The sequence below is a fragment of the Hetaerina americana genome, unplaced genomic scaffold, assembly GCF_022747635.1.
Source record: "Hetaerina americana unplaced genomic scaffold, ioHetAmer1.1.p SCAF_5, whole genome shotgun sequence".
NCBI lineage: Eukaryota > Metazoa > Arthropoda > Insecta > Odonata > Calopterygidae > Hetaerina > Hetaerina americana.
Window position 1 is genome coordinate 16,304,756 of NW_027287095.1, and position 61,716 is coordinate 16,366,471.

The 61,716-nt window shown below is 42.7% G+C and overlaps 2 protein-coding genes across 2 annotated transcripts; one reads left to right on the forward strand and one right to left on the reverse strand.

Moving 5' to 3' along the window:
• Nucleotides 1-6,349: 6,349 nt before the first annotated feature.
• LOC139693714 (uncharacterized) lies at nucleotides 6,350-19,574 on the forward strand. The gene is made up of 3 exons (XM_071591973.1): nucleotides 6,350-6,604; nucleotides 16,961-17,164; nucleotides 18,734-19,574. The coding sequence occupies exons 1-3, from the start codon at nucleotides 6,577-6,579 to the stop codon at nucleotides 18,874-18,876; spliced, it is 375 nt and encodes a 124-aa protein (XP_071448074.1). The 5' UTR covers nucleotides 6,350-6,576; the 3' UTR covers nucleotides 18,877-19,574.
• Nucleotides 19,575-19,764: 190 nt separating this feature from the next.
• Nucleotides 19,765-47,445, reverse strand: LOC139694215 (uncharacterized). Its single transcript, XM_071592660.1, has 4 exons — nucleotides 47,299-47,445; nucleotides 35,644-35,836; nucleotides 22,308-22,401; nucleotides 19,765-20,267 (listed from the first exon to the last, which is right to left on the reverse strand). Exons 1-4 carry the CDS (start codon nucleotides 47,437-47,439, stop codon nucleotides 20,219-20,221), a joined length of 477 nt encoding a protein of 158 aa, XP_071448761.1. The 5' UTR covers nucleotides 47,440-47,445; the 3' UTR covers nucleotides 19,765-20,218.
• Between the last annotated feature and the right edge of the window lie 14,271 nt (nucleotides 47,446-61,716).

Below are 61,716 nucleotides of genomic sequence, written 5' to 3' on the forward strand. Positions count from 1 at the left end.
AAAAATAAATATATGATTTTTAACTTAAGAATTGTACTTTAATGTGCTCTTTTCTCGACCTTGCTATTTGTTTTTGTTCGCGCTCTGCAAGCATGTGTGCATTACTTTTCAGCCTACCTTCGTATATATGCATCCGGGGAAGGAAGGGGGTGGGTGTGGAAGGAAAGGAGGGACGGAGGAGAATAAGGTTGGCCAACTAACCAATAAAATGCGAAATACAAAGTTTGAAACATATTGAATAAAGAGTACACAAAGTCTCAGGGGTTCACATGGGCGAATCACCAATCAAGTATAGGCAGTAGGAACGGCGTCAGGTAGCTAAGGGGGGACTCGGTGAAAGTTGTTGGAAAAGAGGGAGGTGAGAAGAAAAAGACTGGCAAAGGATAATGAAATACAAAGCTTAAAGTTTTTATTATAATTTTTTGGATTTACGAATTTATTTTCAAACTTTGTTTATACCTCCTGAAATGCTACGAAAATGTGACTGCGGAGTCTTCTCCTTGAAGAAGATGAAAAAGAACGAAATAATGAATAGCCAAACGGCAATGAATGAAGGTCGAATAACAGACGCTAAAGCAATTATTTTATCCAACAGAAGGTCACCGGAAACCTTTTTCCTGAGCCTCCATAACGCCACGCATTAATGATATTCAGGAAGCCCACGAAGGAGGAGTTCCACTACACCGGCAGTAAACACCGCGGAATCTCTAATGTCTGTATTCCTCAGAATATCCAGATAATCATTGGAAACACTGAGTCATATCTACGGAACCCGTCACTAAGCTACAGAGAGAATTAAGAGCATCTGATGACCTCATCACTGAGAGCGTTTATTTCTGTTCTCTTCGCCCTAAACATCACACCAACGGTGGGAAATTATCTCAATGAGTCCTAAGATTCCTTAGCTGCAACCTTTTCCAGTTTCACTCTGCAGTATTTATCTCTCCCATGGAATATTAAGTATGCTGGAAATATCGCGACTGTTACTTTTAATGGAGTCATCAGTCAATGTACGTTAAATGCGTACACGATGAAATCTAAGGCGATTTTTACAACCCGTGACATTTTGATATGAATGTCCCACAAACGAGACAAGAAGTCCACCAACAGGTTACGTTAAGGATGGCCAAGTCATTCCCGTCCCTAAATTTATATGCGGAGAAGTTGTAAAATCATGCTCCGGCGTCCTCAGTTTGAAAAGTATACGAGTGATGAGTTAATTCGATGTTGTAAGAACACACACGATCACCTCTTCTGATATGTAACGTCCCATAGATATTCATTTCAAACGTCCAGTGCAATTAAAACTAAGAAATATCGATAGCAGAATGCATGAAAAGTCATCAACACCGTATGGTACAATGGGAATATTCTTCATCCAGAGCTTCCCGCGGCAAGCCGTCCATGAGGACTTGTGACAAGAGTACCTCTACAACTATCTACATCTACACTATACCCCACAAAACGCCGCAAGGGCGCGTGGCAGGGGGGGTGGACTTCCGAGATACGTTATTTGTTCTACCTGCTCTAGTTTTTGCCCTCCTATTTTAATGTTTTTAATGCCTCTCTCTTTCTGGAAAACCGCATAAGATTTGTTTTATTAATACTGATTCTCACCCCATATCTATCGTACTGAATTTCCAATTCACTCAACAATGCTTGCAACCCCTTGGCTGGCTGACAAACTAGAACTTGGTCATCAGCAAACCTAACTGAATTTATGAATTCCCCGCCAACTTTCATTTCCATCTTTAGTTCTTCGCATGCCTCTTTAATCATTTCCTCTGCATATAAGTTGAATAAAACAAGTGATAATGGACAACTCTGCCTTACTCCTCTTCCTAAAACTGCCCAACCCGACTCTCCGTCCCCCACTCGCACCTGAGAAGTACATATTCATTCAAAAACCCATTTTAACTTACACACATGCAAATACATATGATAGCAACTAACATACACATGTCCTCGCTTGTAATTCGAATGTCTTTACTATTTCTTTTATGACTTAGATTTCTTACTATTATGATTCCTTATTATCCGAGGAAATAATGAGTATTTGTATCTATCTGTACTGGGGTCTTTCTCCCTTATCTTATCTTTGTAGTCTGATCTACCTAAATAGAGTGGGGCCATAAAAATTCCTTTTGTGTCATTGCTAAGTTCGATTGTTCTGAAGTTTGCTGAAGGTTTAACTCTCGCTTGTTCTCTTCGCATCTTAAGAGGCTCCCACCCTAATTCCTCTGAAAGGCCTGCCACACTCGTCTTTTCATCGTAACAATTTTTGACGGATCTGGAAAATTTTCTCTGGACTTAATCTATTTCTTTTATCAACTTCCTCCCAAGGATCCCAAACACTTGCGACGTATTCCAAATGAGGCCTCACTGCAGCGAAATAACATCTCTTGATTTATCGCATTGGATTTCCCCACCACCCAAAATTGAAGCTGAGTTTCTCGAGGGCGGATCTGCATATTCTCCTGATATGTGCTCCTCATGAAAGAAATGGTGTTGGGAATACCCACAAATACATACTTAACTTGATCAGCCATAGTTAGCCCTGAACTCTCAATTTCATAATTTTTGTCCTCCTTATCACATCTTTTCCTCCATAATTTCAAACCTTCGTATTTGCTCATGTTAAGTACTAATCCCAATTCCCTAAACCAATCCAATATTTTTTCTAAGTCTCGGGAGAGTAGTCCACAATCTGCTAGGGTAGTACGTCATCAGACATTGGTATTTGGCGCTCTCTGTTTGGTGTGATAACGGCTCTTCAAATTCCTGGTAGCTTACCTCTGTCGCATGTTTTTATTCCGAAATCAAGACATCTTGCGCAGGACGTTAGACCTCGCCTCATTCAAGGTCATGCTCCTGCGGGTCGCTCCCGAATAAGAATTGTCAGAGTTTCGTGCGTTGAAATCGCCGAAAGCACACGTGCGGGCTCGCTCGACCTCCGCGCGACAACAGCCCCATCCCCCCTCGGGCACCCCTCCGCCGCCTCTCCCACAACGCCCAGGGCCTCCTGCAGTCCCCCATCCCCGCCTTACATGAGATAACATAGGGGCGTGTGGGATCGGGTGCGGCGCCGCAACATTTTCAATTAACCCTTCGTGGAAGAATACGAATTCAAAGGAATGGAAGATGATAACCACTTATTTTAACCTACTTTGACGGAGAAATCAAATCCAGCGTATCCTTGAGCGACAAAAAAATCCTAATTTGAACGGCAATTGAATATAACATCACTCATTTTAAGTGCTCAATTTCAACAATATAAAATAGTCGGCCTCCAATAATTCCCTAATGACCCCAGAAGAGTCAACTTTAATGATAAATAATATCGATCTAAAATACTTTATATCATTTGGGCTCGCCATGCCTTGAGGGGCTCCCACCTAAGTCTCTCCTGGCAGCAGGCCATCGAATGACTTGCTAACTATATCTGTATATATGATGCAGCAGTCGTTACCATTCCGAAAATTAATCGCTTCATACCTACTCACGTATAGCTATAATTTCCGTGTGATTCACGCGCGCTGTCTTTCATTGAGGCTACTCAAAGCTCGCAACTTCGAATATCACTGTAAACAACTGCGTCGCCAGCTAATTGGCGAAGTTAACTATTAACCGTGATATGGACACGATTAATGTAAAGAGGGAAGAAAAGAGGACCAATTTTATCATTCCCTGGTTAGATCTCGTTAAGAATATACTGCAAGTACATACATGGGATCCTCATGGAGTTGGTTTGATTGCCGAATTGGATCGCGTGCAGCGTAGAGAAGCTGGATTTGCAAAATGTTGTTATGATAAACTCAGTAGCGTATCAAAATTGTTAGAGTATCTACCTATCTGTTAGAGTATCTACTACTAGAGAGCAGGGAATCACTCATGTAGTGAAGGCTACATTACAAAATTAAATCTCTTGCATTATTTGGAAGGATGTCCCTTTAGTAATGATGATTTTGAAAATGTACTATTACCCCCATCGTACTACGGCAGGAGAGAATATGTCGATAAAATTGGAGGGATTAGGTGTAGAAGAGATAGATTTAAGATTTCATTTTTCCTACGAAGGAAAAGGGATCAGAATAAGGTTGTCCGACCACTGTAGGGGTAAAAATATTCGTGTCAAAATTAGTCTGGTGTGTATTGACGAACGATAAGGATCAGAATGATTGTAAGCGGCCCCGCAATGGGTGAAACCACACTGAAGGGTCATCATTTCACCCAACCACAGTTTATAGTCCTTCTCGCTACTAGCATCTCGTCTCGAAAGTGTAGAGAAGTATTCCACGCTTAGATACCTTAGTGCATGTACCTGTAGTTATTATCATTATCTCTATGTCTTGAATTATTTGATATATATATTGAACCTGGCAATTAAGAAAAACTTAATTTTTGAACTTGTATTCCTGCTGTTGTATGCTTGCCAAACATCATAGAAACCGCTTACTGGGTATCATATCGATGTAGGTAATTCTTTCTCGAAATACTTCACGTTTGATTAGACTGCATTGAAACCAACGAAATCTTAAATGAAACTTTATGAGCGATCATTTAATAAGTCTTGGATGTGGGAAAAAAATGTTCATCCATCCCATAAGATTTGTGAGTAATCTGCTATAATGCAGCATGTCGAAGAAGAAGATCTTCATTTACTCCTCAACTCGAACTATCATTAAATAAGAAATGCAAGTCAAATCTCTTAGGCACAGTTATTTACGGGTAAAGCTGATATTGCCATGAGAAACACAAAGCTACTTATTTGTTTTTTAGCAAACCACCCATAATGACACAAAGAATTTTTAATTGATTGACCTAAAAATAAACACAAATGTAAAAAGAAAGAGAAACAACAACAAAAAATAATGAAAAATGAACAAAAATGAAAAACAGGGGCATTTTAAGACTGACGAGCAGGAGGGATTAAAGGATTGAAATTCGATGGTAAAGAGAACGTTGGTAGATCGAAAGATGGAACTTAAAAACGTGTAGCAGACTAAAGTGACGTGTCAAACGATGGGGATCACGGATTGAAAGGAAGAAAGAAGTTTTTTGGTGGGGAGAGATCCTTTGAAGCTGCTGCGTAACAATTCCATATCGGATAGTAATCGACGGTGGGAGAGATGGGAAACGCCAAGCGGTGAGAGAGTGAAGTCACAGGTCGCATCCCTTCCCACAGAAATGAGGGAAGGGATGCGATGACGGGCAATCGCTGTAAAGAAATGAACCGATCGGTGGAGTATGTCTAATTTAGTTGAGCTGGCGGTCGACCAGATTGGTGAACAGTACTCTAGAATGGGGATGACGCCATTCTAAGGCCAAGAAGATCGCGAACATCAGCGTAGCAGAACTCGGTCATTGCCTTCCCGACAGTCATTTTGACGTGCCCACGAAAGATGAGATTCGCGACAGAAATTTCACCAAAGCCACAGTGCAAACTAAGAGAAGGGAGAGGGCTATTCGAAAGGGTGCACGAGTGAGAAAGTGGTTTGCGCTTTAAATAGAAGGTCATCGTGGCTCACCTCGAGGGGTTGATGCGTAACTTCCGATGGGAGCACCATGCAGAAATGGGTTTGAGAGCAGGTAAGAGGGACTACTAGGGAGGATTGACCTTCAATCTGATTGGAAATGCTGCAATAATCTGTGTGTAGGAAAATTTTGCATCCAAGGGGGATGAAAATGTCAACAATATGATCTACAAATACTGTAAATAGGATGGGGCCAAGGACGCCACCCTGAGGAACTCCGAACCGGTGGGAGAAGGTCGGAGGAAATGCTATCAGTTAGTGCACGCTGATTCTGAGAGGTATGCAAAATTAAAGATAGGAAAATTCCATGATGTTTCATCGATCGAGCATCGATGTTCGAGCTTAGAGACCAGTAGGTTATGGTGAACGGAGCCAAATGATTTGGTTAAGTCAATGTGACAAATATCAAGTTTTGGCTAATTACTACAAAAACTGACACGTTTTCTTAATTAGATGAAAAGTAATTCCACCGGAAGGTAATAAGAGTAAGCAAATTATCAACCTCTCAATGGTAATGAGAGCGCTCATTCTTGCTGGAGCCAGAGAGAGCGGCCTCGTTGCCCAGCGTCGAGCTGGAATCCCGACTCCGCATTCCGATGTGGGCTGCCCTCTTCCCACCCGCACCCTCCGTTTACCGAGAAACTGGTGAGTGACGTCAGATGGTGGCCAGGTTCCACGGGGGAGGGTGGGGGGGGGGGAGAGTGACGACACGTCGTCGACGCACCTCCACGAAAGGGGAAGGGCAGACGACTCAAGGCGAAGAAACCACACCGCGGGGAGGAGCGGCAGGGGGGAGGAGGACCCCTCTCACTTTCCGCGGAGTGAATCAAGGGAACGCGCGCGCGCACACCTCCGATATTTCTCGTCTCCACGCCAAAGTTTCGTAGTTGCGCATAAAAGAGGAGACCGCCGTCAGAGCTGACCGCAGACGTCGAACGGAAAGGGAGGTCGTGCTACAACACTCGAGACGAGGCAGGAAGGGGCGCATCTGAGCAGTGATCGCGGTCCTCTGCAGTCGTCCAGCCAGAAGGAGCTATTCGTCATGGCAGGAAGGTTTCAGTCCCCTGGAGGTTAGTTGTTGCACACATCCCTCTGAGAAATGAAATCCACTAGCCAATAATACGCATTTGCATGCCACTCTACGGAAAGGACCTAACCGGTTTTATATACACAATACCCCGAAAGCCGCCGTAAGGGTGTGTGGCGGAGGGAGTTAGGTCACCAGCCATTCTTCCACATTTACAATCATGACTGACCCCTCTACACAAATATTAGTTTGATCATGCACTGGAAGAAAGTTAATCACAGCGGAGAAGTTACTTACAAGACACTTATATTGAGATCATGCGGGAACAACATCGATGTCAACGCATCATCACCAAAAATGTTTCTTTTATGAGCTATGCATGGATGTTCATTATTGACCATGATGATAACATTGAAAAAATACCTGGTTTTTTTCTGAAAATCAATTTGGAATGCTGCATAGTACGAGTATTTTTCATTCCTTATCATTCGATTCCACAAATTTACCACGTCTGCCTTTGATTTACATTTTTTTTCAGGCAGTAGTCGCATGTCGTTAATGGAAATTGATTGAACATTAAAAGTAAAAAAAAATTAAAATGTAGACTCGTAAATGTGGACACGCGCTTATGTAAAACCATTCACTTATACATGAATATAAAATTATGTCGGTACATACACTAACTCATGTACGCTTACACGCATACGCACCATTTATGTACAGCATACAATAGATTGGGAGTGTTCGAGTAACCCCTTTGTTTAAGTTGCTGCTTGAATTCGGAAAGTAAAAGTGACCACGTCTGATTTCGTTGCGGTTACATATCGCGTAACGGGAAGAACGACTGCTTGCTCGGTGCTGGTGACGGTTTCCGAGCAAAGGAAAGTTCAAATGAAGAGAAAGCTACGCTATAGCAAGGACAAATGCCAAGGAAATATTTAAATACTATTTCTTCCCTCTTGCCACTCACGAGAACGAACACGAGGATCGCAATCGAAAAATCCACTCGTAATCTAGCAATACCAAGTGTTAACACGAACTTATGTTATTCACTCATACTACAAAGGCTGGTGCACTTACACCCCTTGCAATAATAATCATGACAATAGACGTCTTTATCCAAATATATATATTGTACGATATCAAAATTCTCCACTGAAACAAAGTCGCGGATAAAAACAACTAGAATCGCTCTTGATATGCGACTATATCCGGTTACGTAAGGGAATAATAGTCGCACTATTTCTTAGCATATCTTTTGTTCAGCTGAAATTGATACTTGAGTAAAATGACTTGAAGAAATGGTTCATTTCGGCATCGCTCGGACTCAATTTAGTGGCGTAACTGCCACTGACTTTATAATGTGACCACGAGCGGCGAAAGCGACCCGACGAAACTTACCGAAGCGAGGAAGGCCCGGCCGGCCTTGGGGGCGTACACGGGAGGGTGTGTCCAAACCACCGGCAACGTGGGTGAGGGGAGGCGTCCCTCCCCTTCAGTCACTTAAGCTCGCTTATATTTTATAAATATATATATATATATATATATATTTATATTATTTATATATATATATATATATATATATATATATATATATATATATATATATATATATATATATATATCATTGTACGGAAAAAGTCACACGAGTGGCAAAATAATGGGCTGACACAATATAACACAAATAGAATAGAATAGCAACATTTAAAAGGACACTCACACGGTAAATTGTTCGAGCATTCGGCCCTCTCAGAGGCCTTCTACAAGAGACTCTCTTGAAGAAGGCCTCTGAGAGGGCCGAAAGCTCGAACAATTTACCGTGTGAGTGTCCTTTTAAATGTTGCTATTCTATTCTATTTGTGTTATATTGTGTCAGCCCATTATATATATATATATACAGGTATATATATATATATATATATATATATATATATATATATCTAGAAAGAAAAAGGCTAAGCTAAACATTAAAATAGGAGGGCAAAAACTAGAGCCGGTAGAACAGTTTATGTATCTCGGTAGTGTTTTGGACCAACACGGTCAAAGTAGAAGGGACGTAAGGAGAAGAATTGCGCCAGGCAAAGAGGCTTTCACAAGGAGGAGGGAGTTGATGACAGGGACGTTGAGTAAGGATATTAAGAGAAGACTCGTAAAAACTTTGATATGGAGCGTAGCTATGTACGGTGCGTATACGTGGTCATTGAAGCAATAGGATAGACGTAGACTGGAGGCTTTTGAAATGTGGGTGTGAAGAAGAATGGAGAGGGTGAAATGGACAGAGAAGAAAACAAACGAAGAAGTACTTGGTATGGTGGGCGAAGAGAGGGGTTTGTTGGGAGTAATCCTATGGAGGCAGGAAAAGTGGCTGAAGGGGGTATTGACCGGCAGCGGAATGTTGAAGACTGTAATAGAGGGGAGAATGTTAGGCAAACGAGGAAAGGGAAGGAACAGGATAGGGATGTTGGATGGGATGAAGGGAGAAAGAAAGTATTCAGAGATGAAGAGGGACCTGATGGAGAGCAGGATGCGGGATTTTGTGTTTTATTAGGGGTAATAAAATAATTATTCGGTAGTCGTGTCCATCCAAAAATCTACCTTAACCGGTAGATTACCTTAAAAAAATATATATATATATATGTATGTATATATATTATATATGTTTATATATATACATATATATATATATATATATATATATATATATATATATATATATGGGTCCGTGGTAGTCCAGGGGTAGAGCGTTTGACTACTGACCGGAGGTTCGATTCCCGGAGAAGTCTCTGGGCACCTGCAGCCAAGCTATGTGATTTTTCGGGTACCAGGTCTTCCTGGGAAACCATAACCGGCACAGGGAAAGGAACTGGCCCCCCAACCCTGATGTGTGAAAGTCGCACGCCGTGTGGCTTAGTCCTGGGTGAACTCAACCATCACCCACCAAACCGATCTTAGGGGTTGATTACTGTTTTTATGGTTTACATATATGTGTGTGTATATATTGTATTTATATATATAATTGCATTTATATGTATAATTATATATATATATATATATATATATATATATATATATATATATATATATATATATATATATATATATATACATATAATGGCTCGTAAAATCCAGGCGTTAATTAATGTAGACATTAATTTGAAATTGGAGGCCCCGATTTTGTAAAGAATTCAGATTGTTCTTTAGTTAACGTATGTGTGGCAATCGTAATTATCCCCCGTCTTAAGATGACGAGCAGCCTGTTGGTTTTTCTGGACTAAAATAGCGAATCTAAAACTCCGATTTTTGCTTTGGCCTGAGGATTATACGTTAGCTCTACGGTTAAGAGAGGATTCACAAATCCGGACCTCAAAAGGGGAAGTGGGAGGAGCCAGAGAAAGTGACCCAACACAAATATTAGCAGGCGACACGCAGGCTTCGTGAGACATAGTCCGATTTGGACAGGGTCGAGCCTTTGCCGCCGTCTGTCCACATATAAACTGAACATGATCAACTTCTACACGTTACCCGGAAATCCACCTTGGGTAAACAACACCTGCGTGCCACTGGTGGTACGTGTCCGAGCGACTCAATGTAATTGGTTCGAGATGAATTTACCGACCCATCAAAGCAAACGTGTATTGAATCCATCCATATCTGCATGGCACCCTAATGTGGCAAGGGGTATTTCAACACCAGGCATACAACATGAAAATGAAGTGTTTCTCAAATTTTACTTTTCAATAAAAATATCTTTTTACACAGTACCCTGCAAGCCACCGCTAGGGTGTACGGCAGGGGGTGATTACACACCAGACTTTCTTTTCAATACTTTCCCCTCCTAGTGAGGTCGGACAAACATTATGCTGACCTCTTATCGTTCGTGGGAAAAAGGCATCTTAAATTCTATCAGTTCTACACTTAATCTCTATAATTTTATTGATATGATGTCGCCTACAGTAGTACGATGGGGACTATAATACATTTTCAACATCATCGCTGAAGAGACATCCTTCCAATTAATGCAAAAGCTTCAATCTGTTATTTAACCTTCGCTCCGTGAGTGATTCCCAGCATAGCTGCTCAAATATTTTGGAATATTCATCCAGTAAATCCTATTTTTTTGTCGTTAGCTTTTCCACATATTCCCCGTACGTGTTTCACCCGGGAGAGGTTAGATGTTAAATAATGCAAATCATTTCCGTCCGCTACGTACGCACGCACTTCGTAGTGCCTCTTTACGCACGCGAGAGGAGCGTCGAAGGGAACAGCGACAATCCGAGAGGACGCACAATGGGTTCGTCTCCCGGAAGTGACGTGGAGGGATGCGTTCGCGTCGCCAGCCTCAGTTCGACTTCCGGTGGAAAGGAATTCTAGCAACCCGCGCTTCCTCTATTGGCTCATTCGGGCCTCCGCACCCCACCAACCCGCGTGTGCTGCCCCATCGCGAACGACGCCACAGCCGCGATTTAAGCCATCGCTCGAAACTATTTTCGACATTCAATATTCATTATCATCGAGTAGCGGTAGTAGTATTTAGGGGAGGCGACCGACAGCTGAGTTCATTTGCGCCATAGGGGATGGACAGGAGAGGATGAAGGGTGGAGAGAAACCCGGCGTCGGTATTAGCCTTCTCTTTACGAAAGGGGCCAAGGGGTCCGCAGCTTACCGTCCCATCCGACGGACGGCGTACTCACTCAAAGTGCCCTCCACAAAGCACCTCAAGTAGGGTTCGAGATACCTCTGAAATATATTCAACACCGCCGGGATTTGAACCCGGGCCCTCAGGGTGGGAAGCCAGTACGATAGCCGCCTCACCATCTCGATCCCCTCATTATCATTGATCGTGGATATAAAGAATTAACGGGGTGTAAATTATGAATGTATTGCAGAGGAATAGGCGAATTACCCCGACTGATGTATGTACATGCATGTCTCAGACCGGTTAGCGAAGCATGGGAAGGGATGAAAACAGGCGAGGAACTAGACAATTGAAGACTTACGGATGATCAAGCTTTCATTAGCCACTCAACATAAAAAGAGATTGCCCTCATTACGGAGCGCACCATTAGTGTTTGTCTGTGTTAGATATGCAATGAGAATCAATCAAAATAAATAGATCATGATGAGGTTGTCAATAGATACGTAGAAGTCTAAGTTAAACGTTAAATTTGGAGGGCAAAAACTGGAGAAAATTTTTATTTAAAATAATTTATTTTTTTAGACAATGTTTTCAGGAGAAGGCGACCACGATATTAGGGCATTTAAAGAAAAAATTCGATAGGCATAAAAAGCTTTTATAGCGAGGTTAGAGTTGACGTCGAGAGACTAGAAAAGATCCCTCCTAGAGAGGCAAAGGATCTTCTTCAGTAAAATGCATAAAAAAAGTGTTGAAAGCTTTTACTTGGCTCGTAGTTTTTTTACGATTCGAATACTTGGTAGTTGAGGCAAGGGATGACTCAACTTAAATTGGATGTTTTCGACATGGCGAGTGTAGAAAAGAATGGACGTAATATAAAATGGAGTGAAAAGCAAACGAAGTCCTTGGCATGGTATTGAAAGAGACCGGGTTGTTGAGAGAAATTTAGAGGAGGCAGGAAGAGAGAATTACAGAGCATATTGATTGACAAATGATTTTTGAACAGAGAACGTCGATTGATCAACATGGAATAAGAATTTTGGATGAAATGAAGGGGTGTACGTAGAAAGCGAAGAAATTTTTATTGCATTATGGAGCCAGCGTTGCGTTACGCATAGCTTAGGATAACAGTAGTCTTAAGCTACTGGGTTCATCTAAATGGTTCCAGATAGGGAATTGCTAATACTTTATAACTAACGCACCAATGGGGAGTTGAACTCTTTCGCCCGATTTGGTCGAGAAGGGATTTTCGATGAAAGGAGAGCCAAGGACGAAGGTCAAAAGTCGATGGTCTTAATGTCGGTCTTGCATCCTCGCGTCAAGGAAAGCGTGGACATTTAAGGATTTTAAGTAAAATACAGTTCGAAGGCGTGAATAAAATAACTGTAGGTGCGTACTTCGCAACCTTCAAAAGTAATCTCTGCATGTGCCCAATATCCCACAAGCCACCGCAAGGGCGTGTGGCTGGAGGGGGGCTGTTAGGGCACCACCAGTTGAACAGATTAAAACCACTGGCAAAACTAACAGAGGTATGACAATTCACACCCACAGAGACGTTTAATATCTTTTCAAAACCTATTTTAACTTAAACACATGCAAAACACTAGAACTAACACATGCACCCACGAATCTACCAGGTTTTTATGCAGCGTTTATTAGGGACAAATAGAGAAGAATTGAATTGGGCAAAGAAGTTTTCACAAGGAGGAAGGAGTTGATGATAGAGGCGTTGAGTAAGGATGTTAAGAAAAGACTGGTGAAAAATTTGATATGGAGCGTAGTCATGTACGGCGCGGTAGCATGATCATTGAAGCAGAATGATAGACGTAGTCTGGAGGCTTTTTAAATGTGGTTTGGAGAAGGTGAAATGGACCGAAAAGGAAAACAAATGAGTAAGTACTAGGCATGGTGGACGAGGAGAGGGGTTTGTTGGGAGAAATCCTATGGAGGCAGGAAAAATGGATGAAGGGCGTATTGATCGGCAGTGGGATGTTGAAGACTAATAGAGGGGAGAATGTTGGGCAACGAGGAAAGGGCAGAAATAGAGGATATCGATGTTGGACGGGATGTGGGGAGGAAGGATGTACACAGATATGAAGAGGGGTCTGTTGCAGAGTTGAATATTTTAGTAGGATATTAGGTTATCAAGAATGGGTTTTCTTAGGAGAGACAAGGGGATTATCGCTGTACTGTTTCGAAGCGTGTGTCCATCCAAAACCTACTTTATCCGGTAGATGGACTACAGTGATAATAGTAATCATGTCCTCTTATGTAATTCCAATATTTTAACTTTTACTATTATGATAGCAATTATAGCACAGAGAGTACTAAAATGTATATTCAATGTGCGTCCTTACATGTGCATGTATACCACACTCACGAATTCTTAGATTCATTCAATGTGAACGAAGGACGTCCTTGTCTGGCCGACGGAGGTCATCTTTCCTCGGCGAATGTGATATGGAATGAGGAGCGGGTGACTCTCTCTCGTGGATGATAATTGGCGGATTTTATGCCGGTCTTCCGCCGCCTGATATTTTAAGTAGAAAGCAAAATCATTTCCTATTTTGCACTAGAACACGTTCGAGCGGACAGGACTCGACGGCGCGGGAAGTACTATAAAGAAATGCATCATCCCCAGTTGATGAAGTGTGTACGCCAAGACGAGGTTCGGACGTGGCCCAATTCTACAAGGTGCACGAATAATTCTCATGCAGAGAGCACCAGTCGTGACAGTCCGCTTCCTTATTGGCAGGTAGCACTCGCGCTAATTCACGTGCACCGTGCACCATGGGGAGGGTGCCAATCGGCAAGTGAAAAGAAATACTCAGTTCCGCCTTCGAGAAGATAGAACTGCACTGAATAGAAAAGGGGATTTTAAGGGAAAACGAAAAAATTATTTTTAGTACCCTTCTAGCCACCGCTAGAGTGTGTGGCAGGGGGTGAATACGCTCCAGACTAATATTTCCCCCCTAGCGCGGTCGGACAATGTTACTCTAATCCCTTATCGTGCGTGGAAAAAATGCCATCTTAAATCTATCTGTTCTGAGGTTAATCTCTCTAATTTTATCTGCATGATCTCTCCTACCGTAGTACGATACATTTTCAACATCACTGCTGAAGAGACCTCCTTCGAGTTTATGCAAGAGCTTCAATCTGTAATTTAACCTTCGCTCCGTGAGTGATTCCAAACCGATCTCCTCTAATAATATTGATACGCTACTCAGTTTATCATAGATACTTTTTTACAAATCTAGCTCATCTACGCCGCACTCGATTCAATTAGGCAATCAGTCCAACTTCGTGATGATCTCATATACTAAGCGCATATTCTAAATGTGGCCTAACCAGCGAAAGGTAACCTATCTCTTTGACCTTTTCATCACATTTCCCTGCACTCTTCTAAAAAATCCTAATTTTATCAGCTTGTTATCATCCCATGGGTCATACGCCCATGCACATGCATGTTCCACCCAGGAGAGGTCGTAAGCAAGGGTAACGCCCAAATATTTAATCGCCTAAGCATTCAATCGAATTAATTTAATTAATTTGTTACCCTTTGGTCAGACCACACTATGAATAATATTAGGTATCTATTTGGAAAGCTATGGAGAGATCATCCATTCAAGAATTCGATTAACTTTGACAAAATCCGCTACCGCTTCGTAAAGAATTTAAAAAATCCATTTCAGTTCAAGCAATGTTTTATGACTAAATGAATTTAACTTCTGGCATGTCAACGACATGGTTTAAAATGCATTGTTCTTCACGGTTTTCCCTTATTTCTACGAGTCACTAAATAAGATTTCCAGTAGACTTTTCATTCAGCCAAGTACTCCAACAACAAACAGCTCCTCACTGAACCCGAGCCAAAACAGGAAATTCGGTGTCAATGGCGACCTCCAAACTTTGGAAATGAACTTCGCACACACCCACGTGATTTACAAATATGGCAGGCCCAATCAAGAGCGACTATTGTAAGAGGACCTCTTAGAGGAAGGTCACATTTGTATAGGAATTAGGTTGGGAGCCGCTTGAGATGCGAGGCTTAGAATGACAGCAAGGTTAGAACAGACAGAGTTTAATTGCACTAATTCCCTTACACAAAGGGAACTTAATAATGGCCCCACACTATTTAGGTAGGCCAAACCACAAAGATAAGATAAGGGAGATAGATTCCAGTACAGATACATAGATACGAATATTCGTTTTTGCCCCGGACAATCAGAAATCATAGTAGTAAGAAATCAAAGTCATATTATTCAAAATAAAGACATTAGACTTACCAGCAAGGACAAGATTAAACGCTGCGTAGACATCTGGTTCATTCATGTGTGTATGTGTATATTAGGTGCTAGTATATGTATTTGCACGTGTGTAAATTAAAATCGGTTTCGCTTCAATATATCTACATCTACACAATACCTCGCAAGCCGCCGCGAGGGCTCTTAGCAGGAGATGTTAGGAAATGACCCGCAAAACAGGACAAAACCACATGCAAAGCAAACAAAATTATTCCAATTCACACACCACAATAAAAATTATAACATTAAATTACCGTATCTTAATGAACAAAATATCGAATATTGAACATATTTTTGTTCAGTGCAAAGGCAGACATATTAGTTGGAACGGAGAGCTGGTCCATGGAAGATATAGCAAACAGTGAAGATTTCCCGAACGGTTTCACGATATACAGAAAGGAGAGGCCTAATAGCCTTGGTGGGGGAGTATTCATTGCTATAAATTCACATCTCACTAGCCAACGTTATAAATACAACGAAAATGATATAGAAAGCGTTTGGTGCAACGTAAAGATCTACAACGACAGAAGCCTATAAGTGTGCTCATTTGACAGAACACCAGTTTCCAATACAGATAGAAGTTCTATATAAGCTCGACGACCAAATATCCGCACTCGGTAACAAACATATCAGTTTATTATCAGATCAGTTTATTTATAATTGCTGGTGATACAAATTTACCGTCCATTGATTGGAACTCGTAACTGCATAGTAAAATCTGCAACAATCCGAGATTCATGTGAAGAACTCCTCAGTATATTCGCAAAACATTCTCTAGAATTAATTATTAAATCACCTACTAGGGGTCGTAGCATACCTGATGTCTTCGCGACGTCACATTTGCCACCTATGAATGCGTGAGGGGCGGGGTTCATCAGTTGCATTGAGATGAATTAATAAATTTTCCCCCCACTTACTTTCCAGCTCTGTTTGACCTGTCTCTCTGGTCAATCTCGGGATATTTATGTAGAAGTGCATAGGCATTCACACCCACACAGAGGCACACATGCATATTCATATATTTATATATTTACATGCATATCTACATGCGAACATATGCATAATAGTTAATGTGAGCAGCACCTGTTGCTGTCTCTAATTACTTAATAAAAACGGTAAATTAAGCCTATCAGTTCAACATTCTCTCTGATGCTAAATCGATGGTTATTTTTTCCATAGCAATTTTGGATTTTTTTAAATTCGCTGAATTACTTCGGAAAAGAGACGAGAGGGTTTTTCAACTAATTCTCCACCACAAACGAATAATGTTCTTACAATATTCATGGCACTCAAAGCAATGAACATTTCAGGCAGTGACACCTTGAACCATTAAGATGACCAGATACAATGGGTTTTGTTACACGGTTGTAATATGCGGCCCCGAGCAATATAACGAACGATTTCCCGATGGACGACTGTCGGATCAATCAACAGTCTGAACGCTCTCTTCTCGTATTTCCAGGCGTGCTGATGCTGTCGGTGGTCGCCGCGGTGGTCTTGGTGATTCTCGCCCAGGAGGCGAGCGCGCAGCTGTGCCCGCTGTGCGAGTGCCCTGCGGCCTTCGAGCCCGTGTGCGGCAAGACGGTGGACAAGGACGGCAAGGTCAAGCTCCGCGGCTTCCCCAGCCGGTGCTACATGGAGTGCAACAACCAGTGTCGCAAAGCCCGTGAGTATGCCAACCCCTTTCTCGGGTGCACCCTCGCTATCATTACCTCCTCACTGCGACCGCCGTGAGATTCCGCCTGAGGAAAACAAGCACCCTGATTGAGGTCACCACCACGCCTCTTCTGTCCAACCCCTCGATCATTCGATCAAGTAACTCATAATAAGCTTATATCCGAAGACAAATCACATTGAATTAGCGACGTAGAAGTGAATTAAGTTAGCAATTTTCATTTTGTTCGAAAACAAGAAGTTATCACTTTTGGAACCAGTTCCGAGTTTGTGAAATTGATCTCTGGCGTACCGCAGGGATTTGTGGTAGGTCCCTCGTATTTCTCATTGATGTTAATGACATCCACTCTAAGTATACAGCTAACACAAATTATTCGCCGGTGTAAGTTTCTAATCCGAGTAATTTTAGTGCTGCAACTACTCAACAGAGCCGTCAAACACATCACGAAATTGTCGAATGATTCGTCATTAGCTGGTGTCCAGTGTGACAGTCAAGAGAATGATAAAGCAAACAATCCCCTAAAGTTACGCGCGGCTTAGAGGAGTAGTGTTTTAAAGAAAATCGTTTGCTTCTCCTTTCTCTATCTAATACGTTGTCTGCAGTCCCTTTCTCTCCTTCTCTGTCCTTCCACTGCACTCCTTCCCCCTACCCATTGGCAGTGAATTTCAAACGTAATACTTAATCAACATGTCTAGCGAAAGAAACGTAATCTCCAGATTAGACGACAAGTATCTATTGAATCTCAATCAGATATGCTGATAAGGTAAAGAGCGAAGTTACTTTTCAAATGTTAGGCCTTTTTAAAAATATAATAGTGTACATAATTAATTATTATAAAATTTCAAAAGGTCTAATTCCTTGGAGAAATTAACCTACCGGAAAGCGCTGGCTAATTTCAAGAGTAAAATTTTTGGAGATTGATTGGTTAAAAATCCCAAAGGTTTTCGGTCGTATGTGCGATAAGTCCAAGGAAATGTGCCGTCCGTACGCTCACTTAAAGACGGAGAAGAGCCAAAAGTAACATCTTGAAAAAAGCTAATTTTCTTAATTCCTTTTTTAAAAGTGTATTCAATTCATGTCGGAAAAATCTAGCGTAATACCTCGTCAATACCAGAATGCGATGAATGAAAATAATGTCATGGAATATGGCGTAAATTAGAAAAGATGAAACTCAACAAGTCTCCTGGTCTCAATGATATTCCCGTCTACGTTTACATGACAGTGGCGTCAGAAATATAATCATTAGCTAACATCACGCCTTTAGTAAGAATGGCGATAGGGAAGAACCCAGTAATTGAGGACCAATCTCTCTCTGACAACAATTTAATTTAAGATTTTATAAAACATAATTGTCACATCTGTATTGGGACATATCAACAGCTGTCGTGAAGCCTCGTATTCCATAGCGATGCATAATAGCAAGGTGACATTCCAGATGAAGTCTTTCATCTTCAGATGAAGACTAGTTAAAATGAATTCAGACATTAGCAGCGTGATTATGATACTTCACGCCAGAGGCAAGGACGTGCAACTGACTCAATTTTCCTCTCCCATCGACAGAGTTCCAGTTCGTGAAACGCGGTCGCTGTGGCGGTAAGAAGCCCGTCCGGGACCCGGCGCACAACAGTGTACTGCAGAAGGCCGCCTCCAACTCGACCACTACTCCCCCCACCCTCAAGGGGCTGCCCATCACCACGAAGTAAGGAGGACGGAGGGAGGGAGAATATTCATCCGGGCACCCCCCCCCCAAGTGCGCGCGGCCGCCATGGTCCCGCGCCCGACACGCCACCACGGCTTGTGGCCTTCCACCCTTTTCCGGCAACGCCCCCACCCGTCTGTCAACCTATACGAAATGAAGAAGTACCTCTGCCCCCTCCCCCAGACTTGCCATCATTGATATAATCTGAAGAGGCAGCGGATTACGAGATCGTCAACACGTGGCGATCCTCTGGTCACGTGACCGCCCGTGATATCACAGCCATGATGACGTGACGTGTGGACGTGCCGTTCTATCGAGGGTGTGTGTGGGTTGCGACTGTTGGCGCTGCCGATGACCGCGCCTTTCGTTTGTGCGCGTGTTGGTGCTCAGTTGTTGAATGCAAAAGATGAATGCTTGACCGTGTGCGTGCGCATGTTGACGTGAATGTGCATATCCTTTGTTGTTAATCGTGTTTATTGCATCGCCTACCGACTGAATCTGAAACGGGGACCAAATGCACACACGAGGAAACAGCACTTCTCCTATGCCGGAAACTCTCAAAACAACGAAAATGGGTTTCCGGCATGACATAAGCCAAAGATCTTTTATTTTCATGATGAAATAAAAGAATTCACTTGCACAAGGAAACTGTTGTACTTAGTGAGATCGCAAATAAAGGCAAAATAAAAGAAATATTTCCGTCTTTTTGAGTCATTGGTCATGTGTATAAGATTTAAAAAAAGTCGCCGGTTTTCATAACACAAAAAATAAATAGATGAATAAAAAATAAAAAAGAAGATAAACTAAATCATAAGTATAGATACATATAATTTATACATTTATATATTTTTTAGACAAAAAATAAAATGGATGTTCAATTTTTTTTATTTTAACAATAGTAAAAAAGTTTTTACACAAAACAAAGAGATAAGTTTGCTTTCATCTCGAAATAAACAGGAAAATAAATAAATAAATACATAAATAAATTAAAATAAAAGAAATAACTTTGACAACATGGTCTTGAGTGAGTTCTCTGAGATGTCCTTGGTCTTTCGTGGTCCCTCCCTGGCGTCCGAAGCCCTCCTCTTCTCCTCCGCAATCGGGGGAAGGGGGTTCCTCGGGAGAGGGAGAGAAGGGAGGGTGAGGGGGGAGAAGAAAAGGGACTAACAAAACACCCCGAGGGTCGAAAGGGATGGGAGGGATCGATACACATCGATCGATTGAAAAGCATTCGTCCATTCGATCGATAGATCGACGGAGCCCCGCCCTCGAGCTCCGCACTTCCTCCCGCCCTCCCTCTTTTGTTTTCTCGGCGTCGTGTCACGTCGTGTCACGCGGCGCCGTCGTCAGGATGCAAGCGTCGGTGGTCGGGCGTCGGCCGTCCACGCATCAGCACTGGAACGACAACAAAAAACCCCAGGGTTCGTCGTCACGAGTACTCGTTTCGGCAGTCACCGTATAACCCTCCTCCACCCACAAGCATTTAGGGTCTCCCTATGCCATTCTGAGACCGTCTGCAAGACCCCACTCGCAAGTTGACCTCAAGTAACTAGCTAGGTGCCAGGGAAATGAAATTACATTTTAAACGAAGGCGACCAAAGCCATTTCAATCTTTTCACAGATAGAAGCAAATGCCGTCGCAGCTGAAAATTGGGAATATCGACAGTGGTATTGAAACGTTGCGGGATTTTTAAAAGAAATAGTTCCGCCGTGAGAAATGCAAGCTCTAATGATGTTTTAGCAGGAGGTTGACCCCTACCAGATGCTCTCCTTAGTCAATCGGCTCTGGTTAATCACGAAGCGGATGTTTTTACTCCAAGTAAACAAACGTCTTCAAAATTAAGGATCGCAATTCATGGTTAATATCAAGCATAAAGTTTAAAAATAAAACTTTACATTTACGCTCGATAAACCGTTTAAATTTTCAAATAGAGTCAAACAAATGATTATTACATCCCCGATGAACCGTTTCCCATCAATATCCTCACATTTTAAAATGAAGTGAATCAAATTAATTATCATTTATACACTTAAAATTAGATAATTTTCTATTTCCCATTCACCGAAGAGAAATGAAATAACTTTGAAATAACTTTTAGAAAAAGCACCCAAACCTAAAACACACGTTTTACTCGAAAGATATGGTTCGGGGAACTATTTCGCAACCAAAATTCGTTATTTTGCACGTACTGGCGAGAGTGCATGGACACATAATGTTAGTATATTCTATTGTTTCAGGCTTCACTTCGTGGAAGTATTTAATATCCATACTAAATACTTGGTAAACCCCAACACGACACTTTGTAATGAGCAATTATTCCCATACCCCTCCCCACTCCTCTCAGAAAAACTAGCCTGGAAATGGTCAAAACAATCCATCAACGCACCTGCGAGCCCCCACCCCTCTCAAATCCTTCCAACCCTCCCCGCCCCCACTCTGTCCTGAGGGTATATATTCTTGCTCTGTCTGTTTTGCAAATTTGTACCTGATGATGCCGCAAGTCGGTGAAACGCGTTGTACCGTATAATAAAATCTGTGGAAAAGTACGAGTCTTTCTTTTTAGTATGGATACATAATGTTAGCTTCATTTAGTAAGTCACGGTTGCTTAGTTCGTTTATCCTTGTAGAGAAATCGGAGACCAATTTGGGAAGTCTTATTGGTGAAGTCGCTGGAATGTTGATTTTTTTTTAGTTTCGCGCAAAAATTCCCTAAATATTCGTCCATTCTCGAATTTTATGGTAAGCTCGAAGTCCATCCTCAACATGTAAGGAATAAGAATTTTTGCCCTTCTTTTATTAACATTTTCTACGGCAGGACAATCCGAACAAGTAGGGCAAAGATCAAAGAGGGAAGGTTGTCAAAGGTCCATCAAAACGTCTCGGGCATTCACTTCTCCTCCTCTCTTTGAATTTCTCCCAACAGCCAAAGAGAAGAAGGAGAAGAATGGAGGGAACAGGACCTCTCGCAGTGTGGGCGACCCCGCCCCCTCGCTAATTGCGGCGATGAAAGGCCGAGAGTGCATTTAGCACTCATTTTGCAAAGGCAAGACGCCAATAGGCATGCTGCTAGAGCTAACCCCGACGATCTACCCGACATTTTGCCGGCAGAGGAAAGTGGATGACTTTTGTTTCGAAGTGGACTGATTCCGCCCGCTCGGCAAGGAACCTCGCTGGAATCGGGATCTCGTTCCTCACTGGCAAATGAAAAGGCACCGGAAGGGCAAAAAAAAAGTGAGCCACCAATCGGACCCAGGTACAACGCGTCTCCTTCAACCTGCGAGATAACCCTGGGAACTTCCATACGACTCCTAATGAACCCATACATAAAATTGAAAAATATGTGATAAAGTCGAAAAATATGCGTCGTAAGAGACCGCTCTCCTCATAGCGATCCAATGTACACACCCCCCGCCCCCAATGCTCTCCCGCCTCACCTGTCTCCGTCGTCCGCTTCTTCCGAGGGCGTCCACCTGTGGATCCCCTGGAACACCCTGCTCGCCAGATCAAGCAGCCGCGGGTCCCACGAGCCTGGGGAGAGTCAAGAGGGAGACGGCTTGAATCGACAAGGGTCATAGGAGGCTCTCATTAATTAGCACAAGGATTAGTGGGAGGGGGGGCATCACACTGTGGCCCGTACGAAGGGAGTTCACAAGAAATCTTACGTGAGGATTATTATGGCTTTAGCCACTTTTTTATGTAGTAAGAATTTTAATCATCCTTGATCACCGGAGAAAACACTGCGCAATTACTCGGAAATGAGTGAGCCGCTTCAGAAATATTCCAGAAAATTTTTATCAACATGTTACAAAAGTCGTCTTTTTAATTTCAACGCGTTTATTCTATATTGCGGCAAGAATTTAAAAAAATAAAAACAAAATTTATTTCAAGTTTGTTTACTTTTCAGTAGAAAATTTATAAATGAAATGATTAAAAAAAAACTTCCGTCAATTATAAATAACACTTTTTTCTTCGCAAAAGGTACTCATTTGATCTACAAGGCAACGTCAATAATTACGCAAGAGGGAGGAAGAGGAGCGTTTAAATGTTTCGAATAGGGCAGAGGGTGCGAGGGGGAGGAAGGAAAAAAGACAAAAAACGATCATTTTCAATTTAAGAACATCCCCTAATTAGCAACAATGATAATTTCCCCTAGATAATTCACGTGTAGCGTGACTGCATCCTAAGAAGCATAGTGGGTCAAAACGCCTGTTTCTCCGGAAAGTCGGTAATACGGAACGAATTTTAACTATCTTGACTCGAACGAGTAAACATTTGATTGCTTTTCGATCCCTCGAAGGGAAATTTTAGTCGACCTGTTTCTTTCCTATTGATTCTCTCAAAATCATTACCTAGTGCACAAGAAAAGCGAAAATGCACACGAAATTCAAGTTTCTTCGTTGCTTTAATTTTCAGTGATTTTGATTTGGTTTTTAGAGCCCGTGCACTAATTTTCTCGGAGAAAACTGGAGTTTTAGTTTAGAATTATTACTGGTTGATTCACATCCCCGCGATGTTTCTGAAAAACAGGCGAAGTTGGGAGGAAATCCACTTTACATCAAAACAGAGCATTTTTCGCGGAGAATTTCCTGCCATGATAGATGGAGGCATTCGTCCAACTTCTTCCCAAGGCCAGCCATGTTTTCTCGACCACGGTGGCGACGTTTAAGATCCATTTCCCGGTAAACTATGATGAGACAGACGACAACTTCAATCTCTGCTTTTGAGATGGGAAAAAATAGAAGTGAGCGCGGGAGTGGAGACGAGTGAAAACTAATTTTTACTCGAGGTGAATTTCCGCCCGCAATCTCCCCGTAATTTCGAATTCCAAACATATAATTCCTTGACAACGACTACTAGTGGAGAAATCCGGAAACAATATAAAAGTAATAATACTTATTAAACTTTCGAAATTTCCACAGTAATTTATTTTAAAAACATGTCAAAAAATGTTTTGAGCTGGGCTTAACTTTTCCCCCTTTCGTCACAGCAAGATATATTTTGAGACTGGTTCAGTATACGTCGTAACTGGAGGAACCGGTCGTGTGACGTAAATAATGTTCTTGGAATTTTAAAAAAAGTTTCAATTCTTTTTGCGGTAATGCAGAGATTGCAAAAAGTAAATAGACGAAGTTTTTCTTGGGCAGAATATTATTTGGATTCCGCAATACACTATGCTTAGGCATGATGTAAGGGAACAAACTCTAAACAGAGAGATGTGATGATTATACAGAGGTGAGGCACGAAAATTACCAAATTTTCAGGGGGTCATTCCCGAGGAAAGGGCATCCTGGGGGAGTGAGAATTGGGGCTTTCGTTAAATGCAGTTCGGGAGGGGAAAGAGATGGGGGAAGGCGGGGTGGCAAAAGGGGAGAACAAAGGCGAATCGATCGAACCGAAGAGGAGCACTTTGCAACGACAGAGATTTGCATCCGAATGATGACATATTCAGCAAATTAATGGAGTTCCATTTTTCAATATATTTTTTATTTTAAAATTTTAAAACTTTTTAAATGGCCAGTGTTAGCGGTGGTATCAACTTCTTGGCCAAAAATAGAACCCCTTAATGACCTTTGAGGGAGTTTCGTGTAGCGAGGGCCTTCGTTTAAACAACTTTCGCTCAATGAACTTTAGACTTTTTTTATTTTTTTGTTAATATGAGGCAATACAATTAATGAACCCCCTCTTCCCGAAGACTCACTCGCCGATGAATATCCTCGCCTTTCCCAAACCCCACCCCTCCACCCTCCCGGCGGTGAACCCATTCACAGTTGTCCCCTTCCCCCTCATCTCAAATCAACTTCAACCGACGACGCCCAGGCCCAGGCATTCGTCGACTCTTTTAAGTTATGCTGGTGATTCCAGATTAAGGCTCTAAAACACCAGAGTCGTTTTCTACTTAAACTGCGATGTGATTTAACCCAACAAAAAAGTACGTTTGCCGGAGAAAGTACTTTTGGTTGTTGAGAGGTTGCGTCGAAACGATTCCACAGGTCCATTTCGACGGGCTCGTTGAGCGGAGTGGACGAAGCTAATTAATCAATCGACTGCGCCAAAACGATTCCATCCCCTGAGGAACCGTTCCTCGGGGCCACGAGTGAATTTACGAGTCCTTCAATATCGCTCGGAGAGAATTCTTCAAAGACCTTATTTGATTGAACCACACGCTCCCGGCGGTGCGTCCACATCTTAAAGCAGTCCTCGAACGCAGATTTTGGAATGGCCTTCAGCTCGCGCGTCGCATTACTCTATGTTGTCGAACCGCTTTCCTTTGAGCGCCACTTTCAATTTTGGGAGCATCCAAAAGTCGCAGGGAGCTAAGTCGGGACTGTACGGACGCTGGAGAAGCTGTGCAATCTTGTGTTTCGCCAAAAATTACTGATCAAGGTTCGATGAATGCGCTGGCGCGTTATCGTGGTGAAGAAGGCAGTCACCGCTTGACCAGATACGCGGTAGTTTTCTTCTCACGGCATCACGCAATCTTTTCAGAACTTCAACGTAATATTCTTTGTTGTTCGTCTGACCTCTTGGAGCAAATTCGTAGCGCACAACACCCTCACAATAGAAAAAATAATAATTAAAAACGCAGTATAAAAAGGTCGGATACTTTTCGGACACACCTCATATTTCAAAAAGAGGCGATACTCTTTATGACCAGAACTATCACCACGTGATTCCAGGGAGACTTCCCAGGAACTCACATCGCTGGGATATAACGAGACGCATTTGTCGGTCAGGACTCCTTAGGGTGTCCCAGATCTAAGAGACGACTATACAAAACTTACACCTTGATCTAGAGTGTCCGACATTAGCACATACACGACGGCTTGAACAGAATGTCTGAATTTGATAAATGGGCATCAAACCAACCAACACAATACCTTATCCTTTGGTCTCGCTGTGCTCGGGCTGGCACCGGAAAATTCAACGGTTTCCAACGGCTGTGAAATCGGAAAGGGTCCCGCGACGAATCGGTCTTTCTGCCACTCGCGCAACGTCCATAGTGCTACTGGCATGTTTTATTTCAAATGTGGAACTTACATTCCTAGGGTTGCATGAGGGTGATCAAAATTGACGCAATTTGCAAGTGTCGTCCTATGCCCGTTGTGTGAGGACCCAACCGATGGTGGGTCAATTATTTCTGGGAAGCTGGAAGCGGTCAAAGAGACGGCGAGAAAGGGAAGGCATTCCTTTTACTCGCGAAGATGTAGCAATTCATTAGAACTCACTTAGTATATTAGGACAGAAATACCTCCAGCATAATTCGAACTAGTATCAAGGGTTCCTCTTCATTTATTGAATATACTTATTTTGCGCATTTCAAGGGAATTTATAACCTCGCGTCCTGCGACGAATGTTTCCCGCGGTACTTGCCTCTTGACTCGGGGAACGTAACTCGTTCGGATTGGTGGTCCTGGTGGAGGGGGACTTCAGAGAACTCTATCAGGGTAACTAGCAAAAAATAAATGAAAGAAATAATTCACCCAACCCTGGAAAATGAGCAGAGGTCTGCCAAATTGGAGTGCCTGAGAAGGATGGAGATGTTGGTTTGGCAGTTTGAAGAAAGGGATCTGGAATCGTCCTTAACGGGAGATAACGGCCGGTAGATGGTCTCCCGATGGCCACTTACTCCCGGATCGCCACCGTCTCGGATTAACAATCCGAGGTTTGGTCCAACAGCACTTCTTCAATCTATGTGTTCCTTGGCCTAACTGTCCTACATCTTCTCCCATGTTTACGACTGCTTACAGTGGCGTAAATGAGTCCAAAACTTGGCCGTACACCCACAAATGATGAACATTGTCGGGAGTGACTTCCTCCGAAATGGTTGACAAAATACACACTATGGTTTTCAGTGATCGAAGTTCGCGAAATATTTTAAGCCTTCGGCACACGTATCACGAGATACGTACAGTGTTTTCAATTTTGAACGAAAAGTTGGGTGCGAAAGCGTATCTCGGTGGGTCAATTATTTCTGGGTGCCGCAATCGTGTGTGGATTCGGAGGCTGGTTTGGTATTTTCCCAATGCAATCCTGACGAGTTGCTCCGGCGATACACAACTGTGGACGAAGCATAGAGAGCGGATCGCTGTAGTCCGAGGGGTTCGTAGAGCGTTGGACTAGCGACCGGAGGGTCCGGGTTCGTTTTCCGGGCATCCCTCTCTGACTCTGGGCACCCTCAGCTACACTCAAGCTGCGTCATTTTTCCAGGTGCCAGATCTTCCTGGGAAATCATAACAGGCACAGTGAAATAAACCAGCTCCCCTTTATTACCCTGATGTGCAAATTTCACGCTTCGTTGGGCTTAGTACTGGGTGAACTCTAATATCACCTACCTTCGGGTTGATTACTGTTTTAATGGTTACATTTTTCGATAGTCGCTGTGTCTATTGATTGAAGACCGTACTCACCATTCCTATTGTCCTTACTACAACCCTCTTACTTCTTCCATCATCAGTGACTCTGTTGCATAAATAGAAAAATTCTACCACTTGTCCCTAAGCTCCCTCTCCAGTCTCACTTGGAGACATCTTCCCATCTTCGATTGCACACTTTGCAGATTTTCATACCTTAGTTTTTCAAGTTAGTTGCCCAAACCTTGTAAGGGATGGATAAAAAGTTTTAATCTCGTTTATCTTGAGGTTTTTTCCATCCCTTCTCCTTAGTGGCTACGCGAGTCCTTCAATAATACCTTAGAAAATCCGAGAGATGGTGTTCACAGTATCGAAAAAGGTTTGCTTCTTCTAGTAATCCTCCTCTCCTGTGAAACTGCTGCTAAATATTCCGCTATATCCATGGTTTCATTTTCATAGTCTATTAAAGCAACGAACTTTTGTTTATTTAGAAAAATTGGAAAAAAGTGAGTTAAACGTGCGACATTTAAACACTTCTATTTAAAAGGCTTAGCACAGAAAGAGATCAAAGCCGAATCGGATGTAGATTAAGACTTACTGAACGACCCGCGTATGGTGTCCCCAAATCGCAGCATACTTATCCTTTCTCTGAGTATTCGAACAAATACCCTCTTTATCTTTTCTTAGCTCTCGTTAATTGCTCTCGCAATGTGCATAATATTAAATATCAATGGTGATAATTACCTTGACCTGCCTTACTCCTTCCTTAACTTTGACTTCATCCCTGATTTCATGGCATCTAATCACCGATCTCTACATACGTTGTCTTCCCAAAAAATACACGAACAGATGCAATCTGACGGTCATGAAGGGGACTATAGCCCCACCCTCTAGCGGTGCTAGTTGTCTGAGAACCAATGAGCCGTCAGTGCTTGGCGGATCGTCGAGCTGTGCGTATGGCGCCAGTTATGCTAGTTTCTGTTGTCCTTGTTTTTACTTTTTGTCTACGATGGAAATTAACGAAATCGCGGAGAAACGAAGCAACATCAAGTTTTTTAGTGAAGTGCGGTAAAAGTTATCAAGAAATTACGGAAATGTTGTCAGCTGTTTAAGGTGATAATACTCTGAAGAAAACGTCTGTTTTCAAGTGGAATAAGCGTTTTAAATATGGCCTATAAGACGCCACGAATGATGCAAGGCCGGGACAACCACCAACCCCCTGTGTTGACGACAACATTGATCGTGTGCGGTCCCTTGTCCTTACCGATCGTCGAAAAACTGTCTGAATGATAGCTGATGAACTGAATTTAGAAAAATCAACATTGCAAACTATTGTAACCGAAAATTTGGGTTTTGGGAAAAATGTGTGCAAAAATCGTTCACATTCAGCATTGATTGTTCGCCAGTTTGTGGCAAAAAATTCAATCACCATCCTTGATCATCCCCCTTATTCGCCAGATCTCGCCCCCAGCGGCTTTTTCCTATTCCCAAAATGCAAAAATGTGATGAGGGGACATCACGGGGAAGATGTGGACACAATTAAGCCAGAAACGACGACACAACTAAAAAGCCTAACTGCCGAGGACTTCCAATGGTGCTTAAAAAAGTGGAAAAGAAGATGGAATAAGTGCATAGCAACGAATGGAGAATAAATGGAAGGAACAAAATAAATGTACACTGCATTTTGCAAAATAAAGTATTTATGGCCTCAGTTCGCGTATTTATTGGGCATGGTAGTATCGAGAGAGCAAGTATCAGTTTTCTGTCGTCGAAGTTCATTCCGATATCCTATAGGGGGCTTCGGATCATATTCCGGTCCACGCTGCCAAAAGCTTTCACCAGATCAACGAGTTCAATGTATCTTCTCTCGGTCACCCACCTCGTCTAAATACTAATTTGTGCTCGTTTAAATAGACTTCCCTTTTCTTTCCCAACACTCAGTTGAATGCATTCTAGCCACATTTTTCATGAATATATCATCAGGGCAACTGTACTGATGTGTCCATAAGTTCTGGTTAAGCGCGATGAAATAGCTATGACAATTTAACAAGCGGCAGTTGAAGGGGGGTCGTTAAACTTTTGGCATAGCATAGAAGTTACCTAACGAGCAGTCGCCACTATTCATGCAATCAGTGATGGAAAAAGTGTCGGACTACTAAAGACCGGTTCACGACAAACGTGAGAAGATGAAATTAAGGTCGTTCGTCGGAGAACCTTCACGGAAATAAATACTCTTTACTGATAGATTTACGTACTCAAAATAAAATTACATTTCACTTGACATTTCTGAAGGATATTATCTGAAAAAGGATCATATTGACATTGCAAAACTCAAATGTTGCTAATATATTCAAAGAACAGCGAGAGGAGTTGCGACAGTAACTATAATGAAGTTATCCGCTACTGTGCATTAAAATGTGATAATTTCAGTGTAGCAGTCAATCATACGTATAGAGGACGCCTTTGGTTGCGGCACGCGGCCAGAAATTAAGGGTGTTCGGGTTCGAGTCCCGGTCAAGGCGAATGATTTCTACGCTATGGAACCCTTGCATTTTTTTTCCAAGGAAGTTTCGAGTGCTCGGGGATCAAGTCATTTTCATTATACATAAATACCAATCACTAATTTATATGTCATCTAAGTCTTAGTAACCATGTGGATCTTTACGTATTCCAAGGAATGTCAAAAAAAAGAAACTCTGTGATTGCACAATTTATTAATTATCATTTAGGACCATGGTTTGGGTGTTTCCGCGCAGCGTTACCGCATCCTCCTCTGGCCTGACCAAATGACCGATGGGCGCAGCTCGATAAGAGCCAAACCATAGTCCTAAGTAATAATAAATAAATTGTGGTATCGCAGAGTTTCTTTTTTTGCCATGCCTTGGAATATATGCTATGCGAGAAATGAACTTCTAAAGCACGTTCTTCCTCCATCAATCAATTTAGAAAGTTGCAGCAAATAGTTTCATCGCATTTATTGATCAACAGATTACTGAAAAACGGACCAACGGCTGCTAAACGCATTCGAGTGATACCGGCATATTCCCATTCCCGACGAGAAATAGGAAAAGTCAACGCGAATCTAGTCAAATTTCAAGTCAACGAGGGAATCCCTGTATTTTCCACAATAACGAAATCCTACAGCACTTCATTAAATGAGTGTTCCTAATGGAGGATTCCTCCACCTTTTCAGGCGATGTTTTCCCTGAAAGCATCGCCCATTAGACTCCATGGTAAAGAAAAATTTGTATTTTTTCAAGGAATAACTACAGGGACGCTGGCATGTGAAATGCTGGTATTAAAACAGCCAAAGGACGGAGCTGCATTTATCGTTAATGTATGAGTGAAATTTATGAGATTAGGGTTACACAAACTCCAGAGAGATCTCCCAACATTAGAACGAAAAATAAAAAATAAAAAGGCAATGCCAATATCCTTGCAGGTATCGTTCATAGAGATGCCACGGGTTTCATTCCTTAAGATGAGCAATTAGAAGTCTCCAAATTTTATAGCATTATGTTATCGCTCGTGATTGGTCGAAACTCAAGGCCTCGCTCTTCCTCATGACTGGGCTGGGCACATAAATAAGGGGATGGACACGAGTCATCTTCTGCGTTGACTTGAGGCAAGAGGGAGAGTGCTGACCGCTCCCCCCCCCCCCCGCTGAGACTGGGTAGGGAGCTTCGGGACAAGGTGTGGAATTTTTCTATTTACGAGGGTAATCCCAGAAGTACCCGACCCAACAAAGAAAACACAAAAATTTTGGAAAACATGTATTTATTTTTCAATATAATCTCCTTTCAGCTCTATACACTTTTCCCAGCGATGTTCAATGAGTCCGATACCCTTTATATATTAAGAACTGCCTAGCTCCTCAAAATAGCCATTAACTGCCGACCTCACTTCTTCATGGTTTAAAAATCGTACCGCGGCGCCATTTTTTCAAGTTTGCGAACAGAAAATAATCCGAGGGGGCTAAATCTGGCGAATTGGGTGCATGAGGTAGCAATTCAAACTTTAATTCATGAATTTTGGCTGTTTCAATAACGGATTTGTGAGTTGGTGCATTGTCTTGATGAAACAATACTTTCTTCTCAGCCAAATGCTGGCGCTTTTGCTGGATTTCTTCGCTCAAACGTCGCAATAAGTTCGCATAATTGATAGTTTTTCCTCCGCCACACGCATCCCAAAAAACCGACGCCATGACCTTGCCTGCAGATGAAACGGTCTTCGCCTTCTTTGGAACCGGTTGTCCCTTTTGAATCCATTGTTTGGATTGTTCTTTTGTCTCGGTTGTGAAGTAATGGACCCATGTTTCATCTATGGTTACGAAACGGCGCAAAAATTCTGCTTTGTTATTGTGAAACTTTGTTAAACACTCAATTGAACTTGATCTTCACGGCACTGGTTTTGCTCGAGTATGAGCAAACGCGGCACCCATCTTGCACCCAGCTTTCTCATGTCCACATTTTCAGTTAACATGCGATGTACCGCACTTTTTTAAATGCCTACTATGTCTACCTGCTTGTGCACTTTCAGTCGACGATTATCCAGTATCACTTTGTAGATTTTCTTCGCCGTTTCTAGAGTCGTCACTTCATTTGGTCATGTATTAGAGCGAAGAGCAACCGTCCGAATGATCATGAATGAGACTAATATTAGTTGCGGTATTGCGGTGTGAAAAATTATTCACGAAGAACTACACACGTCAAAGGTGTCAGCACGCAGATCTCCACCACTGCGGACTTCTTTTCAGAAGCAAACACGGCGCGACCGGCAATCAAAGCGATGTTGCCTTGAATTGCTGCTACATCCGCCCTATTCTCCCGATAACGCCCTAAGCAACTTTTTCTTACTATCAGGACTCAAGAAAATATTGCGGGGATTGGAGATTTGACACCACAAATGACATCGTTCAAGAGGTGGAACAATGCATTTCGTGGCAATCTGGCGAGTTCTACAATGACGGCCTTCGAAAGGTCATGAAACACCGGGAGAAATGAATAATTCTGGATGATGACTATGTTTAAGATATATCTTAAGAATAGCAAATAAAAATTTAAGTTTCTCTCTCGATTATTTTTTATTGATAACTATAAGTTGACGATATTCCCTATGATGTATATATATTAAGTGCGCGCCTCAGCCGCTGCAATGCGCACCACTTGAGCCGATACGTTCCAAAAAAACATTTTCCCCGAAAGAACGTAATTATTCGCGTTTCCCTTGGAAGGGGGGCATAGAGGGCTGCGGCGGCAGAGCTTCGTAAATAGTATATTTAATTTCACATCACCAGTAATAACTCACTGCGATTGCGATTAATCTGATATTTAACAATTCATCATAATCGAGCAGCCACCGCCGAAGCCCCGATGTCATTTCAGCTATCTTCTTATTTCGGGAAAATTTATGATTTTCCCAAACGAAGAAATTCGCAGAATCCATCGCTGTTTACGCCATGTCAAACGCTCGGTATCCGCAAAATTACGTCACCACAACATGTTCGCCAATGATTCTGGTTGGAGGATTCTCGAGTGGCGTCTCGGCCCGTCTCGTCCAGTGCGTACATCCGTCCGTCCGTCCGCGTCCACCACGACGGCGTTGGACACGAGGGCGCCTTTGTGTGGTCGATAACCGGCGCGACACGGCGGGGAATTGACATCCCGTATTGTAGAAACACAATATCCGAGCGCATTCTCCCATACTCGATGCATTCTTACATGATCGACATCTTCATGGACACGCAATTTTTTAAACGCCTATTTAATTTGAGGAAAAATTACGGAGTTTTATCTTGCAAATATCCAAAAACGGTCGAAAATGAACTCTTAAGTTGTTTTCAAAATCTCCATGGCAGAAATAGAAAAACTAGGTTTTCTATTATATCGTTCGTGACCTTAAACTATCCTTATACCAGCTGAGATTGTTTTCTAACCTTTTTCCGCAGTGAATTTATCCCTGCGAAAGATCCGTCTTCCCTCCTGAAGAGGGCTCCGTAGCGGCCGGCGCTCGCAGTAATTGCGACGGACACTGGGGGCCAAACGATACCTGTACTTCAATTTAACCGCAATTCACGAAGACTACCTTTTAATAAATTTATTCCGTAATGTAGTAATTGACATATCAAAATACTGTGGAATTTATCGTTCTTAACTATATTACCTCGACTCAATAAACTTAAACAACAATAAATCACCATTTTCAATGAAAAAGATGCAATGGAAAGTAAAAATCTTTCTTCACTCTATGAATAACTATTATCAAAATATATAAATGCTATTACATTGAAATTTGCCCTGGCAGTCGATTTATTCCCAAGGTCACTTAGATTATCACCCATGTATGATTCCCCAAATCCGAAGTTTTAACAAATATTTGTTGTCGTCCTTCATTATTTATTAACCTGCTTTTTCACATTTGAATTGTTAGAATTGTTCTTCCAATCATCAGTTCATAGCTCATAAATTAAACTTCCGATATCGAAATGTTTCATTGGCGCCAAGTGTCATATGCAACACCCAAACTCACTGGGAAAGCTAAGTTTTCCACATCAATGACCAATTCTTGACACTTTTAAATGCCTACGTGGTGTTTGCGGGTCGACATAGACTGAACTATGATGCACATAGGTGCTCTCGCCACTGGTACCAACTGCGAAGTAAATGACAGCCACTAATAGCGCGACTGTAGACGTATCCAAAGGCTTAGGCGACACTGACTGTCACATCCGGTCCAAGGGCAAATGATTTGCCTTTGAACCCCACCTACGAAGCATTTAATGAATCCTTATTGATTAACTAAGGAATATCTATCGATCATTGCTATCGATCAACTGAAAAGAACGGGGCGATGCTTGATGAAGCGCTCGCAACAATGTCTTTGCTGACGTCAGTCCACAGTTAGCCAATAGGAATCGTTTCCGCCGAATTCCACCGCAAAGTACTTTCTGCGTCAGCCCACGTCTCACGATGCTGCCACTCGGCGCCACTTAAGGACACAAGTTCCCAACTTGTTTTCCATTCTTTGGGCGGTAGTGTTCTTCCTTTCGGGGAACCTCTCCCCCCCTCCCCCTTTATTTCCCCCTTCCCTCACGGACATCCCAGCCGTGATCAGCGACAGGGGAAGCGGGAGGAGGAGGCATCGGTCCCGCGTGATGCGCAGCGTTATCATCGAAGGAAATGTCCGCGACTCCCGCTTCCGCATATCCTGGAGAGGCGAAGTGCGTTCTCTGCGGTCGCCGGCTTCCGTTTGGAGTGGGAAGAGAGCGAATCATGCCGGAACATCCACAGAATGCAAATCCGTGGGAAATGCAGGGACTTCGATCGAAATCGCCACGGATCGATAGACGCACCAGGACCCACTCCCACACGTAGGCACCATCATGCACTGACGGATGACACTTGCGATCGGCGACGCGACGCCCGAAGACAGACGTAAATCGTAGCACAGAGGAGGGCCAGAAGAATGGATCCCATTGAAGAAGTACTCTTCGATTAGTCGACCGATATTAATGGGAATGGGTCCTTCAAATACATGTTTTTTTTAAATTCTGAACTGCAAAATTAAAATCTACGCATTAGCAGTACAATTAAAGGTTAAAACGAAGACATTAAAAAATGATTACTCTGAACTTACACAAATAGTTAAGCAGAACGATCTCTTGCATGCAGAAGTTCTTCAATCGAGGCCGCAAGTGGAGGACGCGGCTGAGACACATTATGGAAGAAGGGCCAGATGATGAACTAACGCACTTGGCATTCAATCCAAAGAGTATGCGAAATAACTGGTAAGCATGAGGAAACCCGCCCATTGCATAAGATTGAAATTTACTATTACCCCTACATGCGAGGAATAGCAGTCTGCCCAATAAATACGCGAACTGGTGCAATATGGCGGCGATAGAAACGCGGACTATAGCCCCGCCCACTAGCGGCGCTAGTTGCCTGAGACCCAATGAGCCGTCTGTGCTTCGCGACTTGCGACTTTTCCCTAATTTCAAAATGCAAAAATGTGATGAGGGGACATCACTGGGAAGATGTGGACATAATAAAGCAAGAAATGGCCTGGCAACTAAAAAGCCAAACTGCCGAGGACTTCCAAGGGTTAAACAGTGGAAAAGAAGATGGAATAAGTGTATAGCAACTAATGGAGAGAACTTTTAAGGGGACAAAATCGATGTAGACTTAATTTTGCAAAATGAAGTTTTTATGGCCTCAATTCGCGAATTTATTGGCCAGAGCTCACACTTGAAAGATAACGTGATGGCCGCAAAAAATAATACAAGACTGGATTCACAAATGTAAATAAATTAATAATAAATATAAACTGAACGAATACATGTTACCCCAGGGGGTGGGTTTGGTCGGGCCCCCCTCTTAAACATACCGGTGGGGGAAAGGGATGGGTCGGCCGTACTCACTGGTCTCAATGCTGTGGAGTAGGGCGGTCCGAATGGCCCTGGCGCCGCCCCTGGCCGCCCTCCGCTCCTCATCATCGTCATCCTCCTCCTCCTCATCCTCCTCATCTTCCTCGTCCTCATCTTCCTCCTCCTCCGCCTGAGGGCGGTGGTGCGGTTTGTGCCCGTTCGGCTTGCGCTTCTTCTTGTCCTTGATCTGAGGGAGGAGACCGCATCACGTCAATATTCACTCGCCTCGCGCGTGGGGAGCATTATCGGGGTTGATCGCTCCTCCCGCGCTGTGGCGAACGACTCCGCTAAGCGAAGTCACTTCATTCCTGAAGATGATCGCAGCAACGAGAGCGAAACGTTTAGTCCCGATAATGCTTCACGCGAACGGCCATCGTCACGGAGGGCACCAACCACACCATCTGCGTTTCCTGATTGAAACTAACGCAGTCAGTTGTTGAATGAAGAGATCTTGGTAATGCTCCGAAACAATTTTGAGAATACTCGTTTCCCGCCCTCCATCGGAGACTTTGTCAGGGTCGACGCCGGGTTAAGTGAACCCTGGTAAAGCCACTAACGAAGGCAAAAAAACGCTGAAAATTATCAGCACTTGAGTGGGGAACATTACATAAACCTTGTTTCTTCAGTCAAATTGGCGTTCGCATGCATTCAACGCAAACGTACAGGCACACGGAAACGGATTAACAGATTACTGAAATAATAATTTAAAACCAGTTATGGCGTGGACACGGACAAACATGGGAATTGTTACATATATTAGTTATTCTAATGGATACCCACACGCCCGAACACATATATAAATGATAATCCACTGCCAGTCTTAACCGAACGTCGACACGAATGCTCAAGGGCAAGGTTCAACTCAGATGCATACCCCCCTGTGGGTTGTGACATTTACGTATTTAAGTTGACTTACGATTACTGGTCATATCATAACTGTGCAAAATTTTCGAACAAAAACAAAATGGTCCCAACCTCTCCAGTAACTGCGTTCTCTTTTCGTGTGCTCATAGATTACTTGGTGGGTGCGCTGGATGAAGAATAAAAACAATAAGATTTGTTGAAACCTTATAACATTGAGCGTAGCGATGCATGGGTAAAATATGGCCTTCGAGGCACGAGGATGTGTAAATATAAGGAGACTCTTGATATACCGATATGGAGAAGGAAGGAGAAAGTGGGTAGGACTGAGGAAGATTTTACGTACGAATATTGTGGGCAAGGATAGGAAGGTGAAATGAAAAACTAAATCCAGGAAATATGGTTTGGAAATGAATGTAAGGCCGTGATAGACAAGAGAATGTAAGATGGAGAGTGAGAGAAATGGAATGCCTTTACGGAATGCATAAGACAGAATAATTGACGAACTGAAAAAGAAAACACGTAATGTAGATAAATGTAGAGGAAAGCATGCAATAAGCAGTTAATGGCACTTGCAAGAGACCTTCCACGTGTACACCTGTATTTGGTTGATTTCCTACAATAATAAAATGACGATAGAAAAAGTAACCTTAAGGGACGTTGAGTAAGGATATTCGGAGAAGAATCGTAAAAACTTTGATATGGAGCGTAGCTACAGGCGTAGCTACGTATGTACGGCGCGGAAACGTGGTCATTGAAGCAGGAGGATAGACGTAGACTGGAGGCTTTTGAAATGTGGGTGTGGAGAAGAATGGAGAAGGTGAAATGGACAGAGAAGAAAACAAACTAGGAAGTACTGGGTATGGTGGGCGAAGAGAGGGGTTTGTTGGGAGAAATCCTATGGAGGCAGGAAAAGTGGATGAAGGGGGTATTGATCGGCAGCGGGATGTTGAAGACTGTAATAGAGGGGAGAAATGTTAGGCAAACGAGGAAAGGGAAGGAACAGGATAGGGATGTTGGATGGGATGAAGGGAGGAAGAAAGTACTCAGAGATGAAGAGGGGTCTGATGTAGAGTTGGATACTGGATTTTATATTTTGTTAGGAAGCACAAAATATTTATCTAGTAGCTGTGTCCATCCAAAACCTACCTTAACCGGTAGATTACCTAATAATATATATATATATATATATATATATATATATACACACGAGGGTCATCCGGAAAGTAGTACCCGTTCGTGCCGCATGAAGTGCTGACGACGCGAGTAGCCGCTGGACGAGGTTAGATAGCTTCAGTGGCTTGTCTGCCTTCTCTGAGCCAAGTTGCGTGACGCTAGCATTGCCTGTGTTGTTTCTGTGATTGTTTACAATGTTTAAAAAAATTGAGAACGCCGCCAGTTGTGAAGTGAGGGCAGTGATTAAATTCCTCAATGCAAGAAACGTTCGCCCATGTGATATTCATCGCCAATTAAAGGAGGTGTATGGAGACAATGTAATGGACGAGTCGTCTGTTCGGCGGTGGTGTCGCAACTTCAACATGGGGAGGGGGAACACACACGACGATGAGCGTTCGGGGAGACCGTCTGTCATTACAGACCAACTGGTGAGCTCAGTTGACGAATTCGTGAGGAACGATCGGCGCGTCACAATTGATGACATCTGTGAGCATTTTCCCAATGTTTCTCGAACAATTGTTCATGAAATTGTTAAACACCATCTGCATTATGCAAAAATTTGTGCAAGATGGGTCCCTCGCGTATCTCAATGAGCTGGCGGCGAAGGACTATGCAGCAGGAATACAGAAACTTGTCACACGTTATGACAAATGCCTTAATTTGCTTGGAGATTATGTTGTGAAGTAGTTTAAAGTATCCTCTTTCAAATAAAATTTTTTATGTTTGTTAATATTTACTTTTGTGTCTTTATTTCACGAACGGGTACTACTTTCCGGATGACCCTCGTGTATATATATATATATATATATATATATATATATATATATATATATATATATATATATATATATATATATATATATATATATATATATTCATATATTTATATATATATATATATATAAACACGAAATCCCGCCAAACGGCGAATAAATACTCATATATACAGAAACATATATAAGGAAAAGGGATAGGAACACGTATAAAGGACGAACACAATAGAGGTGGGGAAGGCGGAATCGAACGGATCACAAGAGTAAAAATATTTCCTCAGGGTAAATTACATATCCTCGATAGCTCAAGTGGTTAAGAGCATCCGCCCGGCAAGTGGAAAGATCCGGTGTTCGAGTCCCGGTTGAAGAAATATTTTTACTCTTGTGATCCGTTCGATTCCGCTTTCCCCACCTCTATTGTGTTCGTCCTTTATACGTGTTCCTATCCCTTTTCCTTATATATGTTTCTGTATATATGAGTATATATATATATATATATATATTTGTAAATACATAAACACACATATACTTACAAAAACTCTTATACATCCATGCACATTATGCAGTAGATGGCTGACTTCCAGCGAATCTTAAAATTGTGATTTTTTGCAATTAGTAGGGAATAGAGGTTGGGTCTTGCTTTGTGCATAAGCCGTGCTCCATTCCTATTTCATTCGGGTGGCCCCATGCAATGTGGGGCCATATTTACTTTATCTTTGGTTTCGAAGGTAAACCAAACACATTCCTTTGGCATCTTTTTAACGATTGCGAAAAGGTGGTCACGTCTCTTCAGGTTTATTTCATATTACTCCGTTGTCAAATTGTGTCACTCCCCACCCCCCTCAAAACCTCAAACGTGCAATTTATTGGATGGCATGAAAGGCGGCAATCTCCGCCTGGAGGCACGCCCGCGCCCTGCTACTCGGATCGCGACTACGGGAATCCGGACTGGAGGAGCCAGACCGCAAGTGAAGGCACGCAAATGCGAGAAATAACCTCCCGTCCCAGATCTGGTTTCGATGATAACGCTCATCTCCACGGAACAGTAATTTATAATTCCCCTTCCTCGCTTGTGACAGATAAAGTACGCCTTCCCGTACCTGTGAAAAGTGCCCACACTGCGCCGAGTTGACAAGACAAGCTTGCTTCGCGAGCCAACTGCCTTGATTCTACGCCTTTTATGCGCGTCCGATGTGGACCAAATGCGTTGGTAGGGAAACCTAATACGTCTAGACGCAATCTTCCAAAGATACAAGAAACAACATAAGTAGTTGCTGGTGTCTCGGGGAAAACCGCCTGGGGTTCAGAGGAACTGGTTTCCCGCGCACCCCGATTTGGCTGGAGTGTCTCCAAAGAGCGAGAGCGAGTGAGTGAGATCATGACGGAGGCGCCGACGCTAATGAAATTATTAGTATAGGTAATAAATACCGAATAAGGAAAGCTTTGGATGGACGCAACTACCAAATAAATATTTTTTCTCTTAACAAAACACAACCCATCATGCCTACTCTACAACAATTTCTCTTCATCTCTGTATACTTCCTCCCCTCATTCCATCCAACATCCCTATCCTCTATTTCTGCCCCTTCCTCGTTTTATTAACAATCTCCCTGATTTCGCAGTCTTCAACATCCCACTGCTGATCAATATACTTTACATCCCTTTTTGGTGCCTCCTCAGGATTTCTCCCCAAATATCCCCTTCGCTCCCCCACCATAACTAGCACCTTCTCACTAGTTTTCTTTCAGTCCACTCCACCTTCTCCATCCTTCTCCACATCCCTCTACGCCGTATACAACTACGCTCCAAAGCAAAGTTTTGACGAATCTTTTCATAACATCCTTACTCAACGTCCCCGTCATCAACTCCCTCCTCCTTGTGAAAGCTTCTTTGCCAAACGCAATTCTTCTCCATTTGTCCCATCTACTTTGACCATTTTGGTTCAAAACACTTCCGATATTCGTATACTGTTCCACTATCTTTAGTTTTTGCCCTCCTATTTAGATGTTTATTTTATCCTTTCTCTTTCTAGAACACAGCATACCTTTCTTTAATATATATAGAGTGTCTGATTCCATATCTATCACACTGAATATCCAATTCAATCAGCAATGTTAGCATCCCCTTGGCTAGCTAACCCCTAAACTATATCTTGGTCATCAGTAAATCTAACTGATTTTATGAATTCCCCGCCGACTTTCATTCCTTTCTCCAGTTCTTCCCATACCTCTTTAATCTTTTCCTCCACATATACTTTCAACAGCACCGGTGATAATGGACAACCCTGCCTTACACCCCTTCCTAACACTGCTCATTCGGACTCCCCGTTCCCCACTCGCACCTGAGCAGTCTGAGACATGTACAGGTTGCGGATTAGCCTCCATTCCCTCCAATCTATTCCTATGCTCTACAATGTACTCATTAGTTTATCCCAATTCACTCTATCAAACGCCATTTCAAAATCTACAAAACAGGCAAACACGACCTGATTGTACTCTATATTCCTCTCAGTGACCTCATTACTACAATGGCATCACGCGTGCCTCTCCCCTTCCTAAGCCCAAACTTACCATCCCCTAAGTAATCATTTACCCTGATCTCCATCCTTTTTTTTGATGATCCTGAGATCGACTTTAGCTGCGTGGGAAATCAAACTTATTTCTCTGCAGTCCTCACATGATGTAGCCTTCACCTTTTTCGGAATAGGAACTAACACTGATCTCACAAAGTGTTCCGGCCAAACTCCTCTCGCATAAATGATACGAATTAGTCATAAAAACTACCCCTCCTACATTGATAAACCTTAAAAGGTGCACAGGAATGTTCCCTGCCCCCACGGCCTTATAAAAGACGAGAATTCCTTTGAATTGAAGATACGTGCGAAAAATAACCATCATTAGTTAACCCAGTTAACGACAAGATGGCTGTCGGGAAAGACTTTCCAGCAATGTAATACGCACATTGAAATTTTCAATTAAATCCCTCTCCTCACAATCGAACCGTTTCTTCGATGAAGGAACCCGAAAAGTACTGCCGTGGCCATTTTGGAAATACAAGAACCGATTAGAAATGTTACCAAACACTTCAGAGGAGAATGCCATTCGAAGAATCTGAAGAAACTATTAAACCCCGAGGTAATTATTTAAAATAATTTGGAGAAATATTTGTAAAACATATGGTAGCACTTTTATAACTTTAATCAAATATCATTCCACAGACGGAATAAATTCAATTGGATTGCGCGCCGGCTTTGGAAATGTAGTAACGCGAACGCGTAAATAGGGTGCTCACCCCGCCCACGGTCGGGGGTAGTAGAGCCGGCCTGGCACGCTGAGCATCCATAGTATACACGGCTTCGCTTGATATTCATACATTGAATAGAGTATTTATAACGGGAACGAGTTCCTTACCTAGTGCTACCGTTAGGTACCACTTGGTAAATAGTTACGTAGTTAGTAATTTGGCAAATAGTTACGGCAGATATGCTTTTGAAACCCTCTCGGCTAACATGCTAGAGACGGGTGAAGGATGCCCGCTAACCCGCCCGTTTTTAGAATATGATGCTAGTACATATATGGGATCCTTATGAAATTGGATTGATCGCCGAATTGGATCGCGTGCAGCATAGAGGAGCTACATTTTTAAAGCATTGTCATGACAAACTGAGTTGCGTATCAAAATTGTTACAGGATTTAGGTTGGGAAAAACGCAATAGAGCGAAGGTTAAATTAAAGATTAAATCTCTTGCACAAACTGGAAGGGTTAATCTTTAGCGATGCTTGAAATGTGTTATTAGCCCCATCGTGCTACGGTAGGAGAGATCATGTCAATAAAATTAGAGAGATTAATAGTAAGAACAGAGTTAAGATATTAGTTTTCCCGCGAACGATAAGTGAACAATACCGTTGTCCGACCGTGCTATGGAGGGAAAGTATTTCGAGTCAAATTAGTCTGGTGAATAATCACCCCCTGCCACACACCCTGGTGGTGGCTGTTAGGTTACTATGCAATACAAATAAAATATAACGCCTGAAGTGACTTTAATGCATTTGAGCTAACACCATCGATAACTAAATGAATGTTTGGAAGGACTGCCATAGTGGTTTCACCAGTGACGCCGTCAAATTAAAGTTATTTTTACGAAAACGGTGGCCGGATCGTCTCCGGCCCCTGCCCCAATGTGGCAACCCTGGACTCGGCTGCAGAGCACCACGGGAGACGGTGCGGCACGCCTGCCGGGCAGGTCGCTCGCCGAGAGCAAGCAGCTCCCGATGACCTAGTGCGGCTTACGCCTCGCTCCCTCTGAGCTACCGCAAGTACCAACCTAACCAATTAACACACGTTCCTTTACTTACACTATGTACGCTAACTCGCGCTCTCAAGAAGTTCGAGATGAACGCGTGAGCAGCGATTTGACAATTTCGGACGTTAATGGAGCATATAATGCATGCTAGAATATATGCATATTGTGTAGCTTTTCATAAGTTTTTCCTGAGTAAATGGCGTTGGATTGCTGGCAAAAGAAACCTTAATTATTTTCCGCAACTGCAGGTTTGCACTCTTGATAACCTACATAATCTGAAATGGGGTCTGTGGCTTTAGATGCTTAGGCTATTTGATGAAATCCCCGCTACTGCGTCAGGAAACGCCAAAACCCATAATATGGCACACGCTACTGTCGCGGCGCGTTGTTTGGTGAAAACGGGGGTGGAGAGCCCGTCATCATGCAAAGGGGGCAACAAATGCGGGGGTGGGGAAAGGGGTCCCTTCTTCTCATTCCTCCCCTCTCGTCCTTATCGAGAGCGCACGGGGGCGTCGGGGGATGATCCCGTCCGGGGGTGACGCCCTCACCTTGCTTCGGAATGCAGCGGCCGTCTCGATCTCCGAGTGGGCGGCCCATTTAAGGGGCTCACTCCTCGAGAGCCCACGCCCATGGGATTACTCGAAACGCAATCAATCGAAATGAACGATAGTATCGATTTTATTACACAATTTCACAGCTTGAAAGTTTTAATTTGGTGAATCGGGAAGCAAGTACCAGTAGAAAATTCGATATCGTCGGGAATAAACAATTGAAGCACAATCCTTAGGGGTTTGCGTCACAATATGACGCGTCGACTTTTCTTTCAAGTTAGCATTTATTGCTCTGTGGTCACTAAAACTCTTGTAATATTTTCTATAGTTAGTTCTACACTTTTGGGTGCTTTCGTTGTTAACAAATCAAGAATATTATCGCCCGGAATTGGTGAAGCGACAAGTTGATGAATGGAGTAAAGGAATTTAATAGAATTTCGCAGGTATCTTTGTCTTCACCCCGTTTCAAAATTTCACATATGTGCTCCAATCAATGTACGATATGGCTAATAGAAATCTCCATAGATTAATATGTCACAATCATTTTTAAGGGATGAGAAACCTTTGATTTGCTGATATAATTCTAGATCTCTCGTATTGAATTATCTTTGTCGTCCAGCGGCCTGTAAAATTCGCATTTATACATTCTTTTGGATTTAGGACTTTTAATTGAGCACCAAACGCTTTCCAAACCGTTCCCTGGAATTACCTCAGCCCTGCTGACGCAAGAACTTTTAACTGCAATAAAGACACCGCATCCGATTCTACTTGTTCCGTCATTTCCGTAAACGGAGAAGGTTTTTGGGAAAATTTCACTATTGGCGATGTCAGTGGATAATCAGCTTTCTCATCCAATTTTCAATGTTTACAAATTCCTGCGCCTGCATTTTGAATAAGATGATGATATTTCATGACTTTGTTTTTTTAAACATCTGATTATTATAGAAACGCCTATCAAAATTTTCCGTGCGGTGTCACCTGATTCATATTAAGTGAACTATTGTACGCATCTCAAGTACTGACCCTTACTACATTTAAAGCTAAATTATTTGCGAAAGAGGACTTTAGAAACACTGCATTTGACCAACACGCTGTCCGAAACTACACTCCTATCAAAAAGAGCCCTACAGTGCTCGAATAAAAATGTATTATTACCCCCATCGCAATACGGTAGGCGGGATCATGTACAAACATAAAGTTATAGACATTAAGTGTAGAACAAAGATTGAAGATGCCATTTTTTCTCACAAACGAGAAGTAATCAGAATAACGTAGTCCGACCGCGCTTTGGGCGGGGCAGAGGTTATTTTGCGTAAAATGTAGTCTGGTGTTCAATCACGTCCTGCCAAGCACCCTAGCGTTGGCTTGGAGGGTAATGTGCACATATGCACGTGGTCTGTACCATAAATGCACGAACTGGTGCAATCTAGCGACCATGACGCGGACCATAGCCCCGCCCACTAGCAGCGCTAGTTGCCTGAGACCCAATGAGCCGTCTGTGCTTGGCGGATCGTCGAGCAGTGCGTATGGTGCCAATTATATTAGTTTCTGTTGTTCTTGTTTGTACTGCTTGTCGAAAATTCAGCATTGATTGTTCGCCAGTTTCTGGCAAATAATTCAGTCACCATCCTTGATCATCATCCTTATTCGCCAGTTCTCATTCCCTGCGACTTTTTTCTATTCCCAAAATTCAAAAATGTGATGAGGGGACATCACTGGGAAGATGTGGACATTATAAAGCAACAAATAACGAAAATTAAAAAGCTCAACTGCCGAGGATTTCCAGGGGTGCTTTTAACAGTGGAAAATAAGATGGAATAAGTGCAAAGCGACGAGTGGAGAGTACTTTGAAGGGGGCAAAATCGATGTAGACTAAATTTTGCAAAACAAAGTTTTTATGGCCTCAGTTTGCGTAATTATTGGACAGACCTCGTATGCATAGGTACTATGAAAGTTTGCGCATGCATTAATCGGAATGAAAATCGATCGCAGTTTCGGAAACCAGCAGCCCAGGCAAACACACAAGGGGTGTACCGAGGGGGTGGTAATACTGTCTGTGCTGGCGATCCTCGCTTTATGCGCGTCAACTCGCTTTCTTGCCGAAAGCACCGAAGATCGCCTGACGCGACTCTGCACCATCGCATCGAACGCCTAGAGGCGATTGAAAGGCGTCGAATGTTTGGAATTAGGGAGCAACAATAGTGTAAACATGACCACTCCACTTTCAACCTGCACTACAGAGAAACAGCGATCTCTTATTAGTTTATTGCGTAGTAAGGGTGAGTGAAACGTACTGGATGCGTTCCTAAAGTGATTCAGTTGAAATACCCGTGCCGCTACTATTGGTCTGAGTGGGATCAAACCACTTGGAGTCGGTGGGGGGAAACTGAGCTTTGCCACTAAACCGGTCTCAGTGCTCTCCGAGCTGTGAAAGTGGCAGGGCGTTAGTTATTGTAGGTCTCTCTGCGCCGACCGTGTCACGAAAAAATGGAATCGACGATCGAGCAACGTTACGGGATTAATTTTTGTGCTAAACTGAAAATATCTCTTGAGGACACTAACAAAATGATTCGTGAGGCTTACGGGGACTCTGCTTTGCCCTACTCATGAGTTTAGAGGTTGTTAAAGGCCTTTAAGGAGGGCCGGGAAAAGGTTCACGAAGATCAAGCCCAAAAAAGCAATAATGAGCAAATCAAAAGTGAAAACAACGCTCATTGGCTTTTTCGGCAGTAAATCAGTGGTCCATTAGGAAAATGTTCCTTAAGGACCAACAGTTAAGGCTGCCGACTACGTGGATATGCTGGAAAGACTCCGGAAAATGGTCATCAGGACTAGAAAAGAAATCTCCGCAACCTGGTAACTCCATCACGACAACATGCCTTACCACAACGCGCAACAATCCCGCAGGTTCCTAGCAAAACAATAGATGCCAACGCTGCCCCAACCCCTCTATAGTCCTGACGTCACCCCAGTAGACTTTTTTTGTTCTCGGTTTAAGGCAGCCCTGAAAGGAACCCGTTTGTCGTCCATAGATGAGATCCGATTTGCCGTGACGAAGACCTTGCGAGAAGACACCTTCCAGAGCGGGTACTGGTCATGGCAGAGTCGCTGGAAAAATGTGTAAAGGTCCAAGGACAGTACTTTGAAGAAGTTTAAGTTATTGCGCCAATCTGTTCAATAAATTACTTTCGGATTGCACCTTGTACCTTAATTCATCGAAGAATGAAAGTTCAGAATGGCCATTCACGTATTCCCATTTGACGGCAAAGACGCCTGGACTAGAAGTTCTAATTCCCGTATACCCCCGGCGTTTTGTGACGGCCGAGGCTCTTTTTATTTATTTATTTTTTATTTTTTTTTTAATTTTAGGCCTGCACGCCTGCAGCCTGCTAGCCACCTCTAGTGTGTGTGGCAGGGGGTGACACACCAGACTAATTTTGACCCGAATATGACCCGACCGCGGACGGACAATGCTCTTGTGATCCCTTTTCCTTCCTGGGAAAATTACGTCTAAAACCTCTCTAATTTTATTTATATGAACTCTCCAACCGAAACATGATGAGCGTAATAAAACACATTTAACATCATTATGAAATGACATGCTTCCAATGTATGCCAGAGGTTCAATCTGTAATTTAACCTTCGCTCCGTGAGTGATTCCTGGCATAGCTGCTCTAATATTTTGGATACGCTACTAAGTTAATCATAACAAAGTTTTACGAATCTATTTCCTCTACGCCACACGCGATTCAATTAAAGCCATTATGGTTTTTCTAGACGTATCGGTAAGCATTCGCAGCGTTGAAATACTTGAAATACGCCAAGAGGTTTGGCTACACATGAAAATTGCACGAGTGAGAACCTTAAGTATTCAAGAAATTATGGGATACAAAATATTTAATTTTTCAAGTTTTCATTTGCCTCACTGTCACAGAATTGTAGAACACATACGCCGCCCCTTCTACGTCTCCTTCCCCACACTCACCTTGGGCAGGATCAGGAGGGCAAGGATGGTGGCCACCAGTTTGACGATTATCTTGACCACGAGCACCTTGCCGAGGGCGTGCATGAAGGTGACCACGTCCACTCCTCCGCTCCCTCCGCCGCCCCCGTCCTGCGGCTCCATGGGGCCGCCGTACTCCGGCGCCGTCTGGTACATCACCGGACCGTGGTAATAGGACGAGGGCGGTGCCGGAGGGTATCCGCGGTGTGGGGGGGCGCCGTACGAGGGCCCTATGCCTCCGTTGCCCCCGCCCCCGTTGCTGTATCCTCCGTTGCCGTGTCCTCCGTTGCCGTTGCCTCCATTGCCGTGGCCTCCATTGCCATGTCCTCCGTTGCCGTTTCCTCCGTTAGGGCCGGCCGCGGAGGCGTGCGACGCGTGGTAGGCGTCCAGGTAGGAATCCCGGCCCTGGCGCCGCCCCGGCTCCTCCAGGCCGGCGCCTCCGTCCGTCTTCTCATCCAGGAGAAGGGCGGGCGATACCAGCGCCGCCAAGATGGCGGTCACCGCAAGCAGCCGTCCCGCAACCATCGCTGTGCCGGTGGTGGTCTGGGGGGGGTAGGGGGACTCGAGTCCCCTACAGGGAAATCACGGAACACGAAAACACTTATAAATTAATGGGTACAAACGAGTCAAGAATTTCGTGGTGCAGAATAAAGGAGAATGCACATGCGAGAGGAAAATAGGGAACAACCCTAAATTTCAGTTCAGTCACAACCGGGTGGTGACGAATCATCAGAATTCTTGAATTGCTTCAGTTCGGAAAGTTACACGAAATTCCTGGAGCTTCAGCTATGGCCAGGGGCAAGGACCTTCAAGGAAGCAATATACGTACTTACATTAAGACCAAAATCAAATCTACCCCTTGATATTGAAATCATGATACTGACGACAAAGGCAGAGGTTATTCATAAATATCTAGCCGACATTGGTTAATACGAATATGTTGCCATTCCGTAATAAATATATGGATAATATTTCTCTTTATAGAGACTTAATCGAAACGTAACGATTATTTTCTTTTAATTAAATATGAATGGGCCAGAACAAAGTTGTAGGTACACAGCGCCATCACTTGACTGTTTCTGAAGCCATTGAAGTCGTTGTTTTGATTCAGCCGTCGTTTGTCCGTCGGTGAATGCAGATGATAGATAAATGGCGATTGTAATGGCCTAAAATGCGTGCTACATAGTCAATTTGAGGTATACTGATAATACTGAGGATACGTAGAATCACTTCCTAATGATCACCTGCTCAGCAGTCAACTGGTACATTCCCAGCAAATTTATAAAAATGATAACATCGAACCTAGATGGTAAAACGCGGATGTTAGAAAAGCATTGCGACGTTAAAGGCTATGTCACGCCAAAATGAGAAATATAAGGGATGATATCTCTAGCGATAAAAAAATGGTATCACTTATGATTACAAGATTTCTAGGGCGAATGTCAAGATGGAATTTCGGAAAAAGTATACCGAATTCAAAAGAAAAATATTAGCGGAAATTTTGAAAGAGAATTCGGAAACATTTTGTTCGTACGTCAGAGGAATTCTGGAAAATAAGTTCACAGTTATTTCACTCAAAAATGATAAAGGCGCAAGAGAAACCAGCAGTTTGGAAAAGGCTAATGTATTTAATTCCTTTTTTTCAAAGCGTCAAACCCAATGTCTCACCGAATGTCTCCGATAGCTTACCAAATTGTGCCGGTCAACCGATGCCCAAAATTGAAATCTCAGAAAATGGAATCGAAAGTTGTCTGAAAAATATTTAGCCTAATAACTCCTCTGGGTCCGATCAAATACCCACTCGCATATTTAAGGAACTAGCGTCGGAAATTGCACCGTATTTAGAATTCATATTTAAGAAGTCACTAATAGGTTCCCAGGGACTGGAAAACGGCTAACGTACTCGTGAAACCAATATTTAAAAACGGAGACAAGGAGGAACCAAGCAATTACAGAACTACGAGCATCCATTTCATATAAGGTCAGGGAGCATATATTTGCTGGGCCTGTCGTGATACCCCTTGATAGTCCGGAGTTACTAATGAAAAATAACGAGACAGAAGTTGCGCTTTTTATTCATGATATTCTTATTTCGATAGAGAGTAATGATCCAGTAGACGCGGTTTTCCTAGATTTTAAGAAAATTTTCGACAAAGTAACTCATAGTAGACTACTCTCAAAGCTAGAGGAATATGGATGGCATAGATAAAAATATCCTGGGCTGAATTAAAGACTTTTTGAATGTTCGGGTACGAGGAGTAGACGAGCTCTGTTGTAGTAGATGTCAGTTTAGGTGTTCCCCAGGGAAGTGTTATCGGGTCTCTTTTATTCCTTATTTACGTGAACGACATTGACTCCGTAGTCACAAGTAAGATACGTTTAATAAATAACTAGGCGTTACCCTCACTCACGACTTCTCTTGGGTGAAACACATACGAGGAATATGTGGATAAGCTAGCAAAAAATTAAGATTTATTAGAAGGGTACCCGGTAAATGTGATGAAAAGGTCACTGAGAAATGTTACCTTTCGCTGGTTAGGTCTCGTTTAGAATATGCGGCAAGTATGCGGGATACCCACGAAATTGGATTGATTGCCGAATTGGATCGCGTGCAGCGTAGAGGAGCTAGATTAAACGTAATACGTTGTTATGATAAACGTAGTATCGTATTCAAAATATTAGAGCAGCTAGGCACTAACGAACCGAAGGTTAAATTACAGATTGAAACTCATGCATGAATTGGAAGGGCATCACTTTGGTGGTGATGTTGAAAATGTATTATTACACCTATCGCACTGCGGTAGGAGAGATCACGTCAATTAAATTAGAGAGATCAAGAGTAGAGCAGATAGATTTAACAAATTGAATAGCTTCAAGCGTGATGTGGTGGAAGTCGAACATAACGAATAACTGATCGTAACTCTTTTCCTCTTGATATACTTATATCCACTTGATATCAAGTGGAAAAGTGCTACGATCAGTTATTCAGATAGATTTAAGATATCATTTTTTCCACGAACGATAAGGGATCATAATAACATTGACCGACCGTGCTAGGGATGGAAAGTATTCTTAAATCTATCTGTTCTACACTTTTCTCTCTAAATTTATTGGGATGATCTCGCCCTGTACTATGAGGGTAATAATACCATATTTTCAACATCCCCGCTAAAGAGATGCCCTTCCAAATTATGCAACAAATTATTTAATCTGTAATTTAACCTTCGCTTCATTAATTGATTTCCACCATAGCTCCTCTAATATTTGGATACACTACTATGTTTATCATGAAAACGTTTTACAAATCTAGCTCCCCCTCAGGGCACGCGATCCAATTCGGCAATCAATCCAACTTCGTGAGGATTAAAGAAGCGGGTGCATATTACGAGAAGTGCTTGGATGTGAGCGGCATTTCTGTAGAAAAATGAAGTACCGTGTAGGTCCAGGTTAACTTTGCGGCAGCTTTCCATATTGAAGAGAAATGATAATTAACTATTGTGATTTCCACTATGCTATATTTATTCAAACGACCTAGGTTTCAACACTTTTAACCACAGATCATCTTCAGGCGAAAATTTCATGCATATTGGCCATTATATATATATATATATATATATATATATATATATATATATATATATATATATATATATATATACAGGTATATATGCTCTTGTTCATGAGACGATAGAGGGGTTTCGGTGGTCGGGAGGTGTAGACTGGTATTTGATATTTTAGTACCCTGCAAGCCAACGATAGAGTGAGTGGCGGGGGGGGGGGGGGAGGTGGTAGTGGGACTGATTGGTTAGATGCCAGCGGTGTGGTACACAGGGGACGAGTGGGGGAAAGGGAAGCACTGCATATGATAGTTTCAGGCTCTATGTTGTGGCAATTCAAGATCACTAAAACCTCGCACCACCTCACAAAACCGCCACTACACTCCGCCACTGCCCTCGACCCACTGGCGGCATAGGATAATTGATGACGTGGCCCATCCGCCGAAACAGCAAAAAAAATACAAATTCCAATTATTCAGTGAAAGAGAAACACTGCTTCCACTTATTCTTCTTTCAATCTTTGCTGCCTCGGAGGACTACTTGTCTATTTTCCGGTAAATAAAATTGATTCTCCAAAACTCCAAGTTTAACTGCTCCAAGACAGTATTTTTCTATTCTCTTATCTACTCCCGATTTTCAAAGTTTGCCCACCACCCTGTTCACGGGTTAGAATCGCACAATACACAACTCCGAAGGGTTTAAGGAAATACATGTACTAATACTAAAAAAAAGAGGTCCACATGATGATGTAGTGTAGTGAAACTGGTCGACAGGAATAAATTGTTTACGGTGGAAACGCAAAGTTTTTTCATTTCTTCTTCATGTGTTACAAATGGATTTCCGCAACGTATCGCTCTCCATTGTCTCTCAAACTAACACTCGACTATGTATCTCTCATTTTAATAATTCGGTTTTCTCCATCGGCCGACAGGGAACGTCTTCACCTTCAGCCGAGTGTTACACCGGTGAACTAAATAGCGAAACACACTATGATTGCGACACTTGACGCTTGAAATGCCGATAAATAACATCAATTTTATCGCCCACAACTCATTATGAGGTGGTAATATTTCATCACCAAAATTGACATAAAAATACTTCCTATCTTACGACTGCGGCTTGCGGTTCTGAACATTTGCATCCGTTCAACTATTTGACTTTTTCAAACTTCATATAAATCTTCTCTAACTATCCCCATTGCAAATCTCTCCAAAATTCCATCCAATATTTATTCCTTACACATTACCTAAGCTCTCGAACGAATGGTTTGCCATGAAACAGTTATGCATCAAATCTGAATGTTTTTTGACAAGTATCAACCCTGATTGCTATTGGTTCACTTTGCGTCACTAACGATATTCATTTTTCGGTGGGCGGCGAAATTTCAACTATTTCACTAGCATCGGTCGAATATATACCGCGAAATCAACACGTGAAAATAACACAAAATAAATTTAACTGCAAACTGCACTGGTTGAAATAATTTGTAGGTCACTCCCTCCATACTATTACACTCCCTCCATATTATATTTGATATTTTAGTACCCTGCAAGCCACCGCTAGGGTGTGTGGCAGGGGGTGATATTCAACACACTAGACTTACTCGTAATTTGACCCCATCGCGGTGGACTACTGGGCACTCTTACATTCATATTCACATCGCTCACAGAAAATAATAATAAAGGCGAATGATTCTCGACTCAAGTGTACACACTGAATAATATTTTTACGATTAACATGTGAATCCATTGAAGGTTTACAAAATACCAATGGTTGAAACTATAAAGGAGATAACCACGTACAGTAATATTTTTTCATAAACTATTATTAAACAGAGCGTCTAATAATCATTAATAAATATATAGAGTATTTAATCATGAAATTAAGAAACTCTTTCGATATTCATTCCATTTAAAGTTCTAAAATAAATCTTTTCGCGTGACCTCATGTAATCTATGGATCTCTCTGCGTGGACGTATCAAACACGTAAAAAATTTAAGTCCTCCTTCAATAGTACAATGAAAAGTAATTAATTTGATTCATCAAATTCATATTCTGTTAATGTTTTGGCATCATGTAAATGTCTTATTTGCACTTTTACTTAACCATGAATATCTCCTAGGGAATGATATTCAGTCTTTGCTATTGCCATCATCATTGATATTCTATTAATTACGTTAAGTTCAGGATGGAAAAAGCATATTCAATTGTACGACAATAGATTTACCTGCCTCTCTTAACAAAGCAAGAACCCAACATCCGATACTACAGTGATCCCCTCTTCCATTCCGCATACTTCCTTCCTCCCTAGGCGAGATCGTGTCAATAAAATTGGAGGGATTGAATTTAGAAGAGATAGATTTGAGATGTCATTTCTCCGCGAACGATAAGGGATCAGAATAACGTTGTCCGACCGCGCTAGGGGGAATATATTAGTCTGGTATGTACTCACCCCCTGCCACATACCCTAGCGGTAGCTTGCAGGGTACTAAAATATTAAAAGACTACCTTCCTTCCGTCCAACATCCCTATTCTATCCCTTCCCCTTCTCCGCTTGCCTAACGTTCTCCTCTCTATCACAGTCTTCAAGATCCCACTGCCAATCGAAATGTTCTGCATCCATGTTTCCTGCCTCCTTTGGATTTCTCCTAACAATTCCCTCTCACCAATCCATTGGCACCTCCTCATTTGGTTTCCTTTCTGTCAATTTCACCTTTTCCATCCTCCTCAAGACTTCCCCAAAGCATTATACTTAGCCACAATATCGCGCACAGTTGATCTGGGGTACCAGAAAAATCGAACTATTTTGAAATATAACGCCCAGCACGAACAGTTTCGACAATAGCGGCTCTTCGATTGTATTCCGCAATTGTACGTAACATCTCGGCCATTTAGAGGCTATGACTGTTTACTAGATTCCTATAGCTTTCAAAAACGCCAATCGCGGCCTCCAGTGGAAATACGATGTGGCGGGAATTCAAATTGAAATTTGTCCGGATTTAAGCTCTGCACCCTATATGTCTATCATCCTTCAATGACCATGTTTCCGCGCCGTACAAAGCCATGCTCCATATTTAAGTCAAATATAGCCATACATTTTTGTATTTCTTAAACATTTTCACTTGTAAATTGTTTATGAAGATGTTTGAAATATGTTATGCTCGTATTTATATGATTCGATTGTGACAAAATTGTTCATTTATTTTAGTACCTTGCAAGCCACCACTAGGGTGTGTGGCATATGCTCGTTCCAAGGAAATTTGATTATTTCCGAATGATATTATTACCTTATCAGGAATTCAGGGCCCTTATACTAATGGCGCTGAAATTCACTCACATCATACCAAATTTTTCTGGTTTTCCCGAAATGAGGCAAGAAGAAACATGACCCCGATATTCCAACCGCACCTTGACGGTGGGAAGCAGGGCGCCGGCGACATAGATAAAGAAGCACCAACGGCCAAGCGCCAATCGTAAATGAGAGATCACGAACTCGTCGGCCGCACTTCGATGAGGAAGCTTAACGGGAAGGCAACGCATACATATAAGTCTCCGACGAGAAGACGTGGCTTTGAATCCACAAATGTGACGTGATGGCATTCTCTGCGGTGAAATATTCTGAAGGAGGGGGATGGTATTCCGAAATCGGATCTCTGGGAGGAAGGGGGGGGGGGGTGACGGAATTAGAGGGGTGGGTCAAATGAATTACGGCGAATTCCTTGCACTTGTCTCAAATTTGTGCCCAACTCTTGAGCTAATGTCATTTCTCGATTGCTTAGTTTCGCCAATCGAAAAGTGAAGAGCGACTCCAGATATTTATTTCACTTTCGTCGGGCATGCTATGGTCGCGTGAACATGAAACAATGCATTCCCAAATTGCCTGTGACTCACGTGTTGGGTAAATGCATCGCGATAAGGAGACAGCGAGTCCACGCATTTGGATCGCACACAGAAGTCATAATCGTTCCTCAAATGTTTGGGGAGAGAGAGTGGTTAGGAGAAAACGGGGAGAATACGAGTTAATATTCGCATGTAATTTGGCATACGTGTGGTCGCGGAACAAATGAAATAAGCAACTCATGCGATGTGCCTCTTTTCACTGGATATTTACCCAACCCATTCCACTTAATTTCACGAAAGTAACTGCAAATCGCATAAATCGAATGTTAGTTTTCATTCTATTGTTTTTAGGATAAAAGTCATGTTGTATCTTCCCGAGTTTTACAGTGAGCCATAAAGAGATTATTTAACTTGGTCCGCAAAATGTAAAATAACTTTATGACAAGTGCATTAGATAGAGCTACTTATGACTCTGCTTACACATGTACATGTATATGCTATCAGAATTACTTAAAGAAGAACCGGAAAAATATATTAATTAAAAAATATACTTTTGTTAAATGTTATATCAACTTGACATTTTTCATATGATTACATGAAGTGAAACTGCTGCTTTTAAAATCGATCCTGTGTCATATGGTCCGCTTTTCTGTCAACATCACAGGGACAACCCAAGGAGAGACTGAGCATCACTTGCTGAGAGTTGAATTACAGATTAAATCTCTTGCATAAATTCGAAGGACGTCTCTTTAGCAGTGATGTTGAAAATTTATTATCAGCCCCATCGTACTACGGTAGGAGAGGTAATGTCAATATAATTAAGAGTGATAGAGCGTAGAACAGATAGATTTAAGAGGTCATTTTTACCACGAATGATAATCAGAATAACATTGTTCGGGTCATATTCGGGTCAAAATTAGTTTGGTGTGTACTCACCCCCTGCCACACACCCTAGCGGTGGCCTGCAGGGTACTAAAATAAATCATGAAGGCAAGGTTTGCATCCTCTTTCTTCAATCAATCGCCCCGCATTGCCTTAGCTCCAAAATTATCAGATCCAATACCGAATTCTTACGTTATTCTCACAGGATACATAAATGTCTCTACATGCATGTATGTAGTCAAAATTTATTTCTACAAGAGAGTAAATATACGATTCGAAAACGTGAAGAAGTAAAACAATCAAACTTCATTAAATAAAATAGTTACTCTATATTTCGCATTCCAATAAGTTCTATTTTTTATAACAAACTTGCACCCCACGCCATAAAATAGATAATTAAAAAAATAAGAATGCCCTTTTTGCAACAAACTCAAGGTTGCGTCGTTTCAGCCACTGAAAAAAATTGCCATTTCTTCCCTTCCTCCTGAAAATGTTGGCACCCGTGAGTGGTTGGAGCGTCGGATTCTAATTGTAGGTTACGTCAGTCGCGCTACGTGCGCCATACTAAAAAAAATCTGAACGTTGGAGGACACCGTTTTTGGAGAACGAAAATCAAAAGGTCCTGGCGGATCGGATTAGAATGAGGGTCTCCGTCGCCCGGGAAACGGTAAAAAAGGGACGAGGTGGGAATCGGTAAGCGAATCGCGCCCTAGGAAAGGCGCCGATGAGCACGTAGCAGCGTCAGCGTCGTGACCGCTTCCAAGTCGTGTCGGCTCGGCATCTAGCGCTTCCGATTCCGGGTGCGGGGACCCCCAAAAGTTCCCCGGGAATCGTCGCACTACCGGAGTCAGCGTGAGTACACGCGACATCAAAGTCCAAGCGGGGCATTCGAAGCGGTGACCCACGAAGGATAAGCATGCGCGCTGGTCACCCACCAGACTGAAATGGCCCCGCACCAAACAATGGCGATGAAACAAATCCGAGATGCACACAATCCATTCAAGATTGAGGGGAAAAAATATTAAAGCAATGTAAAATTTCATACGAAAGAGCGAAGGCAGTTTAGTCGGACGCGATACATCGTTTATATTTAAAATCGATAATTTACGAAAATTCGATTCACAGCACAACTTGGGGTATTGTTAATTTTTCAAAATGAGATTCTTACGCAGCTGCTCGGCATATTAAATGCGTTGATGGTAAACAATTCATTATATATGGAAAAGGATTTTTTTTTAATGATGATTTGCCGGGGCGTGGTGCCTCAAGCATTGCAATGAACTCCATCGATAGCCACTAATATTTTGAAGAACTACTTTTGTGTTGTCAACAATTCAGATAAGTAAAATAACGGCAAACTTCATAAATATATCAATTAATATATATATATTTTGAACCAGTAGTCAATTGATCGCAATTTCTTCCAATAACGAGGTAGAGAAGGGAAGATGAGAGAGCATTCTATCGGATATTCTGCGCTTCCACGAAACAGCCACAAAAATAAAATCTCATTGACATGATTTTGAAAAATTATTTCCAAATTATCAACAGGAATACGAAGAATATGACTTAGAATCAGTTCGAAGTACTTTTGTGGGAGTAAATCCATTGGTTAACTACGGACTAATGTCGACATTAGCCGATGACTCTTACTAATTTTTACTCTTCTAATCGAAATTATCCCTGTAATAAAGGTGTGCATTTCAGCACGCGGTCGTCCGGCCCCCCCGCATGCCTCAATTGGACAGAGGAGCGTCCGGCCTCTTTCTTCCCTCGTCTTCGAATATGGGACATCAAGTCGGTGATGGGGTCGCCGATTCCTCCGGACACTCGGTAGTCGGGACAATTTTCTCTTCCGATATATCAGCTTAATATGCAGGGGAGCGCGCGTGCGCTAAACAAAGAAATAATGTCCGCGACTTGGATGTCATTACCTGGATCAGAGGCGGATCTGCTACGAAGCTACTAAAATGAAAGCCATTCAGATCGGCCGCGGAGAAGTTAAGCGTCAAAGACGTCTCCGAAGATATCATACTTAAAATGAACTTTATAAAGTATTTCCTTTGTGAGAATTCGCCAAATCAGGTCAAAACAAGTGCGTAGGGCGCACGTTTACCTTCCCGCTCGTGGTGGCGACTGAAACGAGAACATACCTAGGCCTATCATTACCGGTTATTTCTCGGCTTTCTCGATATATGACATCCTCGTTTGCACTGCCGAAGTCCATGCTTCCACGAGCTGCCAATCGACAGAGGGAAGTAGAACACAGCTTCCGTCTTACGCTAAGAATTACGGAAACAATTAAAAACATCTATTTTGATTTTGCGGCCAATCTAATGGTGATCAAGGACAGTTTTCACCATTACTTCTGCGGAACTGTTCTCACCAACAATAATCATGATTTTTCTTCATGATTTTGTCAAATTTTAAAATCTCCTGAACCGGTTCCACAGCGGGTGGTCCAATGAAAATTCCCGAGACGTCCCTCATAAATGAGCATTATTCTCATTTCGTGGGAGTGTTGCGGGGGGGGGGGTCATTTAATTTTCCATATCTCTGAATGGAAATCCACCCTGTCCAAAATCAATTTAGTTCAACAGGAATCACCAATTCTCTGCACACACACCTGGGGACGTTGTTGCGAGCAATATTCACATGTATGTTACCGTTCCACAGACTACTTCGTTATAAAGAGAGGAATTCGTGATCGTTAAGACACAACCGCGAAGTTAAGAAAATATTTCGGACACTTTGAGGTCCATTACCTACTCATCCAGCAATAGTTATCACGGAAATGTCCACAAGAATATTGGATGCATTAACACGTAAAGGTTCTAAATCAACACTTAAATTTACAGAAATTCACAATGGAAAGAAATAATTTGGCATGACCTAGATACAATCCTAGTTTCTCAGTAATAGATATGGGGTCGAATGCGGGTGATACCCACACATTAGTGGACCTAGTTATACCAATTCGCGTGATTTCCCACCGTGCCCTGGTGTAATCAGTGCAATCACTCCTATGAATGCATTCCCTTTAAAACATATTCAGGACCCTCAGGAATTCTCATTCTCCTCTGAGGATTGAGGAGGACAGCTCTAGCCAACATACGGGATACGACTCACCAGGGGGAGGAGGAAGTAAATTTGATTATTTGGGGGCAATCGGAAAACTACGCGATCTCTATCATAGAAAATTAATTTAAAAAATAAACGTTTTTGGTGGTCAATTGCCGATGATGCAACTTTCGAAAGATAAACCTGTCCGCTACGGATCTTTAGTCAACTGAAACGCTGCAATGTGTTTATACTGAAAATAGTGTACTTAAGTTTATCGTGATCCTAAACGTTACAGTTCCCCATCTATAGTTCACTTTTTTCATAAGTAGGTTGCAAGGGGGGACATGGAGTGTTGAGGTGGGGAATAATCAAAATAAAGTCTAGAAATACTTCTCTAGGGTCAGGTCCTATGGATATGGATGGGACCTTCGTCGAGTACTTTGGTCGAGACTACCAGTAGGTCGCGTTAGGAAAAATATACGTACGTACAGCGTTTGCCCTTAGCTGCGGAGTTTTCGCGGGGCGTCGATGAGAGGTTAACCTCCGACGAATCGGATGACGAATTCCAAAGATCGTTTTGTAAGTCGAATGCGACCAGGGTTGCCCTCGTGAGTAATTAAGTAGCAATGGGCCTGTAATGCCCGGAAGCGGGAGGTGTCAACAGTAGGGTGAACAACTCGGGATGACCGCTGGCTCTCGGCTGCGATCCCCTTCACCCCTCTTCCCCACGAACTTCTAAACTAACCATTCCATTTATCATTCCAATGGACCTAATCACTTGTAATTTTATGATCGGTCTATTATTATTCTCAGATTTTCCCCAAGAACGTATTATCAATGTAATCCAATGCTCGGAATAGCTTGTGCCCGGTACGCAACATATTCTCGTGTGCGTGCGTGACACTGCCAGTCCTCGCACCAAGCGCGCACACGCAAATATCTGCTAGGTCTCTCAATCCGGTGATTTCTTGTCATAGCGAGACTAATCCTACTTGCACCCAAATGATGCTGTGGAAATATTAGTCTCTAGCGGAAACTGTTGAAAGAAACGAGCGCGATAAATAAATGCTGGATAAACCTTCCCAAAGTGGTCAGTGCAAAATCCAATAGCTGTGTATAATTAGTTGATGAGGGTACGAAAAAATATCTATCCGCAGAAGAGTGGTGTCTAAGACCGATAAAAATGATTCCCATTACGAAAAAAAGTAATCACGAGGTAGGTAGAACTGAGATTTTGCTTAGTTCTGAAGATCCTCAGTTACCTAATAATGATTAATATTTCGACTGATTTTCAACACACGCCCTGGCTCGCTTTCCGAACACATCACTCCGCCACTCGCTTCCCGAAGAGGATCCCTTCTCCAGCATCGGTCGCCAACCACTCGTCTACTCCCGGCAAGTACGCCACTAAAGGGGATGATGGCATAAGAAGGGCACCTTACACCAAGGGATGTTGTTCTCAGTCAACATTGGAAGTCCTCCTCACCTGTGCGGAAGTCCGTAGGGTCCGGGACCCTCGGTGGGAGAGTGGACGCCGAAGAGCCGCGACTCTGTTCTCTAGGGGTCCTTCTCGATCGGGACGGCGCTTGCCAAAATCACTCGCTGATTTCTCGAAGGAGGGGGAAGAATGGGACCAAAACCCTTTTACGCTCCTCGGAGACTTTAGAAGACGGTTGCGTCTCCTCGGCACTGTCCTCTTGTGTGGCGAGAGGTGCGTGGACGAAGCCCTCCCCGAGAGAGCCGCTGGCGAGAGCCTAAGTGCTGGGTTGCGTCCCGAGGGATGTTCCGGCGTGCGAATGGTAAGGAGGCCTCTGGTCTTCTTCGCTTAAAGAGACGACGAGCCCCAGTTGACGCGAGGGTGGAGGGGATCGCGGGCGTGGAGGGGGGAGGGGAAGGAGCGAGCGACTGACTTGACCGGCTGCCGGTGGGCTTCGACCTTCTTCCCCGGCAGGAGGGAGACTTCGACCGCGGGTGGAAACTCTTATCGGCGATGAATGAAAGATGAGCGAGCAACCGCCACAACACACTTTTCGCACTAATTTGCACGCAGGCGCTTCGGACAAGTGAAGGAAGGGTGCCCGAGGGTTGGTAGGGGAGACGAGTCCGTTCTCGCAAACACGCGTTGGTCGATTTCTCCCATTCTTGCTATGTTATTCGGTTCCCATTGTCGCCGACCCTTTTATTTTTTATATAAACCGGACTAGCACGGAATGAATACTCCCCAACAGCTTAGTTGAGGGGGGACATGTCGACTTAGGAGGTCATTTGCGCTATACTGACTGGGATCGGAAGGGAGGGGACCGGCAGGGGATTGGCAGAGGATAGGATATAGATTGGACAGTTGCTACAAAGCAATCCTTGTAAACCCAATCCCATGATGATGATAGCGAGTTGTGACGATCTTTAGGGAAACTACCAATTTAATAAATTGATTACATTTTTTTCGTTACAATGCTTTATTTAAGGAATAACCGACGTAACATTCACCGGAAAATTTTTTCTCAACTTTCTGTTACATTTCTTTTGTCAAGAAGGCTACAATCTTAGTATTTTTATCAAGAACTCATATTTAATTGAATTGCTTAAATACATAATGGCATTACGTTAGTAAAACAATTGTATTGTAGGGCACATAAAAGCCTTTCCCTTCATTTCTCCAAGGGTGAGTGTGTGTCCACTGGGTTGCGACCACTCTTCAGTCAACTAGCCCATCTCTCTGTGGGGGTCCACTAGCCCCCTCTCCATATACCTATCTCAAATTATGTCCACCTATAGAAGCTTATTTTATGGGGCCCGTGGCATTTGTGACATTGAAATCTCTCGATCTGGTTCTCATGACTGATTTAACGCCTGATTTTCTATTTATGTTAATTTAAAAGCGAATGGCCAGACTCATATTTTACCCTCAGACGCAATTTACAGTAGAAAGCTAACATGCAGTGGGCATTTTCTTGATGATATAATAAATAATTTCTCTCCTTTAAAAACAACTGTTTTCCTAACTTATATATTTAATATTTTACTGTTCTACGCCCTTTAGTGGATACTAGTACAATCA

Coding starts and splice junctions, on each gene's coding strand:
- LOC139693714 (XM_071591973.1), top strand. CDS start 6,577: ATGGCAGGAAGGTTTCAGTCCCCTGGAG. Junction 6,605..16,960: donor AAGGTTTCAGTCCCCTGGAG/GTTAGTTGTTGC, acceptor TCGTATTTCCAG/GCGTGCTGATGCTGTCGGTG. Junction 17,165..18,733: donor CAACCAGTGTCGCAAAGCCC/GTGAGTATGCCA, acceptor TCCCATCGACAG/AGTTCCAGTTCGTGAAACGC.
- LOC139694215 (XM_071592660.1), bottom strand. CDS start 47,439: ATGGAGCCGCAGGACGGGGGCGGCGGAGGGAGCGGAGGAGTGGACGTG. Junction 35,837..47,298: donor CCCTCCTGATCCTGCCCAAG/GTGAGTGTGGGG, acceptor CTCCTCCCTCAG/ATCAAGGACAAGAAGAAGCG. Junction 20,268..22,307: donor GAAGCGGACGACGGAGACAG/GTGAGGCGGGAG, acceptor TTGTCGTTCCAG/TGCTGATGCGTGGACGGCCG.